The sequence below is a fragment of the Engraulis encrasicolus genome, chromosome 20, assembly GCF_034702125.1.
Source record: "Engraulis encrasicolus isolate BLACKSEA-1 chromosome 20, IST_EnEncr_1.0, whole genome shotgun sequence".
In the NCBI taxonomy this organism is placed as follows: domain Eukaryota; kingdom Metazoa; phylum Chordata; class Actinopteri; order Clupeiformes; family Engraulidae; genus Engraulis; species Engraulis encrasicolus.
The window spans coordinates 34256540-34319039 of record NC_085876.1 but is presented as its reverse complement, the minus strand read 5'-3'; the positions used below and the strand labels follow the sequence as shown (position 1 = coordinate 34319039).

General features: G+C 41.9%; 6 protein-coding genes, 1 long non-coding RNA gene and 7 other non-coding genes across 16 annotated transcripts in view; 3 read left to right on the top strand and 11 right to left on the bottom strand.

Annotated features, from left to right (window-relative positions):
* Positions 1 to 6605, bottom strand: part of myo1g (myosin IG) — a 130372-nt gene extending 123767 nt beyond the window's left edge. The window contains exons 1-2 of the mRNA XM_063185805.1: positions 6236 to 6605; positions 1813 to 2021 (exon numbers count right to left, since the gene is read on the bottom strand). Coding sequence (XP_063041875.1) covers positions 1813 to 2021; positions 6236 to 6330 — 304 coding nt within the window. The 5' untranslated portion in view covers positions 6331 to 6605. The remainder of the gene's footprint in view (positions 1 to 1812; positions 2022 to 6235) is intronic.
* Positions 6606 to 10357: 3752 nt separating this feature from the next.
* si:dkey-154b15.1 (uncharacterized) lies at positions 10358 to 13460 on the bottom strand. 2 transcript variants are annotated; one of them, XM_063184920.1, is made up of 4 exons: positions 13231 to 13460; positions 12638 to 12830; positions 12365 to 12462; positions 10358 to 12102 (listed from the first exon to the last, which is right to left on the bottom strand). In XM_063184920.1, exons 2-4 carry the CDS (start codon positions 12813 to 12815, stop codon positions 10630 to 10632), a joined length of 1749 nt encoding a protein of 582 aa, XP_063040990.1. In that variant the 5' UTR covers positions 12816 to 12830; positions 13231 to 13460; the 3' UTR covers positions 10358 to 10629. The 2 variants fall into 2 exon arrangements, with proteins under 2 accessions (XP_063040990.1, XP_063040991.1); XM_063184921.1 differs by lacking the exon at positions 13231 to 13460 and having other exon boundaries at positions 12638 to 13201.
* A 575-nt stretch (positions 13461 to 14035) lies between these two features.
* On the bottom strand, positions 14036 to 29786 carry LOC134435879 (nucleoporin 88-like). Its single transcript, XM_063184918.1, has 17 exons — positions 29538 to 29786; positions 29071 to 29240; positions 28461 to 28586; positions 27747 to 27833; positions 26527 to 26703; positions 24203 to 24389; positions 23755 to 23905; positions 22925 to 23023; positions 21782 to 21872; positions 21176 to 21280; positions 19828 to 19980; positions 19098 to 19223; positions 18741 to 18806; positions 17441 to 17521; positions 16882 to 17008; positions 16096 to 16214; positions 14036 to 14415 (listed from the first exon to the last, which is right to left on the bottom strand). The coding sequence occupies exons 1-17, from the start codon at positions 29772 to 29774 to the stop codon at positions 14352 to 14354; spliced, it is 2166 nt and encodes a 721-aa protein (XP_063040988.1). The 5' UTR covers positions 29775 to 29786; the 3' UTR covers positions 14036 to 14351.
* A 1502-nt stretch (positions 29787 to 31288) lies between these two features.
* LOC134435878 (uncharacterized) lies at positions 31289 to 36269 on the bottom strand. 2 transcript variants are annotated; one of them, XR_010032119.1, is made up of 8 exons: positions 36043 to 36269; positions 35521 to 35645; positions 34989 to 35113; positions 34474 to 34561; positions 33724 to 33813; positions 33149 to 33232; positions 32188 to 32271; positions 31289 to 31401 (listed from the first exon to the last, which is right to left on the bottom strand). It is a non-coding gene; the product is annotated as an uncharacterized LOC134435878 (long non-coding RNA). The 2 variants fall into 2 exon arrangements; XR_010032118.1 differs by lacking the exon at positions 33149 to 33232.
* LOC134436871 (small nucleolar RNA SNORA9) lies at positions 31820 to 31951 on the bottom strand. Its single transcript, XR_010032284.1, has one exon. It is a non-coding gene; the product is annotated as a small nucleolar RNA SNORA9 (small nucleolar RNA).
* LOC134436874 (small nucleolar RNA SNORA9) lies at positions 32796 to 32927 on the bottom strand. The gene has a single exon (XR_010032287.1). It is a non-coding gene; the product is annotated as a small nucleolar RNA SNORA9 (small nucleolar RNA).
* LOC134436869 (small nucleolar RNA SNORA9) lies at positions 33376 to 33507 on the bottom strand. Its single transcript, XR_010032283.1, has one exon. It is a non-coding gene; the product is annotated as a small nucleolar RNA SNORA9 (small nucleolar RNA).
* LOC134436873 (small nucleolar RNA SNORA9) lies at positions 33952 to 34083 on the bottom strand. Its single transcript, XR_010032286.1, has one exon. It is a non-coding gene; the product is annotated as a small nucleolar RNA SNORA9 (small nucleolar RNA).
* LOC134436868 (small nucleolar RNA SNORA9) lies at positions 34704 to 34835 on the bottom strand. Its single transcript, XR_010032282.1, has one exon. It is a non-coding gene; the product is annotated as a small nucleolar RNA SNORA9 (small nucleolar RNA).
* LOC134436875 (small nucleolar RNA SNORA9) lies at positions 35237 to 35368 on the bottom strand. Its single transcript, XR_010032288.1, has one exon. It is a non-coding gene; the product is annotated as a small nucleolar RNA SNORA9 (small nucleolar RNA).
* Positions 35770 to 35902, bottom strand: LOC134436867 (small nucleolar RNA SNORA9). The gene has a single exon (XR_010032281.1). It is a non-coding gene; the product is annotated as a small nucleolar RNA SNORA9 (small nucleolar RNA).
* A 1682-nt stretch (positions 36270 to 37951) lies between the features above and the next one.
* LOC134435877 (uncharacterized) lies at positions 37952 to 40893 on the top strand. Its single transcript, XM_063184917.1, has 7 exons — positions 37952 to 38044; positions 38414 to 38526; positions 38697 to 38711; positions 38898 to 39048; positions 39878 to 39990; positions 40470 to 40620; positions 40782 to 40893. Exons 1-7 carry the CDS (start codon positions 37991 to 37993, stop codon positions 40875 to 40877), a joined length of 693 nt encoding a protein of 230 aa, XP_063040987.1. The 5' UTR covers positions 37952 to 37990; the 3' UTR covers positions 40878 to 40893.
* Positions 40894 to 42026: 1133 nt separating this feature from the next.
* On the top strand, positions 42027 to 47556 carry LOC134436008 (uncharacterized). Its single transcript, XM_063185038.1, has 10 exons — positions 42027 to 42047; positions 42431 to 42517; positions 42898 to 43032; positions 43383 to 43478; positions 43772 to 43971; positions 44402 to 44582; positions 44668 to 44763; positions 46691 to 46890; positions 47061 to 47202; positions 47433 to 47556. The coding sequence occupies exons 1-10, from the start codon at positions 42027 to 42029 to the stop codon at positions 47529 to 47531; spliced, it is 1257 nt and encodes a 418-aa protein (XP_063041108.1). The 3' UTR covers positions 47532 to 47556.
* Positions 47557 to 58161: 10605 nt separating this feature from the next.
* LOC134435875 (uncharacterized) overlaps positions 58162 to 62500 on the top strand; it is a 14685-nt gene continuing 10346 nt past the window's right edge. Inside the window, exons 1-3 of the mRNA XM_063184915.1 lie at positions 58162 to 58190; positions 58489 to 58534; positions 58661 to 58806. The gene's annotated coding sequence lies outside the window, so the exon portion shown is untranslated. The remainder of the gene's footprint in view (positions 58191 to 58488; positions 58535 to 58660; positions 58807 to 62500) is intronic.

Sequence of the window (62500 nt, the reverse complement as noted above, 5' to 3'; positions counted from 1 at the left end):
AATTTTGGCAATTTTGTTTCAAATGCTCATTCCTTTGAATTTTCGCTTGGGGCCCCACATTACCCTAGAATCGCCTCTGTCTACCACTCAGTTCTGCACTGTCCTGATATGACAGTGGAGGGGTCTTTGTGTAACGGAGGCCAACTCGCAGATTGTGGCGTGGACCGTTAATAAAAGAGCCCTCTCAAAGCCTCATACGGTATCGATAGTGCTGGGCTATTGAACTGGTCCTATAGGTCAGCGGTATCGTGCTGTGCCTCCCATACCCGAACTGATACATTGACTAGGAGATGGCGGGTTCAAGCCACGAGTGGTGGACTGCGCAGCAGGAACACCTCAGTTACATTTAGCCCTCTATTAGGAAGATATCAGCTACACATAGGCTACAGTACATTAGGCCTATAGCTGCATAATGTATGATATGCACAAAGAGTATCAATACTTTACCACACCACTACTCCAGTATCTATTCTACTACTACTACTGCTATTACTTCTAGTGGTACTACTGCCACTGTTGCTGCTACTACTACTACTACTTCCACTACAGCTGCTTCTGCTACTACTGATACTATTACTGCTACTGCTGCTGCTGCTATTACTGCTACTACTGCTTCTGCTACTACTGCTACAACTAATCGAGCAACCTGCGATAGTTCTGGCAGACCACGTAGTCAACGCACCCTTTTGCCTATTGGCTGACGCCGAACCAACCCATACAGCTCTCCGCAAAACAGCTGCGCTTTGGTTAATGAGCTGCTGGTCGCAATTGGATGCTGACCTTTGGCGCGCTTTATTGAAACTACCGAATTTGTTTTCCTGTCATTGCTTTTTGCTGCTTGTTTTGCACCCACCACCTCCCCTGGTCCACCAGACTAATCATTTCTAAACAATGTCAAACTGTTGTCATTATTGCTTGCTCTGTTCTAGGGGGTATGTCGCCTTTCCAGCTAAATGGAAGGCACTCCACCTGAGGATGCTGCTGTTCCCTGTCTTGGCCTCCATGGAGCTCATGGAGAAGCCGGGGAACTTCCTCCGAACAGAGCCATACCGCCAAACACAAATGTCTGCATTCAGAAATAAAGCTTCCGAAATGTATCTCTATTTCCCGTCTCATTTTTTACTAGAGTGGTTCTGACAGAACTACTATTATACCACTACTACTGCTGCTACTACTACTACTGCTGCTGCTACTACTACTGCTGCTGCTACTACTACTGCTGCTGCTACTACTACTGCTGCTGCTACTACTACTACTGCTGCTGCTACTACTACTGCTGCTGCTACTACTACTACTGCTGCTGCTACTACTAATGCTGCTGCTGCTGCTACTACTACTGCTGCTGCTACTACTAATGCTGCTGCTACTGCTACTACTACTGCTGCTGCTACTACTACTGCTGCTGCTGCTACTACTACTGCTGCTACTACTACTGCTGCTGCTACTACTGCTGCTACTACTGCTGCTGCTGCTACTACTACTGCTGCTGCTGCTACTACTGCTGCTGCTGCTACTACTACTGCTGCTACTACTACTACTGCTGCTGCTACTACTACTACTGCTGCTGCTACTACAGCTGCTGCTGATACTGCACCAGTACCATACAGTACCACTGCCACTCTACCTACAGCACTGACCTCATACGACAATGCAGGAGTGTTTGACCCTCCAATAGGAAGAAATACTGCTGCACACAGTCACAGCTACTTGCACTATTTTGCTACTGAAAGCATCTCTGCTGACGTTTCGACGCACCTGCATCTTCCTCACCACTTCATCTACTTTTACTACTACTGCTCCAACTACACTGACCTGATATGACGATGCATGTGTCTTTGGCTCGTCTCTTCATGGCCTTGTATGCGGCGTCGGCCACGGCGTACAGGTGCGGCGGGTTCTCGTACAGCTCTCGACCCCGGTAGGCGTCGATCTCCTCCTTCCCATAGATGTCCATCTGCTTGTAAGGGTTCACCGACACCACCACCTCCCCGATGAAGGTGTAGATACGGCCTTTCTCAAACCTGAAGACAAAGGAATGGTCATCTTCAGCATCGTCATTGTCATTGTCATCGTTATTGTCATCATCGCCATCATCATCATCATCATCATCATCATCATCATCATCATCATCATCATCATCATCACCATCATCATCATCATCATCATCATCATCATCATCACCACCACCACCCCCCCCCCCCCTCTATGGAGGTGATACGACCTCTCAAACTTGCAGACACAAGGAATCTATATTCAAGGCAGCTGTAGTTCAATCCGAACCCTTACCAATCCCTTCCTCACTCCATGGCTGAGGTGCCCTTGAGCAAAGCATCTAACCCCACACAGTTAGGATAAAAGCGTCAGCTAAGTATATCATTCATTACACACTGTATCATTACATTACATTTGTGATCATTTACTACATTACATTACATTACATTACATTGCATTTGGCAGAAGCTTTATAACCAAAGCATCTTTCAAAAGAGGACATAATCAAGCCAACATCAGAATCAAATACAAAGTGCACAGGAAATATACAGAACAACAAATGCAGTTGCAAAGAGGGGTTTTTTGGGTTTTTTTTCCACACACAAACACACACACACAAACTAAACTAAACTAAACATCATGATCATTTACTACATTACACTTGCTAAAAACAAACCACAATCATCATCATCATCATCATCATCATTATCATCATCATCCTCATCTGTATTGCACAATTCATACAAGATGGAGCTGAAAGTACTGTTTGACAGCTTGGACTACTACAACCTGAAACATATCGACCAGTCATATCCAATAAGTGTAGTCTTCCTTTTTGCTGGAAGTTTATTGAGCACTGAACTCGACAGAGATCGGATTTCAGTCTCCAGTCCAGCCATCCTCTCTTCTGGAGCAATGCACTGATTGACAGTGTATGTATCATCACAATAACGGTTACACTTAACTTGATGACGGCATCATACGTATGACATAACAGTGTCATGAACAGTCATGAATGAGTCATGAACATAATGTCAATGCCATACATGTTTCATGGCCATGAAAAGTTGACGTTGTTAGGCCTGTCTTTGCCATAACTGAATTTCCCTTAAAGACAAAGTCATAACATGTTTATTGACATTGACATAATGTTTATGACACATGCTTGACTGCATTATGACAATGCTATGACATTGTTATGTCATACGTATGACGCCGGCGTCAAGTAAAGTGTTACCAAAATGACTGAATTTGTCCCCTGTTCTGAGAGTCACGGCACATTTGTGTTATTATTTCTTGTGTGTTTTGTTTGTTTTTTTGCCCTCCTCACATTTGTCTTCTTTCTTAGAAAGAAGACAGGTGGAGCAATATTGGGGAAATTGAAGAGAGCATCTATGCAAAGTCAGATGCGTAATAATGAAGGCGTGTGACTCGGGTTCCCCCACCCTCTTTGTGGGTTGTTGGGCGGCAACACGGCGGCTTTACAGGAACTCTCACCACAGACACCTATCCACATGTAGATGGGTAGGTTAAGGACGTTTTTTTTGCCATATAAATGTACCATTAGCTGTGGTTGCACCACCCTGACGTGTGCTACTACTAAAAGGTCATTGACCCAGATACACATAAAGTGAAAACACATAATCAAAAAAGGCCAAAGTTAATGCTATATCATATGACGCTGTGAATTTATTTTGGTGGGATTTAGAATGAAGAAGCACTAAAAGACAGGTCCCCAGTCTCATGCACACGCACGCACACACACACGCACACACACACTCACGCACGCACGCACGCACGCACGCACGCACGCACGCACGCACGCACGCACGCACGCACGCACACACACACACACACACACACACACACACACACAAACACACACACACACACACACACACACACACACACACACAAACAGTTTCCAAATCAGTTTGACTGGACGTACAAGTGCTACATGATGTAACACCAAGGCAGGTCACCTTTCCATCTCTCTCTCTCTCTCTCTCTCTCTCTCTCTCTCTCTCTCTCTCTCTCTCTCTCTCTCTCTCTCTCTCTCTCTGATCTGCACACGCCCAGCACTTAACAGGAAGTGATACAGAGGTGGGAAGAAGAAACAGGAAGTGTGATGTGTGTCTCAAGATTGGTCTGTTTCGTAGAGCCCGCTCACATTTCACAAGTTTCAGCTATACGCGGTCCAGGTTGCAGAAAGCAGCACAATGAATACAAGAACAGAACAATGCTTATGCGCACACCAAGCAATGCAAGATAAACACATACTATCACAACGTCTCTGAGGGACTCTTTCAACAACATTTGCCCTGCCTTTCCCATGTTTACAGCCTGGGCATACCCCTATCATGTGTGTCCTATCAACAAACTATGCGAATGCAGATGTTGAGATATTTCCCATGGTCTAGACATCATGAAAGAGTCCTTTGTTTTTTTGTGTTTTTTTCCCTACCTTAAACCGATCAAGAAAATTGTCATGTCCTGCCATCATATTTCACCTCTTAAGACAGCCAGTCCTGTCTCCTGGTTAAGGGGGAAATCTTGATATGCAAAAGGTTTTGGCTAGTGTTCAGTAATGGTTATGATGAATGGGATGTTGTTGGCTGGTGAGAGCACAAAAAATGTGCAATTCAGCTAAGGTTGTAAACGGAGCAAGTCTAAACGTGAAACCTGCGGTGTAGGGAGCAGTGGAAGAGAGCACACCTAATCTGACCATGCGTGAGACATAACAGTCAAGAAATGAGAGATTGAAACCCATTGATGGGAAATGCCATCCCCATGATAAGGTCATCAGACACGTTCTGTCTCACTAAATTACATCACTGCAGTGCACACACCATGTGAAACTCATGCACGACGTAGGTACGCAAGACAAAACAAACTAGCCTCTTATATTCACCACTGACTGCACCTAAAGAGCACTATCAAATGTCTGTCTGTGTCAGTGCCATAATCACATTGCTTTGCCATTCAAAACCATGCCTCCTCTCTGTCCGCAGAGTGGACTGAGGGAACGATGCCTCTTCTCCATTCAAAGAGCGAAAATACTGTATGAACTGCCCCCTAAAAAAATCACCACACACACCAAAAGACAGACCAGAAATGAGTCATGTTTGCTTCCTCTATGGGAGCTTCTCGCTACACAAATTTGGTCTCATCTTCATTCAAAAGGGAGTGGCCCAGGGGGAAAAAACCCAGATGCTGTCAGAGCAGACCAGCCCTCAGTAATCGGCGTTTGAAAGCCTTAGATGTTGTCAAAGTCATGGAGACACACACACCAAAGGAAAACAAGAACAGCATGCGTTTCTGGAATCAGAACAGACAGGGACTGGGGCCAAAATAATGGCACACACACCAACACATGGCGGTCTATAGGGCCAACACACACCAACACACAAAATGACATGCACACACCAACACACAGACACACCAACACAGAGACACAGAGACACACAGACACACAGACACAGACACACACACACACACACACACACACACACACACACACACACACACACACACACACACACACACACACACACACACACACACACACACACACACCAAGACACAACAGTCTGTAGGGCCAACACACATAATGTCACACACACACCAACACACCAAGACACAGCAGTCTGTAGGGCGAACACACACCAACACACATAATGTCACACACACACCAACACACATAATGTCACACACACACACACACACCAAGAGTCACAGCAGTCTGTAGGGCCAACACACACACAATGGCACACCCACCAACACACACACCTAGACATAGCAGTCTGTAGGGCCAACACACACATAATGGCACACACACCAACACACACACACACACACACACACACACACACACACACACACCAAGACACACCAGTCTGTAGGGCCAACAACAGTAGTCTGTAGGAACAACACATTCGGAACTATCCTCCTCTATCTGCCTGCCACACAACAAGAAGCTTCCTGTCCCCTCTTGTCAACTCTCATTCAAACCAACCAATGAGAGTTCTATCAGTACTCTCGCAAACGTAATTACAACACTGGTCGTATGATATTACATTTCAACTTGGTAATATCATACCACGAGTGCTATTTACTTTTAATTACATCTATAAGAGTAGTTCTTCTTCTATACAACTCAGCATCCAACTACCCTCCTCCCAGTCCCCTTTGGGGGGCACAGGAAGAGGGCAAGAGAGTTGCTCCGGCTCCACCTCTCACTCACCTCAGCTTCAGGTTTGCCATAAAGTGTTCCATGTTGACCTCATCCAGAAGCACAAAGTCTGACTTGCCGAACTCAAAGCCCTCCAGGTCGGCCATGGTGGAGGCTGGTTCGCTTTGCCGGCAGTGGAGAAGAAGAAAGAGAGGGAAGGAGAGGGCTAGACAGAGAAAGAGAAAGGAAGAGAGAGAGGCTGCGCAGGGTGGCTGGCTGGCTGGCAGTTACTTACTTACATACATACACACACGCACACAGACACACTAACTCTCGTGCACTCACACACATGCACTCGGAGGGGGAGAGAGAGAGGAAGAGAGAAGTGCATCTAAACCCGGCAGGGCGCTGACTGTCAGAGCACAGTCAGAGCGTGTGTGTGTGTGTGCCGGGTGGGTGTGGCCAGCTGTGGCTGTGTGTGTTTTTTTCTCTCTCTTTTCTGAAGCCGGGGCCTAAAGCTTGAAGCAGAGTCATAGGGCTGCGGTCAACAAGCCACAACACGTCATACAGCATGTGGGCCTGTGTGTGTGCATGTGTGTTTGAGTGAGTGCACGCTAGCTTAGGACTATATATACGCCCAATGTATCAAAATAGCTGTCTTTTTTTCTTTTCTTTCGGAAAAAGGCTTGAAGTTCACTCCATAGCCCCCCCATCATTATCTTCAGCAACCACTGCATAGCCCAGTTACCTCACCCAGAAAATATGATCGGTGTCTTACTTGCTAGGGTCATTTTTTTATCGCTCTCAACTCTCTCTTTCCTCCTCCTCCTCCTCCTTCCATCCAACCATGCCTCCACATCCCATGGAATCTCCCCAACAACACAAAAATGTGTGTGTGTGTGTGTGTTGTATGAGTCCCTTGTCAACCCTCTTTCTTCCTCCTTGGTACATCCACCCGTGCCTCACCATCCCATCTAAGGTTTTGTCAGACTGAGTGAACACACAGTGATGGCTTGGAGGAGTAGCGCATACCCGATGCCACACTGAGATTGAAAGATCTTTATCTCCTGGGAAGGGTCCTAGCATTTCCTGAGCTCCAGTCCATTATCCAAACTCCTGTCGTCAACTTGTACCTTGTGTCCTCGCGCTTCGCTGACGCCCCGCCTCCGTGGAGAAAACAACAAAGCTTCCCCGATGCCTGCCTAGGCACAACAACTTTTCCCCATTCAACATCCCCATTGCAAAGGAGAACATGATATTTTAATTGTGACCTTTGCGAGATATTGAATTCAACTTCTATCGTCAATGACGTCTTGTAACGTCATCACAAGGCCACAAGCAGACGGGAGGACAGGAGGTTGGATAATGGAAAGAAGCCCTGGTCTGTGCCATGTCTACTGCGGTGGAACAAGCTGCATCCAAAGAGATGGAACCATCCACCTGGTATGGAAATGCACACCCGCCACCCCTACGTATATGGCAAAATGGTGGAAAAAATATACTTTTCGTAAATAGAGCAATGATTGAGTGGGTAGTGCTGAAAGTGATTATTCGTCAGTCAGCAGATGGTAAAAGTTCACATTTTGTAAAGCTACATCCTGTACATCCACACCCAGGTCAGGGCCGGACTGGTAATCAGGTATACTGGGCCGACAGTCCTCAGGAGCCAATGCTGTTGTTTGTTTATTTTTCTGTCTTTGTTTTTTTTTCTTAAGTACTCACCCACAGTTTAGAACAGGACAGCTCATAGTCCATGTTCAATGCAACCTGTGGACTGAGTCAGGCAGTTGTTGGGATTATGATAAGGTCAATGGGGCGTTGGGAGGCTTATGATGGGGTCAAGGGGGCGTTGTTCAAAAAGAGGTTGAGAACCATATGAATCAAATGTTTTCTCATTTATTAATTATGCATAACATTACAATGATGACACCCCTTAAAGGTGCACTGCACTGTGTAAGATGGTGGCCAGAATAGATATTGCAACTATGCTGCTCATCGCAATTATCCTGCCTATTGCCAAATATGATCTCTTCTAGCCTGATAAACCAGACTAAATGGGTGGCGCTGGTTCACCAGGCTAGATCTCTTCATGAATATAAACTAAATAAACTAATATTTACTAGTATGACCAAAGTACAGTATGTTTTGCAGCTAAAAATGTCTACTTCTGGCCATTCGAACAGGTGGAAAGGGATAATATCCACCTTTTCATGCAAGTCATAATAAATACTTAGAATTTGATGGTGGTTACGATATTTGTGAAAAAAGGTTACATTTGTGATTGGACAGCATGAATTCTGGAAAGAAATTGCTAAAAATATTACACAGTGCACATTTAAGATCATTTAAGTATCCCCCGTGGATAATCCGCAACCCCCTTGAGGGCTCACTGCTTTAAGAGGCCCAGGGTTCACAGGGACCCCAAGAGGGTTGTCAATGTATTGTCTTTAAGGGGACGCAACATTTCTAGCATCACCCCTGCAAAAACATATGGCATTAACAGCAGAAACGGAGGAACTGAGCCAGGCAGACCTATGCCATGTACGGAGAAAGAAAGAAAACAGCGCTCAAGGCACACATAATTACTATCAGTATCTCATCAAGTGGGCTGGTATTTAATTACACAAACACAGAGAGAGAGAGAGAGAGAGAGAGAGAGAGAGAGAGAGAGAGAGAGAGAGAGAGAGAGAGAGAGAGAGAGAGAAGAAAAAGGAAATGCTGCATTCCTTTCAGCTGCTATCACATAATTCTCATGAAGCAGAGGGTAAATACTAAGGCTGTTCAAACCTCACACCCAGGTCAGTTCATGTTCAGTGGGGTATTCCGACAACACATTTAAGTGACACACTTGGCTAAGTTCACCTACAGGAAGTGGCAAACCAACTAATAGATAGGCTACAAGCAGGGGCGTCGTACAGCGGGGAAGAGTATGGCTGTGTCTCAAATGCCGCACTTGTGCACTTCGGGCACTGTTTTTCAGTGTCTAGGGCGCTCACGCTGAAAATTTCACTTGAGCCAGTGCACTGAAAGTGCCAGGATGATCCCCTAACAATAGCGGAAAAATTTCAGTGCACTGACAAAAGTGTGTCATTTGAGACACAGCCTATGAGTCACGAGGGTCCCAAGTATAATAGGGGGCCCCCATACAGTCCGATTCATGTAGATACGTATAGGGCTCGGGCGGTCCATTGGAGCTGGATGTACATACTGTAGGGCCTACAGTTTGCTGCTACGCCCCTGGCCACAGGTGTCATTTAGTTGAGAACATTGAGGATAGTTGAGGAAATTTGGGGACTACAGGCTCTTCTATTAGATGATTTACCACCATAAATAATCAAATGTACTACTGAGCAAGCGTCTTGGAACACTCCCCAGGTTTGTCTGACACGCTTGACTGAGACATGACAAGGTTTGTCAACAGGATACGGCCTGTGCTGTAAGTAACTCTGACGCAAGTCTAGCATATTTCACAACAAACTACTGCTAGGCAACTAAACGCAAAAGAAAAAAAAACACTGGTATCTTTATCTCCATTTAAAAAAATATGAGCTTTTTAGTTTCAAACATTTAATTGAAAAAGCATGGTTACCACACAGCTTTACCAGCCACAACGACTTGAATGTGTTCTATCCAGATTTTAAGAGCCCTTTTAAGGATTTTGCTAGGAATGGATAGGGCAGGTACTGTGGCATCTTGGGCAAGCCCTAACATGTCAAGGCACGGCAGATATAAGTGCATAACTGCCATCATGTGTCCAACTTCACACCACACACCTGCTGACAGTATTAATGCCATTTGGGCTATGCTATCCTTTCTCTTGCCTGTGCTACTTTACCATCTAAGGTTAGTCCTCTTTCAGGCACCCTAAGAGGGGGTTGGAAAGCAGACCTGTAGTACTTCCTGCTTGAGGAGTTCATTTTCAGGACCAATGAATACAACTTCCTCAACTGTTGCCTTTTCTGTTGCCATGGCAAGGACTAACAAAGAAAAAGGAATGTCTGGGTGCTGGCAAAAAAAGGCGCACTTGACCCTGTGTAGATTACCAATGACGCATGGAAAAATAGGAAGAAAAAAGAACAAAAAAACATAATTGCAATGTTTTTTTAACAAATGTAGTCCTGGATGCAAAATTAGATTTTAAAGATAACAATTTATTTTCCAGAAATTTTACAACTCAAGCAGCCAATAAAACACATTATTTTTGTGTTTTTTTTTCTGTATCATGTATATTTTTCCTGAAACATTTCTAAAAAATATATATTTTTCTCATTTTGAAAGCTTACCAATTCATTTCAGTCAAAATGTACAATTTCTCTCCAAGTTATTATAAGATTGTGTTAGGAATTCACACTGGGCCCAAGCCTCTTATAATCAGAAAATCTGGAAATATATGAACTTACATGCCATTCACAAAATGTCAGTTCCTATGTTATACAAGTGCAAGTACAAGTGCAAGAAAGTAGTGTTTAGGACTTGGATGACTTCTTTCCAGTCAGGTTTTTCAACCTGTTTGTAATTGCTACTGGATTCAAACTTAAAAGGCTCTTTATTTGTGGAACTCTGCCTGAGTTGGAGGATACTGGTACCACCTCCTGAGGTGTTGCCGTGGGAACAGGCCTTTGTGATGTCGCCTGGTCTCTGCTCTCTGAGCTGGTTCTTCTACGAGGCCCCGCCCCGGCAGCAGCCCCGCTGACATGCTTCTCATCTTGGTAGTGTGAAGGAGAGTAGGGCATGGTAGAAGAAGACCCATGTGGGTAGTCCACTCTCTTGCTCTGATCTGGATCAGGCCTTACCTTCGGCTGCTTGGGTAAGGACGAACTACGGGTTATTCTTGGGCCTCTTTCAGCGCCACGGCCAACACGCGCCAACCCACCTGAATCTACAGACTGTCCTAATACTCTCTGTTTCATCTCATAGCTTTCTCCAGATGGTCCAATGATGACAACTGAGCTTCCTTCCTGCCTGACCAACACGTTATACACATCCTTAAACATCTGAATCCGTTTAGAAATCTGTGCTATTTCATCATGGCTGAAATCTGTCAGCAATATCTCTTGAACGCGTAGAGACATTGAGGTGTCATTGATGAGGCCCTCCAGCTTTGGTTTGGCTCCCTCAGAGTCTTTTCCTTTCAGGGTAAGGATTGTTATACCAGAGTTACCACTCATAGAAACCGACACACCATGGCTCATGAGTATGCTGTCTACCTGGTCTTTCTTGAAACTGCAGGTGTAGCTGAATCCATTTGAATCCACACTGAAGGAGGTCTCCTTTGATGGTGCTTCCCTCCGAGACGTTTCCATGGGGGACAATGCTCTTGGAGACATCTCCCTTGGCGACAGCGCCCTGCTCTGTAATGGCGGCTTGCTTGTCAAGCGCTCACTGGGCAATATGGGCAAGCTTTGAGGGGCATCCGAATCCTGCAACAAGTAGCTCGGGAGCTGATGTTGGTGAGGGTTCCTGAGTCTTTCACGTGACCGATGTGAAGACGACAATGGAAGGGGCTGATTGGAGCTCCCAGAGGAACTGTCCAACGACGGTGGTGGGCTCCTATACCCTGACGAACTCTCTGGGCTAAAATGACGCTGTGGCATGTGTGACAATGAGTACCACTCATTCCCACAGCCGTGCGTGCTGCCACCACCGTTGGCATGGGGCAGGGTTGAAGATTTCCTGGGGAGCGGGTCATGGTGAGCACCGGTGCCATTGGAGGCGGAGGCTGAACGTTCTCTGCTGTGCTGCGTAGAGTGGCCCTGCGGAAGCAACGTGAGGAGCTGGGAACGGACTGCTCGCAGACTCAGGAAAGTCCCCTTCAGCAGCACCTTGCCAGGGCCGAGCTCGGTCACCTCAAAGTTGTGCTTCCTCAAGAGCCGATGAACTTCGCTCCTCTGGTCCAGAAACTTGCTGAGGTCCAGAGTGGCTTGAACTGGGAGATCCTCCTGCAGACACACACACACACACACACACACACACACACACACACACACACACACACACACACACACACACACAATGAAACAGGGAAGGCATATCTCAGATACAAATTACTTCCCACGGAAAAAGTCGGCATTAAATTGTGTATATAGATCTTTTGAGGATCATACAAATAGATGAAGTTCACTATGACACAGATGTTGATAGCCTATAAAACAACGACCATGTGGCACCTTAGGGATTCAATGTAAATGTGGGAAAATTTACCTCTGATCCATCTATTATTGCAACTTCCAGGGGGAACTGCTGTCCATCTAGGAGGCCTATATCCAATGTCTGTTTTTTGCTTGCCACCTTCACAGCCACTGTAAAGACCAATAGTTTAGTCCACAGAATTCATGTCAAACTCAAACTTGTCGCCTGCTGGACTTGTGTGCACAAAACATAGGCTAGCACAACGGTGTATGTTTTTTAAATTACCATCGAATAGAAATCATGGTGATATAGCAGACCTCCATTCAGAAAGGCAGGGCAACTAACCTTCCTTTTGCTCGAACACGACGAAGGCCTGCCCTTTTGTGGAAGTGGGATAAATTACTTTGACAACCTCTCCGCCCCCGTTTCTGGGTCGTAAGAAGTGGATTGTGAGTTTGTCGACTGTGCGGTCGACGGGAAGCAGATCTGGCACTCCGCAAACTTCAATAGTTATTCCTTCCATGTTGTGCTCCGCAGCCTAAAAACAGACCCCAGTCGAGTTACATTTCAACGCTGCGATTCGTTGACCTCAATAGGCTATGTTAACAATGCCAAATGCAGTGCAACAGTACAAGATAAGTCTTGATAAGTATGCCTATCGTTTCTGATTACCAGCACTGCCTCTTTGCTTTACGCAGGCGTTCGACAGTCAGGAACAGACTTTCAGAACCAAGCCAGTCGCTATTTGTAGCGAAGACTTTCTGCTGGGCAATGTTGTAACATTAGCTTGTCAATTTAGCAGTCAACTGATAAGCAGACTCTGGAGTAGAGAATGTGAGGAAGTAGGTAAATGCAATAAATTATACAGCCCCGGTTTGAATGCACAAGCTTGCACATATAGTCCGCAGTAGAAGTTGCAATTCACACGTTATTCTTACCTTACTGCTTGATCACATCGTCTACAAAATAGACATAGAGCTAGGCAACAAGTTCAAGAAATCGAAAGTAAAACTGCTCGACCAGGGGGAGGCGTTAACATAGCCTATCAATCACAGAGAAGCATAAACCTGTAAAAGCTGCACTTTGAAACCCCAATAACAATTCCTAAATAAAGCGTCACAAATACTGTAACACTTGACCAGTTGCTTCATTATCTGAGCAGCACTAATTTAACTATGCAGTCGGAATTGTACTGATGAATTTGTCACGTGGGAAGTACATTCTAGAAATGAGCTCTTCTCAGATCACGCATGTTTGTTCATAATAAGAAAAACATTCTCTTATAGGCTATAGGCCTATATATTGATTTTTGTTTTAATTATTATTAGAACACATCAGAGACAAACATTGAAAGGGCGGGGTACAGTGCACAAATTAACCAATAGAGGGGGCGGGGCATAAATAGCCTCTGTAATTGATTCTACTTTGCCTTTATGTAATTGTATTAGTCACTTGGTCTTGTTTTGCTTTGTTGTCATTTTACTGCATTAAAAAATGTGTCTCAGTTTTTGAAAATTACAAATAAAATACACTGGTTAGGGATCATTTCTGTCAGTGAGGTCACAAAATATGTCACGCTGAATGGGAATCGAACAATCCCAGAATACTAAAACAATAGGCCTATCCATCTCTTTCAGGATATTTATTCAGTCACTTACATGGCGATGCTTTCAAGCCCATTGACATAAGTGCCATAAAACCTCAAAGGGAGAGTAAGACAAACAAACAAAAAAACACTTGATGCAAAGAGGTTTATTTTATTTTATTCTATGATAAGAAATGGCAGACATGTAAAAAGACATTTCAGAATATATGAAGCTATACAATACATAAAACTGTACAAACTCAGCATCACAGGAGGAGGGGGGGGGGTAACAAATGTGTATCATGATTAGGCTGCTGTTGTACATCTTCCAATTGTTTCAAATTCAAGGTCAAAGTCCTTCGTCCGGCTGTGAGAGTTCATAATACATGCCATTAAATTATGCTGGTGGCTTGGTGAGAGGCCACACGCTCAATAACAAAACGGTCAATAACAAAACACTTCCCATTCAGAGACTCAAAAATGTACATGGTTCTTCAGTTCCTTAATTTGTTTCATCATATCTGCAATCTGTCCGCCTCTGTGAAAACAAAGTCACAAGAAGAAGAAAGACTAAATAGGTCATTATGGTGATACAGGATACAAACTCGCAACAAAGAAAGAACAAAATAAAAATACAAGGAAACAGCTCATTTTGAACACTGGTGGTCACATGTCATTGACATGATTAATACGTTGCCACATCACTAAACGATTCCTCAATAATCTGACACAATGATGTGACCACAACTTTAACAAAAGGAAAACATTGAAAAACTAAGAGTAGAGCTTGAGTAATAGTATACATATTTTTGATGCCACCATTTCAGATCACAGTAAAAAAAGATTCTCTTGGAAGAACCTTCAGACTGACGCTGGTAATAACGTACTGTAAATGTTAGACTTATTTTTTAAAAAAAAACATTTTGACAAGTCATTTTGACGTGTTTCAGCACACGGGAGCAGCCGTGACCTAATGGTTAAAAGATATGTCCACCATTTAGCATATTTAGCCCCTCTTCTGTGTAGTCTGCTTTGCAATGGAGTGGTCCTCGCCAATTGTTCTGTTTTTTGTTTGGATTTTTTTGTGAATATTTTTTTGCTGCAGTCTCTGTTATTTGGCTAATTTGGATTTTGTTTCGGCTTTAGAATGGCCATATATGGGCATGTCCAAATTCGTTCTTAAAAATACCTTAAACATCCGTTTTCAAGAATGTGCAACTCACCTAGTGTTAAGTGGTATTCACTGGTATTCCATAACCATTTTTGTAATGAAACATGGCTTCTCTTGTGTTTATAGCATTGTATAAATACATTGTCCTTAATTCATTCACAAAACGCTAAATAAAATATGTAATATTTCGCTTTCCAATTTTTTAGGGAATGCTGTCAAAACACCCCTAACCACTTGCTGAAATGCATACTTTCCTGAATTCCTGAATTCCGCCTCTGTGATCAATAAAGTTACTCTACTTAACTCCAGTGGTTCTTAACCTGGGGTGCGGGCACCCCCTGGGGGTGCGCCAGACTTTACAGGGGGTGCGCGGAATGTTGTTTGTGTTGAGGTTGTGACCAAAATTCAGCTTGGGAACATTATAATTAGGCCAAATCTAAACCTAATTAAAACACATTTTGGTCCCCATTTAAAGTCATTAAGCTTTTAATTAATATCTCAAGCAAAAATCATTGTGATTCATCACTAAAATCTTTTTTTAGTCCTTATACACGTTATACACGTTGGGATGGGGGTGCGCGGCCAGTCTTGTGAACAGGTAAGGGGGTGCGCTGAGAAAAAAAGGTTAAGAACCACTGCTCTACTCTATACTTTTGAAAACAAATGTTTAGGGTGGATTTAAGAACAGATATGGATGGACATGCCCATAGATGGCCATTCTAAAGACGGGTGAGACAAAATTCTAATTAGCAAACGTGAAAAAAATGGTGAGGACCACTCCATTGCGTCGCAGACCATTCAGAAAAGGGGGTAAATGTGCCAAATATTGGATACGTCCCTTAAGAAGATCGGCTTTAGACCAGAGGGTTGCAAGTTTGAATCCCAACCATCCACTCTCTACCACACTCATTGGCTGAAGCGTCCTTGAGCAAGGCACCTTAACCCCACACTGCTCCAGGGACTGTAACCAATCAATACCCTGAAAATAATGAAGTCACTTTGGACAAAAGCGTCAGGTAAGTGTAATGTAATGCAACATGAACTTACTGTTCCTTGAGGACCCCCTGGACGTACTTCCTCTGCTGTACGTTGAGGGCGATGCTGGGTCTGGCGGGAGAGGCCGCCTTGCTGATCTGCTTCTTCTGGTAATCCATCTTCATGTTCACCTGGAACAACGAGCCAAACATGTTCATGATAAGCCAAATATGTTCTTGATTATGACCATTTCAAAGCATAAACAAAAAATAGCCCATTTCTGTAGTGCAATTTTTGATGCAACCACCGTAGACATAAAGCAACATTTCTGGCTCATTTGTGAATGGGCAGCATGAATTCTAATAATAGTAATTGTATTTGTATAGCACTGTGTCATACAAGGGATGCAACTCAAAGTGCTTAACAAATGAAAAAAAAAAAACAACAATTGTTAGAGATGGATTTAAAAGGAGAGGAAGAGAGGAGAGGCAGAGATAGCAGGAAGGCAGAGGAAGAAGAGATAGAAAGAGATTGTAGAGTCATAAGGTCAACGTAGGTTAGGACCAGGATTCTTAGATGCGTAAGGTTCATAGTGGCTGGGTCTAGCATAAGTCATAGAAAGCAACAGCTAAACATATTACACAGTGCACCTTTAAGAATGGTCATTTAAAAACAGATTTTAAAATATCCCAAACAGGGCTAAAACGCACCCTTCACAATGGAGCTTCATGTGTTTAAACTGTACGTTAACAAATTTAAAAAATATCCGCATTTGTGTAACCAGCACCTTGGAACGTTTTTTTCTTCTTCTTGGAATTACGGGGGAAAAAAAGACTACTGCTAATTGTGCAATGTCACCTGTTTGATGGCGTTGGTGAGGTGATGCAGCTGGTCGTTGATGGTCTGCATCTCCTTCCTCATGTCCTTCTCGCTGTTGGACATCACCGGCAGCTGACTGCGCTGGCAACTCATGATGCGCTTCACTCTAATAACCATAAACAAACAAACACGCAAACCAAGACAAAGAATGATCCATAAAATGCACACCTAAATTCAGAAATATAAAGCCTTAACTGAATTGTAAAAATCACCATTCAAACTCATCTCAGTAAATCCTCCTCCTCATCATCATCATCATTCAATTTATTTGATGGCACCTTAACACCCAAGGTTACTGTACAACTCTTAAAAAAATAACAACAATAAAAACAGACACTAGAAAACTCTGACATTGACATTTGTGGCAAAGGTCCAGTTCCCTTTAGCATACAGACCCCATGACAGTTGTTGGCGATGGCATGGCACAAAAAAATTCACTTTCACACAGAAGTGGAGAAGATCGTGTGTAAAGGTGAAATTTCTTTGCTTTTACTTTCTTTCCACCTCTTCTCTACAGACACAGACACAGACACAATACCTTTTCATGATGGCATCTTGTCTGTATTTGGCATCTTCATATTTATCCGCCAGTCGTTCTGCAGTCTCACACAGACTTTTCCTAGAGAACAAGGAGTGCAAAAAGACAACATCAATGAAATGATAAAAATACACAACTTTAATTGAGAAATTCAATGTGTGAACATCAAATACACCCATCATCTGAAACAGTGTTCCCCAGCCAGTGGTACGTGTACCACTAGGGGTACGCGAGCTCACTGCAGGGGGTACTTGGAAAAATGACATTTTAACAAATATATGGAGCTGGGATGGAGAAAGCGATATGGAACATCACTTAGGGGGTACTCATGACGACGAAAAGGCTTGGGGGTACACAAGACAAAAAAGGTTGGGAAACACTGATCTAAAAGCATGTACCATGCATGTACATGTACCCTCATTCTTGCCAACACTACACACTATAACATGATGACTAACACTGTTTAGTGGTGTTATTATGAGGAAGTAAAAACACTGTTACCAATTTGATTCAATCATGTCTAAACAAGTGGATCACAGTATGGATTCAAAACAAGTAAATACTCAGCTACTCAGTTTAGTCAACGTGACAGGGTTTAACCCATTTTAGAAGTCCGCAACACTGTTAATGGTCCCAGTGATTTATCTGCACGACGTTTCGGACCCTCGTCCTTTTTCAAGTGCAACAACTTCTATTATTTATTTCAGTTACTTTATTTTGTCCAGCACCTGTACCACTGATGTGCGCGCATTCTCTACCTCTTTAACCCATTTTAGCCTGATGGCTCGTATATGTTGTTTGACCTTTGGTGCCTGGAGACACATACACACTGCATTCAGGCTGTTGAGATTTTAGCTTTTTTAAATAAAAATGTGGGTATGTTACAGCTGAATGAACACATTCTAATGCACGGTGAGGGTCTTTAGGGTTTAAATGCAACGTATTTCATGTTTTTATGTGCATCAGAGGCTGAGATATTTAGGTTTTTATAGGCTGAGGGCAGCTTTCCCAACAAGGGCTTAGGCATTCAGCAGGCATTTTTTGCAGGTGCTTTAGGCATCAATGGGTTAATACTTTCTAAACGTGGAGTTGACACCTTTTAAACAAGGTTGACATGCCGGACAAGCCACATGCAAACACCCAGAAAAAGCTAAACGTTTTCCTTATGAGCAAACCAATAGGTCTTATGGGATAGTGTGCAGATGACTAAAACAGGTTAACACATCACATGATCAAATGAATAAGTAGGACTATGGGTTAAGGTCCACATGTGTGAGTTAAGCGTCATCGTGCTTTATACCTTTCCTCCCTACACAGGGACATGTCTTCTAGCTGCTTATTCTTCTGCGCAGCCAGGAGTTTCACCCTGGAATATAAATAAGAAAAAGAAAAAAACAGTACAGTCAGTACACAGGTTACAGGCTATGAAAACATGATGACAATAAAATTCAACAATTAAAATTAAATCAAAACCAAAGCCAAAAAAAATGTATAAGCCTCCCAGTGAGTCAGTACTAAGGCATTTTAGCTGTTGCTACCGTCTTCTGCACTATTGCTTATGTCTTATCAATGTGGTGTTTTGCACTAAACAAACAATGTGGTGTTTTGCTGAGACATTCTGAGGCGTTTCGGTTGGTTGGTTGGTTGACGTCTTTACCTCCTCTGCATCTCCTCGCGGGCCAGGTCCTGTTTTAGGATGTACTCCTCACGGAACACCTGAGTGGCCCTACTCAGCAGCTGAAGACACTCGGGGGTCAGAGCCGAGTCACCCTTCGCACCCGTCCTGGGGTTGGGGGGGTGTCAGAGAGAGAGAGAGAGAGAGAGAGAGAGAGAGAGAGAGAGAGAGAGAGAGAGAGAGAGAGAGAGAGAGAGAGAGAGAGAGAGAGAGAGAGAGAGAGAGAGAGAGAGAGAGAGACATAATCAGTCAATAAAACAGGGACAGGTAAGGCATGCAAAACATACCTACAAACAATCATAAGCCACCACAGCACATTTAATAAGATGTATCTGATATGATATTTTCAGAGTTCACCCGTCCTAGAGAACGATAACCAGCAAGACAGTCAGCGAACAAGACAGGCAGACACACACACACACACACACGAAAGCAGTCTGGATAACAGGTACAGATCACATACAAAAAGTATTTTTTAAAAGAACCCTTCAGCCACAGCAAATCAAGTGTTTGGAAAGAAAAAGCACAACCCCCCCACAAATTAAAAATATTGAGGAATGGGGTGAACAGATTTGATCGCAGCTGCGATGCTGTGGTAAGAACACATGCATTTCATTGTGTTTGCGGAAATAAACAAATAGTATTCAAATACTCAGGATACGGATAACCAGGTCTGACCGCAGCTGCTGCTACTGCTGTTGCTATTGCTCACCTCAGCGTGAGAGGATTGGCTGAGCTGCGCGCCAATATGGTCCGAATGTGCTGCTCCAGGGAGTCCTCAGCCAATCCGCGCAGAGCAGAGCCCACTGGCCCCGCCTCCGAGACGGAGCAGAGCAGAGCAGGGGAAGCGGGCCGAATGGCACTCCTGAATCACACACGCCACAAGACATTACATTACATTATTAACACACACCACAAGACATTACACTCCCCCAAGTGAAGCAGTGTGAGGGTTAGGTGCCCTGCTCAGGGGCACTTCAGCAATGGATGGAGGTGTAGGCAGAAGTCAGGTGGTATTCGAATCTACAAGCCCCAGATTGAAATACCAACTCCCCAACCATTAGGCCATGGCTACCCCTCAAGATAGAAGAACTAGCACTCAGGTGGGTTGTCCACAGTTGGAGTGAATGCTGTACACTGCTTCAGAAGATAAACAATGACAAATGTGAATAAATGACAGGGCAATCGCGGCCCTCCATTGGGAGAGTCCAGCTAATCCCATAGACCGCTATGCTCAATTTTTTGTACACAAAAATGGCGACTCAGGGCTGCTCATGGTGCTCTGTTAGTGCCAGGAAGTGGCACAACAGGGTGTAGCATGGTTCTGTGTCAGTCTAGCGAACAGAATGCCACTTCCGATACCCTGGTTGTCATAAATCCTTAGGATTGTACGGATTTGATTGGCTGGTAACTGTATAACTAACACTACTGTGCTTGAATTTCTACTTATTAAAACTATTTGTTGTACAACTCTCTGAAATATAAAAAAGGGACATGAGTTTAATACCTAAAGTCAGATGGCCCACTATACTGCCCTACAATATCAGAACGCAGTATCTTGAAAATGGTCGAAAATGGGTTTAGACCGGAAATTGGCTTTAAAACACCTTCTTTTTCTTGTGTTAAATTTTTTTGGCCCAACTTGGTCCCGTTTCGGAAAGAAACGCAAAAAACTGATTATACTGCGCTTTTTGGTTTTAGGAGGTTACGTCGTACTAGCCAAGAACGCAGTATAATACGAATTATACTGCACTTCTCTATAGACACCGTGGTTTTGGTGTAGACAGTAATACCACAACAGAACGCAGTATAATGATTTTTCAGCTAAAAAGTAATGAGAATGTTGTTTTTTTTGCTTTTTTCTTGTGTGCATAAATTTTCACCATAACAAAGTATTATATGGAAGTGTCATCACCACTTTACCTATAACACAGCCGCGTGGACAGAAAGGAAACTTTAAAGCCTTTTTTCTCAGTTTGCCATTTTGAATTATACTGCGTTCTGAAATTGTAGGGCAGTATACTGGGCGTAAGAGTGAGGTGCAGTGTCATGTGACATACAGCAGGGGGAGCAGTAGACACTCGTAGGAGCTGGTGATGCAGACCATGCAGGCCTCCAGAGACAGGTCCGACACGATCCAGAAGCCCTGCACAGGGGCCGGCAGACTGGAGAAGAGACACGCGCACGCGTGCACACACACAAGAACAGCGTTAAATATCAATACTTTCAACATTACATAGACATAGACACGCACACACACAACATTAAATATCAACACTTTGAACATTACACGGACACACACACACCCAGCATTAAATATCAACACTTTCAACATCTCACATCTCACTCACTCACGCACGAGAACATCACTAAATGTCAACACGATCAAACATCGCACAGACACACACTCAAATGCCAACACTTTCAACACACACACACACACACACACACACACACACACACACACACACACACACACACACACACACACACACACACACACACACACACACACACACACACACACACACACACACACACACACACACACACACACACACACACACACGGGGCATTATGATGAGGTCAAAGGGAGGGAGCGTTTTTTTTTTCTTCAAAAAAAGAATCTAGAAGTTTTTGATATGACTTCGATATTGCTGTCTTACCTGTTGTTGAGAGGCTTGGTGCAGAGGATGTGTTCCACTACGCACCGCTGCTCTGCTGCAAACTCCTGAAGGCTGTCCTTGTCCTCCTCATCTGATGCAGCAAGAAAACATACAGCGTTATAGCGTAATATCGCCTCTAAACATAGACAGTCATGGAACATTTTATTTTTCTTTTATCATGTTTTTATTGTTTTACCATATTTATATTTTCTTATATATTTATCTCATTTTATGTATAAAGATGGATACTATTTTTTGTCACTATGTGACTCCATGTCCCTTCAGTAGGATGCAAAGTGTCCAGTGTGGAATGCTTATGTCTCCTAAATGTTTAAAGGGACACTGTGTGAGATTTTTAGTTGTTTATTTCCAGAATTCATGTTGTCCATTCACTAATGTTACCTTTTTCATGAATTCTTACCACCAGCATCAAATTCTAAGTATTCATTATGACTGGAAAAATTGCATTTTTCATATATGAGAAGGGGTATCTTCTCCATGTATTTTTGAATTTCCAAAAATAGCCATTTTTAGCTGCAAAAATTACTGTACTTGGACCATACTAGAAAATATGTGTTTATTACTTAATAAACTTTCATGTAAAGATCAATTTTGGCAATAGACAGCCCAGTTTCAATGAGCAGCATAGTTGCAGTACCTTTTTTGACCATTTCCTGCACAGTGTCCCTTTAAGATGTTTGTCTTGTAAGAGTGGAGATCACTTGTGTACAAACCAAATCTACCTTTGGGTACTAATAGAGTTATCTAATCTAATCTTACTCTAAATTACATTACACTACACTTGGCTGAAGCTTTTATCCATCCAAGTACAGGGTATTGGTTACAGTCCCTTGAGCAGTGTGATATTAGGTGCCTTGCTCAAGTCATTTCAGCCATGAAGTGAGAAGGAGAGTGGAAGGGTGGGATTCGAACCTGCAACCCTCGGATCTAATGCCCATCTCCTTGACCACTAGGCCAATGCTGCCAAACAGCTGTAAGGCTATGGAGACTTACTTAGAGAGACTAAAACCTACAAACCTGATCTTTACATTTAGAAAGAGTTCACAACATACATGCTACATGATCTCAATGTGAATTTCCCTGGCTAATCAAAGGTTAAAATGGTCATTACTATGCATTCACCTGACTGTAGGAACTTGCGTAGTTTGCTGAACCAGGTGAGGCCCACACTGTGCACCCCCGCCTCATGTGTGCAGTGGTATCTGTACTGGCACAAGGGGTCTAGGAGAAAAAGAAGACGACATACACACAGTTCATACTTTATACCGAGTTATATAAAGTAGAAATAGAAGTAATCTTAGAATTGTAATTATAACAAGCAGTATGGTATAACATGGTTTCAACTTTGTAATATCACACTAATATTGTTGTTATTATGTACATCTGTAAAAGTACTACTATACAACTCTGCAGGGACGTCATAATAATTTACATGTACAGGCATAAAGGTGGTTCCATACAGTTACAGTGTTGTATTTACATGTGTAACAGTCATATATGGGATCACACTTTCAGCAGAGGAAGTCATGCATCAAGTTTATTCTGAGATGTGTCAGTTCAACAGTCACCTCTCACAATTTAAGGATGGATTAATAAAGCACATCATCTAATCTGATTATTCCAGCTAATGACAATTGATGTTCATCACTTGGGCCATGTCATTTTACTATTTTTTTCTGTCCTATACAATTAAAGATAGATTGGGCTTGTTACAAATAGTCTGATTGCCCGAAGCCAACACATTCTGAGATTAAAACAAACACACGATTGGATGAAACATGACCATACCACACATGCCATGCCCAACCATGGGGTACATTACACTGCTGTTAGGAAAGGACTGTCAAAAAAAGGCACCATCTGAAGCTAGCCACCAGCCAGCCAGCTGATTTGAAACAAGGCTGCTATGGTAGTGTAGTGGGGGGGGGGGGGGGGGGTGCGGTTTCACTGACCTCGGTGCAGTCTGATTGGACAGGTGAAGTCTGACTCCACGACTTCCTCCTCCTCATTGGGTGCCAGCTTCAGGGTGAGCTCCAGCTCCACACACTCGAACACGTAGAGGGAGGGCACCGTCTCAGAGCCCCGCGACCACCTCTCCGCCAGCTGCAAACATATACATGACGTTACACTTAGCTGACGCTTTCATCCAAAGCAACTTCATTATTTACAGGGTATTGGTTACAGCCCCTGGAGCAATGGCGCAATACAAGTCTGACGCCCTCAACTGCCCTTGACCTACTTCATAGGTGTGTAAAAATCTGTCTTCAAGTCAGGTGATGTAATGAATTAAAGTCAGTATTTATCCAAATAAAAGTGTGGATTTTTTTTTTTAAGTAATATGACCCAACTACAGTACAAATCAAGCAATAACAAAATGGCCATCATTTGGACTGTACTTACACCGCCATCTTCCTCCTCCTCACTCTCCAGCACGATGCAGTGGTAGAGGGTTCCGGTTTCTGTGGCGATGACGAGGATGCTGGGCGTGCAGGGCAGGCAGAGCAGCGAGCAAGCGTCGTAGCCGTAGTTGTCCTCCGCAGCGGGGATCATGGGCAGAGGACCCAGGATCTTACCCAGGCAGCCGACACTAATGGGAAAGGAGGAGACATCAAGCATTCAAGTACATAGTAATAATAATAATAACGACAATACCTTTGTTTTATATAGCGCCTTTCAAAACACCCAAGGTCGCTTTACATAATATCAGTGCAAGTGTGTGTGGGTGTGTGCTGGTGGACACTAGAAGTCAAAGGCCTCCAAAAAGAGATGGGTTTTAAGGTGTTGTATTAAAGATGGCCAGTGAAGAGGCATTTTGAAGGTCATTGCAGTTGTTCAATCAACACCAGATTTTCACATGTACACAGGATCTTACTCAGGCAGGTTAACAATAATGGGAGCAAAGGATGTGTAGAGAAATAACCACGTCCGTGGACTGAACTAGACTAGTTGAAACGTGAGAGCTGAAAGAGACACTAATGTCAGTGGCACTGATGGAGGCAGAACCCCAAAACGTCTGTTCTGCTCTGACTTCAGTGTCTTTTGTAGTGTACGAACCTGTTCTTTCCAGCCAAGACTAATGGAAAAGGAGGAGGCATCAAGCAATCAAGTACATTGCAGTTGTTCAACACCAGATTTCCACGTGTACATTTTATTATTACTTCCATTTAAAGTAACTGTTTAAGGTTTTACACTACCAGACTTTAGATACTGAAATAGTAAGTAGAGAAGAGAATCTTCTATTCATCCCGAGGGAAATTAGGGTGTCTGTCAGATGATAGAGCTGAATAGACTAACTGCCGCACTCACCGGCGCACCATACCACATAAATATTACCGTATTAGCCCGAATATAAGACGATCCTGAATATAAGACGACCCCCCTTTTCAGGTTCATGTTTTGGGGGAAAAAGTTTTTTGAAGACTAAATTTAGTTTCACGTTGGAAACTTCTTTCAAAATGCAATTTTTAATTTGTTGGAAAAGCGTAGGCTTTTTACATAGAACAAATTTCACAATGTAATTTTCATGATAAAAAACTACAGATAGCTACTCATACCCTTTTCCTTTCTTTGCTCACTTCAGTGGTTACCTGACAAGCGCCAGCAGGCACCTACTGTACAGCCGCCTGGGTGTGACTGTTCTAAGTGCGACACAACATTCCATACTACACTCGCAGAGCATCAGTCTGCACCAGCCAGGCAACCAGTCCAGTAGAGATAGACTATCTATTGTGCAATGCACATTTTGGCAAAATGCTTTGTTGACAGCAATATCTAACCAGCAGCCGTCTCGCCAAATCGCCGTTCATTTTATGCATCCAAAGTTTTCCGTTGGACTGTAGAAACCGAACGTGACCAAAAGCAGATTGACGCATTGCATTTGAAACCCATGCGCTGCCTATCAGCACCGTTGACATTAGAAGTCCGATTGGCATTCATTTCGTGCCAAGGGTAAAACTCTTAGTGATTTTATATGAACGAGACAATCTCTTCCCCTAACCATTACTCTCTGTCGCTGTATTGTTGTGAGGGATATCGTCAAATAGGCACCAGCTCCGAAAGGCGCCGCTCTCTCGCACACATGAATGACCATTCATTGGCTGATGACAGCATCCAAAACTTAGCCTACAGGTTGTTCATCAAATCACCCTTCATTTCTTTAGTTTCAAGTTGTACTGGTGACCAGAGAGAACAACCAAAGCTTTCCTGATGAGAGTAAAACCGAACACAAATAAAAACAGAGCAACGCATCGCGATTGACTGTTGTGTTTTCCCCCTCGCATTGTCGGCCCGCATCGCGTTGACATTGACAGTTGATAGACGGGCGGTGCAACACTCATCACGAAACGCAGTTAGCATATGCACATTTGATATGGACAAAACAATCTCTAGCCCTATCCATAAGGCTATTGAGTTTTGTGTCATTGTTGTGAAGCATAATGGCCGCATTCAGGTAAAGTAAATTTAAAAAAAAAAAAAAAAAAAAAGTTTTTAGTCTAGCGCGCGGAAATAAGACGACCCCCCTTTTTAGAGTACTATTTTTAGAACAAAAACCACGTCTTATATTCGGGCCAATACGGTATGTATTAAAAATAGTATGAATATCATGAGTACCTTTAACTACTCATTTGAGGTCTGAGAAGACTTCAAATAACATGCAGAAACAAGCTCAATGAAAAAGATCAGTTCAACTCGTGATCACACGTCCGAATCCGGGGCCGTCTTACCTGTGGGTTAAGGAGATGTAGCTGAGGAAGGTCTCCCCGGTCTCGTAGAGGATGAAGAGCGGATAGATGATGAGCTGGTCCTTCAGACGCTGGCTGGTGAGGAGACGAGACGCGTCCGCCAGGGGCCCGAAGTCAAACGCCACCGCAATCTCACCCAGAGATGCAGCAAAAGAACGGCTGCACGGGGAAAGGAATAGTAGACTTCAAGTTTTGGCAAAGGACGCGCTCAACTTCTTGGAAAAACGAAAGTCTTTGGGTGCGAGATAAAAAGGAATGGAATAGTAGAACATTTATTCTGCATGAACAGAAGGATTTGGATTGTGTGTAGAATGTTTGCCTTGTGGTTTTGCTTGGGCAAAATCCCAAGTGACGTGTCCTTTTTAAAAAAGGTTTGGATGTTTTCTTCTCCAAGTTCTTTTTTTCTTTTTATTTTATTCATTGGCATGATGACACTTTGACCTTGCGGTCTTCCTCACATTCACTAACAAACACAGGCTTGACACATTATCTACAACACCTGCCTGAAGTGTAACCCTACAGGTCCAGGATGTAAGCCTGTGGTGTGACTAGAGCCAAATGAAGAAATAAGTAGAATGTTTTCCTGCCATTCCACCTTGTCATCCTTGGTTACAAGGGCAGCACCATTCATTTCGCAGCATATGCTAGTGCGAAATCATTCTGAAGGGCTATGAGCAGCCCAACAGGAACTAGCTGTGAGAGCATTTAAATAAGCAATAGGGTGGACAGTGTGCAAGGGGAAGGCTAGTACAATATATGGAATGTAGTTAGAGATCTGTTAGGTGATCTGATGGAAGTGCACAGGTGGACTGGGTTTGACGGTGAGTAGTGGCCATTGGGGTTGTTTAGGGAGGCAAATGGGCCTCATAGTCAAAGAAACACTAGACAAGGGGTGCATTCCATTCTGCAGACTTCCGTCCTCCCTGGCTCACTTGACTGCTTGCGACCTCATGATGATGTCACCGACGACAGAAAATGAATCATACATTCTGCAAAAGCAAAATTCTAATGTCATTTTCTCATTTTCAATTGGGATGCTGAATGAAAAACAGTCCTCCAAAAGTTGTTGTGGCTAGTCTGACAGCTGGGAATCCTTATTGATTTCTCCACGGAGGTGGGATCCGGAGGCGGGGTGAGGCCACAAGCACAAGTGGAGGACGGGAGTGGGCATATTGGAATGCACCCAAGATGACTGAGCTTACCCTCGTGATGGTGCTTGACTGTCATCTTCTGCCTGGACCACAGACAGAATCTTGGCAGCAGTTTGAGGTTCCTTCAGGCTGTAGAACCTGTGGAAATAATAAAGTATTGGTAAGGAATTCCCCAGCGTTACTGACTTTGCACACACAAAAAGATTACAAGATTACTTGTTACAGGCTACAGATGAGGACAGTGAATTGAAGTCGATGTTTGATGCTGTAAACTTCAAGGTTGTTAGTTAGTCAAGGGATTGCAGTAATCTCATCAGAATCTGTATGTTTACAGCTTGCATCAATACATCAAGATTTGATAACCCAGCCCTAACCTAGCCTGGCTATTTCCAGCCCAAAAGCAAAAGTTTTAATTTAGACTAGGAACCATTGATTCCTTTTCGCTGAGGGGAGGTGTGGTTTATGATTAGCCTGATTATCATCGACTTTCAAAACTCCTCGAGACTTGTTCTGACCAAGACCATAACAATTACCGTGTCCCAAAAGGCATGGTTGACCCGCCTCCCTAGTTTTGCTACTGGTTGACTGGTGTCCAACAAAGTGGATGGCGTTCCCGTTTTTTTCGGGAGATCAGAAACGATATTTACATTGCTCTTGGCCTGACTAGAAGCAACGCCAAAGGTGTTGCATCACTAGCAGGGCGTGGCCTGGTTAATTTATGATTGCCAATCACCAGGCTGTTTGGCTGGATCAGTCTGTAGGTACCTAATGGTGTTGTCCGAGGTCAGCAGCACCAGATGGGGCTCCTCTGCCTCGCTGGGATACCAGACAGCCTGCCGCAGCGTGACTGAGACAGAACTGGTGAACAGGCGCTCTGCCACAGGGACCGTCCTGTTGGATATGGGAGAGTGAGAGAGAGAGAGAGAGAGAGAGAGAGAGAGAGAGAGAGAGAGATGTATGAGAGAAAGTCCAAAGGAGTGTGTGTGTGTGTGTGTGTGTGTGTGTGTGTGTGTGTGTGTGTGTGTGTGTGTGTGTGTGTGTGTGTGTGTGTGTGTGTGTGTGTGTGTGTGTAGTACCAATCATAACAGGAAAAATATCTTATAAAGCGTTCAGGAAGCTAGTGAAGACTCATCTCTTCCGAGAGAGCTTCCCTTCACAACATAACTCTACTCACTCTAATCATGGGGTACTAACCTTCACTACATTTCATAGGTTCTCCACTGTATTTTCTGCTCTCCATGTTTAATATTAGGCTACTTGTATACTGTCACACTCCGTACTGACCCCTCACTCTGTACTTGCTTAAATGTCCTCCTTGTAAGTCACTTTGATCAAAAGTGTCTGCCAAATGTAAGGTTTATCACTAGAAACGTACTTGCAGTTAATCTGGATTCGTCCACCCTCAAACTCTGAGCGTTTCCCCCAGCGCTGGGGTAGCTCAAGCACCGTGATGCCCCGCTGTCCCAATAGGGCGACATGGGACTGTGTTGGACTCAACAGCACCTGGCTCACTTCAAACAGCGGTGGATTGATGCAAAGGAGAGTCTGGTAAAACACACACACACAGTTGGTAAATGGAAACGTTAGGACTATGAAAAACAGATGATTAAAGCATCAAGTATTTTCTTCATTTTTATGGCATATGAATAAGAGCAGGCTACAGATGAGGACTGTGAATTGAAGTCGACGTTGGAGGCTGTAAACTTCAAACTAACATGCATTTACTGACGTTAGGGATGTTGGGATTTCAATATTTTAAGTCATATTTTAAGTCAGTCAAACAGTAAGATATCCATAACACTCATTGGCTTTACTAAAGTAAATAGGCTACTGCAACCGTACCTGATGTTTTGAACTATTGAGTCCATCTCCGGCGTTCAATTCCCCGAGGTTTGTAGCATAAAATACACAATCGGTGTCATCCCATATAAAGAAATCTCTATCTACACAGAATGTAAGATTTCTAACCAATCTTTTAGATGACCCATTATGTTGTAAACTACGCTGTTCCTGTAATTTAGAGAAAATATCATGTTTTGGAAGCTCCCGTTTCCACTGCTCTTCGGTTTCGACCGCCATTTCTAAAGTCTGTCGCAGAGTGATGTCGTAGGCTCTTCGTCCAATCATATCAGTGACCGTCTGGCACAAATAAAAGCGCACGCATCTTTGAGTGCACCACATGCTCATCTAGTATTACAATATTATTTTGACAGTCTAGACTCGCAGGCAGATGATGTACCTAAACAATTTATTGCTATTATATGGTTTATTGAGTTTGACTTGACACAAATTTCAAGCACTTCACAAAAAATTCAAGCAATTTCACAACCTTGAAAACACTTGGGCCTAATTGAAATTCAGGCATTTTCAAGGAATTCCAATAATGTGAATTCCTCAATTCATGTTTATTTTTGACAGCTCGAAGGCCAAAATATGTTTTAAAAAATTCACAATTGATAAGAATTATAATTCCCACCTTGAAAAAGACACCTGCGCGAGTCGAAACGCGTTGGTGCGTGTGGAAAAATAACTTTGAATAGCAGTGTTGCCTCGGGACCCTCCTTGACTTTGAAGATTCTGATGCCCTTTCCCTTGAAGAGCACCTGCACAACATTTGATTGAGACCCAAGGCAGCGCTCTCCCATCTCTCTCCTTGATGATTAGAATACCGTACGCATAGTTCAAAACATGGGCAATGCACCTACTATTACAAGTCAGAAAGTTAAACATTATTGATGGAATTATGGAAATAATCAACCTTTTCATGATGTTCTAATTATATGGCCAGGACCTGTATATTCATTTGCTACCTTCTAATTTAAAAAAAAAATCCTTATGATGAACAGTCAGACTAGTTCACGTAAAATATATCGAGAGCAAGTTCCCTGCTCAGAGACCAGGAAGAGTTTTGGGTAATATTTCCACGAACATAGTGTGTATTCCAATATGCGACCTTGCTTCCTACACTTGTGCTTTTGGCCTCCTACCAGGAAGTAATACCAAAAGTTCTTCCCTAATAAAATCTCCGGTAATACGTTGTGATGACATCACTGACAACAGCATTATATTTCAGTATCTTGCAGCAAAAGCTCAATAGAAAAGTCATTTTCTCATTTACAAACTGGATGGTGAATGAGGAATAGCCCCCCCAAAAATTGTTGTGGCTAGGCAGACAGCGGGGAAACTCAATTTCTCTACAGATGTGGGGCTTCAGCAAAACGTGAGGCCACAAGCACGAGTGGAGGATGCAAGGTTGCATATTGGAATGCACTCATAGTCTTACTCACTGGGAATAAAAAGAATTTGTTTGTAAAACTGGACAGAGGGCGACAAACCTGTGTTACCATCGTGAAGGCAGATGACCAGATGTACTGTAAATCAGATCTATGTACTGTAAAAAAATATGGTAAAACAAAGTATCTTTGTGTACATTGGGGACTGTGCTGCAGTGACTGTGCATAACTCATAGTTCAAGGGTAAGGTGTGTCAGAAGGTGCAGGAAAAGGAGGAAGGGCCCAAGACAGTGTCCTTAGGCAGGTGGTAACAAGTGGCAAGTGTATAATAAAATAAAAATTAAATGAAGCAAAACAGACTAAGAAAAACAGAAAATCTCTTTAATAAATAAATAATTATGCAATGTTTTTTTATTCAGTTACATTGAGACAAAGGCTTATGTTACGTCCCCACATGGCAACCATGGAGACACCTGAAAGAAAAAAAACAAGGGGTGTTTAAAAAAAGGTTTCGAACACTAAATCTAACAAAGCCACACACTCAAGAGTTGTAGCCTGACATTATAATCATTACAATACTGCCCTGAGGAGGGAGTAGCACAGAGAAATTAATTCTTAACCCATTGTGTCCTGGAGCGACATATATGCTGCATTCAGGTTCTTGAGATTTGAGCCGTTTTATAAAAAGGTGGGTATGTTAGAGCTGAATGAACACATTCTAATACAAAATGAAGGTTCTAGCTTTTAAATGCAACTTATTTCATGTTTGTATGTGCTTCGGAGGCTGAGAAATTTAGGTTTCAATTGGCACATTGACACATTTTCCCAAAAAAGGCTTAAGCCAAAATGGGTTAAATGGCAGGACAGAATGTTGTTACAAATATTAAAGTGAATTGTCTGAGGTTTCTATAACCCTGCCATGGAGGAGTCAGGACGGGGCCTCAAACCACCTCAGCTCTCTCTAGCAGACACTAAGGAAAGGACAGAGCCACCGCAGGCAACGCCTCGCTGAACGGCCTGCAGAAGGTGAACATTAAACTGATGTGCAGCATGTACGTGAATAAATGGGTTATGTGTTCGAGTTTACCCCAACGCGATGGTATTGTCCATCTCCGTCTGTGCAGTGAACACCATAATTAGGACTATTGCGTGAGTGCACGTGTGCGTGTGTGTGTGTGTGTGAGAGCACTTGGAGTCAACTGTATAGTTGTGATACTCTGCTACATACATTTATGTTTGATTGATTGATTGATTGATACCTTCAGAAGCTTTTGCACTGTTGGTGCCAGTAGGGAGTTTTCCTGCTCGTGAGGAAGGAGTTGTGCCTGAAGGACTTCATTCACCTACAGAAATAAGAATTTCATTCAGATTAGTTCTTTCAATTCATGTTACTTCATAAAAGGCTGGGGTGATTACCAATGTTCACAACACAGAGAAATGTACCTACATTATTAGAAATCACTATGTGGAATTAGGGATGCAAATTATCGATTAATTCATTAATCATTAGTTGATAGCCTTATCGATCGACTTACGATTAATTGATAAGCGGCGTTTTCCCCCCGAAATCTCAATGTTTCTAAAAAAAACCCTACTAATTCTAAAACTTCTAATTAAAAATTGAGATAAAATACCACATTTAAATTAATTCCATTTCAATTCTTTAATCCAAAGGTTATTTAAATATTCCCACTATTCACACCCCTCTTCACACACTCTTCACATGCCCATATCACCTGGGTCTCTTGTTAGTTGAATTGTCTATTAATTGCAATTAATGTTTTTTAATCGATTAATGCAGTGATCGATTAAAGTCGATTAATCGATTAATCGTTTGCATCCCTATGTGGAATCCCTGTAATACACAAATTGTCTGAGGTTTCTATAACCCTGCCATGGAGGAGTCAGGACGGGGCCTCAAACCACCTCAGCTCTCTCTAGCAGACACTAAGGAAAGGACAGAGCCACCCCAGGCAACGCCTCGCTGAACGGCCTGCAGAAGGCGAACATTAAACTGATGTGCAACATGTACGTGAATAAATGGGTTATGTGTTCGAGTTTACCCCAACGCGATGGTATTGTCCATCTCCGTCTGTGCAGCGAACACCATAATTAAGACTATTATTACCATTTTGTGTGTGCGTGTGCACTTGGAGCCAACTGTATAGTTGTGATACTCTGCTACATACATTTATGTCTGATTGATTGATTGATTGATACCTTCAGAAGCTTTTTCATTGTTGGTGCCAGTAGGGAGTTTTCCTGCCCATGAGGAAGGAGCTGTGCCTGAAGGACTTCATTCCCCTACAGAAATAAGAATTTCATTCAGATTAGTTCTTTCAATTCATGTTACTTCATAAAAGGCTGGGGTGGTTACCAATGTTCACAACACAGAGAAATGTACCTACATAATTAGAAATCACTACGTGGAATCCCTGTAATACACAAATTGTCTGAGGTTTCTATAACCCTGCCATGGAGGAGTCAGGACGGGGCCTCAAACCACCTCAGCTCTCTCTAGCAGACACTAAGGAAAGGACAGAGCCACCGCAGGCAACGCCTCGCTGAACGGCCTGCAGAAGGCGAACATTAAAATGATGTGCAGCATGTAGTGGAATAAATGGGACTTGTGTTCGATGAACTGAGTTTAGTCCAGCGCGACGGTATCGTCCATCTCAGTCTGTGCAGTGAACATCATAATTAGGATTATTACTACCATTTGTGTGTGTGTGAGCACTTGGAGTCAACTGTATAGTTGTGATATTTTGCTATAGAAATACATGTTTGATTGATACCTTCAGAAGCTTTTGCACTATTAGTGCCAGTCACAAGTTCTCCTGCTGTGGCCATTGAGGAGGGAGCTGTGCCTGAAGGACTTCATTCACCTACAGAAATAAGAGTTTTATTCTGATTAGTTACTGGTATATACATGTACATCAAAGGCTGAGGTGATTAATGATGACAACTCAGACAAATGTACCCACATAAAGATAAGTCACTCAGTGGAATCCCTGCAAAACACAAATTGTCTGAGGTTTCTATAACCCTGCCATGGAGGAGTCAGGACGGGGCCTCAAACCACCTCAGCTCTCTCTAGCAGACACTAAGGAAAGGACAGAGCCACCCCAGGCAACGCCTCGCTGAACGGCCTGCAGAAGGCGAACATTAAACTGATGTGCAGCATGTAGTGGAATAAATGGGTTATGTGTTCGAACTGAGTTTACTCGAGCGCAACAGTATCGTCCATCACAGTCTGCGCACCAAACACCACCGCAAGTCTTTGTTTTAAATTGGGACCATAATTACCATAAGTGCGTGCGTGAGTACTTTCTTATGAGAATCCCCGGACAATTGGTGACTTCCAGGCATCTTCTACAGCTGACGTGTGTGTGTGTGTGTGTGTGTGTGTGTGTGTGTGTGTGTGTGTGTGTGTGTGTGTGTGTGTGTGTGTGTGTGTGTGTGTGTGTGTGTGAGTGAGTGAGTGAGTGTGTGTGTGAGAGAGAAAGTTGTGATACTGCATAAAGATATGTTTAATTGATTGATACCTTCAGAAGCTTTTGCATTGTTGTTGCCAGTAGCAAGTTTTCCTGCCCGTGACAAAGGAGTTGTGCCTTATTAAGGACCATCATTGACCTACAGAAATAAGAATTTCATTCTGGTTAGTTCTTTCAATTCATGTTATGACCATCAAAGGCTGGGGTAATCAACACTGTTGACAACTCAGACAATTTGTGTATTGCATGGATTCCAGAGTGATTTCTATTTACATAGGTACATTTGTCTGAGGTTTCTATAACCCTGCCATGGAGGAGTCAGGACAGGGCCTCAAACCACCTCAGCTCTCTCTAGCAGACACTAAGGAAAGGACAGAGCCACCGCAGGCAACGCCTCGCTGAACGGCCTGCAGAAGAAGCCAATCGTGGATTGACACGACCAGCAAACATTTTACAAATCAAGGAAATGTGATACCCAGTTGCCTGAAGTTCTTGTAGAAAATAAAATTCAACAGCAAACAAACTAAGGGGAACAACCAGATGTATTAAGTTAAAAATAAGCTTACCATTAGGTTCCTTCCCATAACAGTTCTTGTTTGATCTCTGACTGTGCAGCACTGAAGTGCTCTGGTGCCACATGACGGTCCCGGTACATGGACAAGGCACACCGGTCATCCCTGATGTTGAACATCTAAAAAGAAAACATTTACATTCGGATTACTTACATCGTTCATGACACATGTAATGTATAGTAACTATTTCACCTCCATCACCATAGGCTATGTGAGATAATCATACACACAATATCCATGTGAATTGTCTGAGGTTTCTATAACCCTGCCATGGAGGAGTCAGGACGGGGCCTCAAACCACCTCAGCTCTCTCTAGCAGACACTAAGGAAAGGACAGAGCCACCCCAGGCAACGCCTCGCTGAACGGCCTGCGGAAGAAGCCAATCGTGGATTGACACGACCAGCAAAGATTTCACAAATCAGGAAAATGTGATACCCAGTTGCCTTAAGTTCTTCTATATAGCCTATACAAATTCAACAGCAAACAGGGGAACAACCAGATGTATTTGGTTAAAAATAAGCTTACCATTAGGTTCCTTCCCATAACAGCTCTTGTTTGACCTCTGACTGTGCAGCACTGAATTGCTCTGGTGCCACATGACGGTCCCGGTACATGGACAAGGCACACCGGTCATCCCTGATGTTGAACATCTAAATAGAAAGCATTTACATTCGGATTACTTAGTACATCGTTCATGACGACATGCAGTGTACAGTTACTATTTCACCATCACCATAGACTCTGTGAGATAGTCATACACACAATATCCATGTGAATTGTCTGAGGTTTCTATAACCCTGCCATGGAGCAATCAGGACGGGGCCTCAAACCACCTCAGCTCTCTCTAGCAGACACTACAGGAAAGGACAGAGCCACTCCAGGCAACGCCTCGCTGAACGGCCTGCGGTTGTTTATATTTACTGAAGAAAATGGAATGATCTCTAGACTACACTTGCAAAATGCTGTTGGTTATTTCATTACTAATATATGTTCAATACAAGTTCAAGAGAAAACAGTCCGATTTAACACCGCATACCGGTAGCCTACCTTTTCCAGAGCTCCACGTGGGCTGGGGGATGGCCAACTTCTGTCCAACAACTTTTGCCGCACTGCTCGAATCGCATACCAGACAGACCATAACACATCAGCATACACCAACAATATAGAAGTCAAGAGCACAACCGCGGAACAAATCTTTTTTTGTTTCATAAATCATACGAATGATTCACAACTCCGCTAACTGAACACCTATCGCCTGGCAAGCTGCTGCTCAGCGAAAGATAACTTGCTCATGAAACAAACTTCCTGTTGGTGCTGATAAGCACAGATGCGCGTAGCTCCCATGTCACTACTGCCATCTACTGTTCTGGCGTGGGGGTTCTGGTCGGCACTGTCGGCTGAAAACACTGGTAGGCCTAATATTGACTGGGCCAACAATAGTACGGATTCAGTAAGAGTGTAATCAGGCCTCGGTCTGATTGTGGTTGACACTCGCCAACGAAGTGTCGGGTGATAGGCTACACGTTTTTGTCAATGGGCCAACACTCCTATGGTGCAGCTGGCCAACGCTGGGCCAACATTGAAAATAACTGTCAGATTGCAGTCATTGGGCCAACACTGAAAATAGGCCCTAACTGTCAGATTGCAGTGACTGGGCCAACATTAGCCCAAAATAACTGTCAGATTGCAGTGACTGGGCGAACATTGGGCCAACACTGAAAATAGGCCTGACTGTCGGCATACAGTAGCCTAACCTGACCATTAGCCTATTGGGCCGATGACCAAGCCAAAATTGGGCCAGCTGTCAGACATTCGCAAAAAAACAAGTGGGCCAAGATAAACTCTGCTATGGCACCTTCAACGGCGTGTCAGGAGCTGTCCACGTGCATGGTGCTGAAATCTGCGTTTGCTCTGAGTGACGGAAGCGTAGGCCTACAACGGTGTGTCCGGAACTGTCCACGTGTGTGGTGCTGAAACATGCTCCGAGTGACGCACGGAGAAGATACGCTATTCAGATTCAATGATTGAAAAAGCTTTATTGTCTAATATGTTGCCATACTAGAAAATTGTCCTTTGTCTTTATATCCTTTAGGCCTATGAGAGGCTGGGGGAGCGAATGGTCATCTAATAAGGTAAATGTTTCTTTTCTGTTTTTTTTTTCCAACACCCCTCCCTCTTTTGCCCCATTTTCTTCCTCTTACCTCATATTTAAGATTTAAATCCAATAGGTTTTCATATGCTAGGTGTTGGAAAATGTAACGTACATAAAACGAAAGGTAGGCTATAGTCAAAAAAACTTGTAAGCCTAATAAATCTACATATCATTGTCAATATTTTCTGCACTTGCCACATCGTTTTGAGGGGGGTGGTCATAAAATAGAGACAGAGGCACAGTGTGAGGCTATGGCAGTGTATTTCAATATTTCTGTAGGCCTATAATTGACGTGTTTAGTAGGCCTAACCACTCCCATCTCATAGGCTAGGCCAGGGTTTCCCAAACTGCACCCCTGGTGGTGCGTGGCCTGCTACGATGCGGGAGCTGAACCGAGCAATGGTGGATATGTGTTTTTATAGGCCTGCAGCATTGATGAACATTTAGCCGTTTATAATTCTATGGTGAATTGTATGCTGAAGAAAACATCAGGTCTATTGGAAAAGAGGATTCCCATAATGCCTCTGCATAATTTGCGATTGTGCCGTGAGTGAAGCATTTAAGTGGCCATTAACACACCAAAACATTCGTTTAGGGGGTGCGCGAACCACATTGAAATGTAGCCTACGGGTGCGCAAGGAAACAAGTTTGGGACTGCCTTCGAGAACAAAATGCAATATTGATGACGTAATTTTTAGTTAGAAAATACAGCGCATCATACGTCATGGACGGTCCAATTAATTATGTGATTATTACGTAATGGAATGTTCAGGCAAAGGTTGCAAACTACCATTTTGAGTTCCTCTTTTTTCGAGAATGGACATGGAAAAGTGACGCTCAAAGATGGATACCGACGATACGTACGATTGGAAGGGGAACATGAATCCCATTTATGCGGTAAGAAACTGTTATCCTTCTCTCGTTTAATCCCCTAAACCTTTAGGCCTTTTGAATTTAAGTTGATTGAATAAACGTTGTAAATTGATTAATGAATAGGCCTGGGATGCCTATGCCTGTGCAGCATTCTGACAAGGGAAAATTGACTTGAGCTTTGTGAGTGTTAAATGGTTTACACGGCCCTAATGGATATTTTGTGGGACACCTGCCAAGTGTGCCTTTCTTTTTTCCCTGATAAGAAGCTGGTCGCGAAAGACGCCAAGCTTCTGTAGAGTGTAGCCTAGCCTAGGCCAGGGGCCAGGTCCATCCTTAGTCTGTTTTAGGCGAATAGGAAAAAAATATCTAACATGCCTTGTTTTCTCCTCTTAGCTAATACACACCAACAGCCTTGAAGCTGAAAACAAATTGGTGGCTTTTCAGAGAGAGGTTGAGGCCCTTAGGCGGGAACAGGAGAACACTCTGACTGAAATGGAGAAAGAGAGGTGAGCGAGACAGCTGTTCAATTTGTGATAAAGTTGATTCCTTTTGCTGCTTTGTATTACCACCATGTTGGCCAATCAATTTGACATATTAAGTTCATCAAAAGAACAAACCTGTGATCAGTCTTTTTACAATATGTTTTTCTTCTCTCTTCTCTCTCTTTTCTCTTTAGCACATTGGACGACAGGTATGTATGATAATGTGCTATATAAATAATTTGGATGTTGACATAGGCCTACTGATATCAAATTATGTTAGCCTACCTGACATCATTTTGAAAGTACTGTGTCCTTTGTATTATAAATATGCATTCTTGTCTTTATTACACACAAATTCTTGAGATTTCAGTTATGATGTTCCTGACCGTCTTAAGGTTTCTTGGTGAGCTGAAGGACCAAGATATTGAGATCTGCAAGCTGCAGGATTATGTTAATCAGCTGCAAAAAGAGAACAGCGAAGCTAAGATGCTTCTAGAAGAGCAGGAGAAAAAACATAATATCACCATGGATGCTTTCAAGCAGGAGGTGGGTCTTACTATCTTCTACAGATTGGTGGTGTAACGCAGGCCAACTATCAGAGTGTGTCATGGAAGTTTACTAAACCTCCCTCCCGAAGCCTCATATGTATCGGTAGTGCTCAGCTATTGGACTGGTCCTTTAGCTCAGCGGTATCATGCTGTGCTTCCCAGGTGAGTTCGAGACCCGAGGGGGCGAACTGCGTGTTTCGCCTCGGTTACATTGGTGCCGTTGACCTGGGATGGGAGTGAGGTTCAGGGGGGTGAGTGTAACGGAGGCCCACTAGCACAGTGTGGTGTGGAATCTTAGTAGGCCTACACCTCCCTCCCTCCCGAAGCCTCATACAGAATCGATAGCGTTGGCATATTGGACTGATCATTTAGCCCAGTGGTATTGTGCTGTGCCTCTACTCGAACTGTTGTGTTGACTAGGAGGTGGCGAGTTCAAGACCCCGAGGGGGCGGACTGCGCTGGAACACCTTGGTTACAGCGGCATGGAATCTATGGGCACTTCCCAAAACCTAGTGCAGTGCACTTCCAAGTATATCAACCTAATTAGTCATGCCCAGTGATTGGATTATGTGGTGAACTCTACGTAATATCCAATCACTGGGTGTACCTAATTAGGCTGATACACTAGGTTTTGAGAAAGGCCCTATGTGTATTTTGCATGATCAAACAAGCAGAGCTTACCAACGGACATGTTGGAAAACATACATCCAACGAGTAGGCCCTTGTACATGTACAGTAGGCCTATGTAGTTGCAAAACTCATCTGGATTTGACTTACAGTTTTCCACCAATGAAATATCTAAGAGATGTCTTGTTTTCTCCTCTTAGCTACATGCTAACAGCCTTGACGCTGTCAACCAATTGGCGGCTATTCAGAGAGAGGTTGAGGCCCTTCAGAACGAACTAGAATACACTGTTGCTGAGATGGAGAAAAAGCAGAGGTAAGCGAGACAGTGCTGTGGGAAACGTTGCATTGGATACAGGAGTAGATAAATGTTTTGCTATACTGGAAAGTGTCTTAATTGAAAAGAGATGTAGCCTATTCCTATACAGGCTATCTGTGTTCCTATGACAAATTGTGATTACAATGAGATGTTTGATATGTGATAGGGTTAGTGAACTGATTCGTTTTGCTGCTTTGTATGACCGCCATGTAGGCCTATCCATTTGTCATTTGTCCATTTGTCAACAACTTGACCAAAAGAAACCATGTGATCAAATTACAATTTCACATTAAGCAAAATGTATTTTTTTCAAATCCACCAACTTCATGGTTTCCTTCATAAAATGAACATGTGAATTATATTAGGACCTGACATACCTTTTCAAAGTACTGTGTCCTTTGAATCATATGCATTCTTGTGTTTATTACTACACAAATCCCTGAGTTTTTGGTTGTGATGTTCCTGATCATCTTAAGATGCCTTGATGAGTTCATGGACAAAGACCTTGAGGTCGGCAAGCTGCAGGATTATGTGCATCAGCTGCAGCGAGAGAACAGGGAGGCCAAGATGCTTTTGGCCAAGCAGGAGAAAAATCACACAATCACTGTGGATGCGATCAAGCAGGAGGTGGGTTTTACTTTTGTTTTAATCACATGGGACATAATGGGTCTTACAGGTTTATATATGTACAGTATAGAACATTGCTGAAATACAGTGTCCCAACAAAGATCAATGAAACATCTAACAACTGTTTTTCCCCACCTCTTATACATTTTAACAACCTTAAGACCAACAACAAATTGGTGGCTACGCAGAGACAAGTTGAGGCCCTTAAGAGGGAACTTGCAAACACTGTGATAGAAATGGATGAAAAGGAGAGGTAAGGGAGACAGTGCTGTGGAAAATGGTTAGGGTGATTGATGCATATTGAATTCATGAGTAACTTGCTGTTTTATTAATATGTAAGATTTTGTGAAAAATGAATAAATTAATGTATTTTTTCCAAGGCCACTAATTTTATACGATCTTTTTCTGATCTGAATTGTATGTCTGAAGTAGGTGCCTGACATGTTTGTTTAACCCCTTAGATAGGGCTGCACGATATTAGAAAAATATGCGATACACGATAACATGATTGTATACTGCGATATCGATATTAATTGTGATATTTTAATACATGCATATATTTTCCCCTCTCTACTTGCCATTCTACACTTTATCATGTATAAAACAACTGAGAGCAATGTTTTATTGCAAACATTATTTTTTATTAGGAAAAAATATGGCTAATATACAGCATCAATGTAAAATGACAACATTTTTAATGAATTTTTTAACCTTCTTACCAAATTTGCTATTATCAAAAATTAAAAACTGTTTGCGATATGTGCACAATTTTTGCGATACGTATATCGCAAGCTGTGATATTGTGATATCGATACATTTTTGATATATGGTGCAGCCCTACCCTTAGAGCAGAACCTATGTTATAAACTTACTGTCACCAAAATTGTAATGGCTATGTCTTAATCTATTACCATTTTTCTTACCACCATTTTTGTTATGTCTCATTGACTAATAGACACTGTCACATGAAAGATCTTGAACAGAAGTTAATTTTTTTCACATTAGTTCAGCACAATATCTTCATTCAGCCCATTAGGCATCATTGTATCCAGGTGTATAATGTTCTCTTTGAAGTAGTAGCAACATGTTCCTCTCCCTGCCCCTTTTGGTCCAATTTATCGCCAGTTTATAAAAGTTCTATTATCATTTTTTAGAATTTATCAGACTTGTACAAAAAAGGAAACGGTTAGTGGTACATTTTGTACAACACTATTATGGCATATTTGCACTGAAGAGGTTGCTAAAGTTGATCAAAGTTATTGTAATTATACTGTATATTATTGGCATCACATTGATCCTTGAGTTTTTGGTTCCTGATCGTCTTAAGGTGCCTTGATGAGCAAAAGCTAAAGAACAACTTGGCTCAGGAACTTCTGGAGGATCAAAAGAGAATCCACAAGATTTCCATGCATGGTGTCAAGGAGAAGGTGGGTTTTAGCAGGTGTCTTAGGTGCTGTTTCCACGTAGTAGGATATTTTTATGTGTGGGTATTTTTTTTTCTCTTGGTTAGGTGGAAACGCAACATGGGGATAAAAATAAATACTCCATTGTAAGAAATGCGTTTTAGCCCCCTAAATAGGATATTTTTAAAGCCTGCTTTTTTATATCTGGATTTAAAAAATCTGCTTTGTGGAAACGGAAGGCCAAAGCCAATGTAACCAGGAGAAAAAAATATCCAGATTTAAAAATATCCTGCTACGTGGAAACAGCTCTTAAGAGACTGTGTTCGTGTCTGTTGTGTATCCATTTTGAATGGTCAGTGTAACCATATCTAATTCCCTTTGTTTGTGTGCATTAACCCGGACTTCAGGTGGAGTTTCTAAATAAGAAAATTGAAGAGCGCAAGGCTGATAAGAAGCAACAGGCAAACCAGGACGATCTCCAAGATATTGCAGAGGTAATCTGGACTACACTGAGAAATACAGACACAAGTATCGCTCTGACTGCACTCAGGCATTATCCATATTTTTTGACAGTCCTTTCAGCATGTTAAATCTCATTGTATATATGGACTGACTAAAGACAAATGCACACAATGTAATCTATCAAATGGCCGTTTGGCAGTCAATAAAGATGTTTGGTGGAGTGATGCTATTAGCCTATCAATCTGCAGTTCTTTATACTGCAGCTCTGTGATGGATACGGTGGTGGTTTGACCTTTGGCCCTGAATCTGTTGATATTCAGAAGTCTTGTCAGTCCTGTACATGTAAGATAGAGGATGCTGGCAATTTAGATGGAGTACAGTGATGGTGCAATAATGTTGGTTGTGCTTTCAGGCCCAGGAGAAATTGTTGCACAACAGGGCTGAAGAACGCTTCACTGCCCACCTGAAGTCCTCGGATCTGGAGATGGACAATCTAAAAGATGAACTAGAAAAACTCAAGACTGAACTCAATCTCAAAAATCAACAGGTATAGTGGCACAGACATGGTCTTTCCATGTTGTAGGGCTAAATACAACGTATATGTTTCTAGCTGTAGTGACGTACCAACACGCAATCAAATATCTAATAGCTGCTTGTTATCTCCTATAGCTACATGCTAACAGCCTTGAAGCTGAGAACAAATTGATGACTACTCAGAGTCAGGTTGAGGCCCTTAAGAACGAACTGAAAAGCACTGTGACTGAAATGGCTAAAAGGATGAAGGATACAGATCTTGAGGTCTTAGAGACTGTGTTTGTGTACATTGTGTATTCATTTTGAATGGTCAGTGTAACCATATTTCATTCCCTTTATTTGTGTGCTTAACCCGGACTTCAGGTGGAGCTTCTGACCAAGAAACTCGAAGAGAACAAGGCTGATAAAAAGCAGCAGGCAAACCAGGACGGATATCAGGATTACAAAGATATTGCCGAGGTAATCTGGACTACACATATTCTGAGAAATACAGTCAAGTATACAAGTATTGATCCTACTGCATTTTTTTTCACGTGGACCAAACGTAAAGCATTTTTAATGAAATTATGATCATGGATTGACCAAAGCTAAATGCACATAATTTCGGCACTATCATCAGATATTTTTTTTTTATATTACTATTTGGAAAGAAGAGTAGGCGAAAGGAGTTAATAACTCCTTACAGTAAGTATCCTAACGTGTAACCAGCGCTTGGTCATCTGTATCCCCTATACTCTTGGGTTGTGTTTCAGGCCCAGCAGAGACTGTTGCAGGAGAGAGCTGAAGAGGTTTCAGGGATACATGAGCTGATGAACCACAACGTTGACCGTCTGCAGAGTGCTGAAGAAAAGTTGGTACTCGCTGACAAAAAATTGTTAGCAGCTCTGAGCAAGGCTGAGGCCCTAGAGAAGGAACTCATGCAGACTCGAAAGGACGCAAGCCAACAGCGGAGGTAAGTGAGACTGAATTACAGTATGTTTGTTTTCTTTATTGTCCTTTCAGATTGATTTTGTATCTTCAAATTCTTGTTTTTGTTACAATTGTGTGGGTACTACCTGATATTTCCATTTGTATATCCACCACTATTTCACAGCAAGTGATATGATCACATCTACAAGCATCCGTGGCATTATTGAGCCATAACATTTAGTATAAACTTTTCTTTTCTTGAAGTTCTTGTGAAGAGAAATGATAAGGCCGATGTTCTACACGCACGATTGTACAAAAACAGGAAAGATAGTGATACAGTTTTACAATACAATTATTATGACTTGTTTGCACTTAGGAGGTTGCTAAGTTAATCGAAGTTCTATCATAATTTTGTATGAATGTGTCATCACATTCTTTGACATAATGGTTATGATGTTCCTGATCGTCTTAAGGTGCCTCAATGAGCTCAAAGACAAAGACCTTCAGGTCTGCGAGCTGCAGGATTGTGTCAAGAAACTGAAACAACAGAAGAACTTTGCTGAGGAACTTCTTGATGATAAAAAGAGACACCACAGGATTTCCATGGATGCCATAAATGGGAAGGTGGCTTTTAGCAGGTCTCTTAGAGACTGTGTTTGTGTACATTGTGTATTAATTTTGAATGGTCAATGTAACCATATCTAATTCCCTTTATTTGTGTGCTTAACCCGAACTTCAGGTGGAGCTTCTGACCAAGAAACTTGAAGAGAACAAGGCTGATAAAAAGCAGCAGGCAAACCAGGACGGTCTCCTTGATTACAAAGATATTGCCGAGGTAATCTGGACTACAAATGTATAATATATAATATATACAGTGAGTCCAATATGTATTTGATCCCTTGCTGATTTTGTTGGTTTGCCTACTAACAAAGACATGATCAGTCAATAAATGTTATGATAATATGTATTCTAATATGGAGAGACAGAATATCAAAAAGAAAATCCAGAAATTAACTGAAGAGAATATATATTAATTTATTTCCATTTCATCGAGCAAAATAAGTATTTGATCCCCTGACAACTGATTACAGTTCCGGGCCCACAGACCAGATGGGCACTTCCGATCAACTTGTCATCTGAATTAAAGACACCTGTACATACTAACATGCATAAAAGACGCATTGAATCAGCAGAATCAGTCCATAGTATGAGTGAATCAGTCACACTCCAACCTCACCAGCATGGGAAAGACCAAAGAGTGGTCAAATGATATCAGGGACACAATTTTAGACCTGAACAAAGATTAAATGGGCTGCAAAGCCACAAGAAAGAGACTGAGTATTAATGACCCAGCTGTTGATGCATTTCTTCCAAAATGTGAGGAATACAAAATGACTATCCATCAGCCTGTCTGGGGTTCTATACAAGATTTGACCTTTTGTAGGGATTTGATAATCATGAGAACAGAAAGAAATCACCCTAGAGCTGTACGGGATGGACTAGGCAATGATATCAAAGCTACTGGGACCAAAATCACTGAGAAAACTACTGGTAGCACTTAATACCACAGAGGTTTAAAATCCTGTACTGCACACATGATACCTCTACTTCACAAGGAACCTGTGCAGTCCCACTTGAGGTTTGCCAACGGACATCAGACTGGTTTAGGATATGATAAGGAGGTGCTGTAGTCAGATGAAACCAAAATCAAGCTGTTTGGCATTATCACAATTCAATGTGTTTTGAAAGAGTACTGCTGTCTATGATCCCAAGAACACCCTCCTCACCATCATGCATGAAAGTGGTATCATTATGGTTTGAGGGTGTTTGTCTGGCCAAGGCACAGGATAACTTCACATCGTCAACGAATGGATGGAGGGAGACATGTCATGTGCAATCCTGAGTGCAAACGTCCTTCCCTCCACCACTACACTGAAGGGTGGGCCATTTTTGGATCTCCCAACATGACAATAATACACAACATACAGTCAAAGCAACGAAGGAGTGGCTCAATAAGAAGCATATTAAAGTCGTGAAGTGGCCTAGACAGTCTCCAAATATTAACCCTATAGTAATTCTATGGAGAGAACTGAACCTCCCATTTACCAAGCTACAGCCACAAACTATTAATGTTTTAGAGATAATGTGCAAAGAAAAATGGGCAAAAATATTTTCTACTATATGCACAAACATTGTCATCAACTAAAAGAAGCATCTGACCTCAGTGCTAGACAACTAGGACTTTGCCGCAAAGCACTTTATCTTCTTTTGCTAGGGGGGTCAAATACTTATTTGACTAAATTAAATACAAATAAATTAAAATATATTATTTTAAGTTATTCTCTGGAATTTCTTTTTGATATTCTGTCTCTCCATGTTTGAATACATATTATCATAAATTTATAGACTGATCATGTCTTTATTAGTGGGCAAACCGGCAAAATCAGCAAGGGATCAAATACATATTGGACTCACTGTAATATATAATATATAATAATATATATAATATTCTGAGAAATACAGTCAAGTATACAAGTATTGCTCCTACTGTATTTTTTTTTTCACGTGGACCAAACTTAAAGCATTTTTAATTCCATGATTATCCTTATGGGTTGATCAAAACTAACAATATCATCAGAGGTTTATTATATTACTATTTGGAAAGAAGAGTAGGCGAAAGAAGTTAATAACTCCTTAAGTATCCTAACGAGTAACCAGCGCTTGGTCATCTGTATCCCCTATACTCTTGGGTTGTGTTTCAGGCCCAGCAGAGACTGTTGCAGGAGAGAGCTGAAGAGGTTTCAGGGATCCATGAGCTGATGAACCACAACGTTGCCCGTCTGCAGAGTGCTGAAGAAAAGTTGGTACTCGCTGACAAAAAATTGTTAGCAGCTCTAAGCAAGGCTGAGGCCCTAGAGAAGGAATTCATGCAGACTCAAAAGGAAGCAAGCCAACAGCGGAGGTAAGTGAGACTGAATTACAGTATGGTTGTTTTCTTTACTGTCCTTTTAGATTAATATTGTATCTTCAAATTCTTGTTTTTGATCGTTTTGGTATTTAATTGCTTACAAATTTGTGGGTACTACTGTCTGATATTTCTATCTACACTGTATATCCACGACTATCTCACAGCAAGTACCATGACCAAATCTACAAGCTCAGGGACAAGCTTAGTGATACCAAGGACCAACAAAAAAGAGCCATTGAATGGCGTGATGATCAAATCAAAGACCTGCAGAGGCAAGCATCTTTTCTTACAAGGAAATTGGAGAAGGTGAGTCTTTAACATTGTAATATTTATTGCATAGTCCATTGGCATTTGGATGCATAACAATAATTATTACACAAAAACACATTCTTGGTTGAGCTGTTGAAATATGTGAAAATGGCAATGCATCACATTTGAAAACATAATGAAATACACACGGACAAATACACACATGTAGTAACTAAACCACCTACAATAAAGGTGAGGCTAATGAAGGAATTCTCCCATACGTTCAGCTAACAGAGACGACAGAGATGATGGATAAGGTCAACACTGAGCTGCTGAGGGAGAAACGCCAGTTCTACCGCAATCTGAATGGAGATTTCCTAGTTTGAGAAACCAAAATAAGCAACAAGAAGCCAAAATATTATATTCAATAAAGCATTACTTTCAGTCAGGTGGAGCTTTTGTCTACATAAACAAGGAGCCAACACTATAGCCTACCCAGATGGTTGATGAAGAGTTTCATTGCAAAATGGTGTATCCATAGATTTTTACTTTAGCATTTTTTTTAATTGGAAATGGCTGTTTAGAAGTCCTATCATTTATATGTGAATTCTTGCCATTCAAATATTTTTAGAACTTACTTTTTAAGACGGTATCAAATGCATTTTGAAATGCAATGCAATGCAATGGAATGCCCAATACAAAAAATATCAATTTCCCAAAATGGTCCAAATGGATATAGTTCTACCAAAGAGGGTGGAGTAATAAAGAAACACGCCCACCCAATTCAAAAGAGTGTGCTCAAGTTGGGTCTCCTAAAGGGGCGTTGTCCCCTCTTTCTCCTTCTATTTTTGAGGTGTTTGCACAAGAAGTGCGCTACCGCCCTCTACAGCGCTAAGGGGACTCCATTTATTCTCAACCTCAGGACTCCTAAGGTCTCCTAACCAAAGGTCTCCTAAAGGGGTGTTCACCCAACATTAAGTGGATACCGGAAAAGAACCAGAATGACGTATCTCTGTCTATAATATCTCTGGTTCTACACCATTTTGCAATGAGACTCTTCAAAGATGTAAGGGAGAGTCTGTAGAGAGTTAGGCTGGGCTAATATGGCCGACCTGTGCGGACGCGTGGAAAATGCGATGACGTATCTATGCTTCTATAGATCTATGGTGTGCATGTGGCTGAAGTTGAACTCAGAGCCGTCTATAAACCATGTATACTACCCCCTCTAGTGTTCACCAGTGTCAGCTGCTTGGTTACTTAGACCAGTGTTTCCCAACCAGGGGTACGTGTACCACTAGGGGTACGCAAGCACACTGCAGGGGGTACTTGGAAAGATGTTATTATTATAACAAATGTATGGAACAGTCACATCAGGACAGAGAAAGCGATATAGAACATGAATTAGGGAGTACTTATGGCACAACTAAGAGGTTTAGGGGGTACGCAAGACAAAAAAGGTTGGGAAACACTGCCTTAGCCTATCCATTATTACATTATATTTCACTTAGCTGACACTTTTATCCATTTTACTCAAATATTTCATTCTGTTTTAGGGGATCATTATTACAACTCCAACTTATTTCTTAACCAATGCACTAAAAATGTGCCGTTATTAAAAATATAAAATATCAGAGCAAGGTTAATAATAGACCCATCTACTGTTTGTAAACAGATATGATGTAATTTGGCTGCGTGCACATTGACCATGTACCATTCATTTGTACAGAAACTAGCCAGGTCTTTTTTTTTCCGAAATTAAAAAAAAAACAGATGGTCACAATGACTTGAGGTATGCAAAGGTTACCACAGACACGGCCATTCTTTATGCCCTCAGTACAGTCAGTAGTTTAATGTCTTGTAACGACAAGCATCTCCTATGCCTCTGGAACAGCCTCTTCCCTCTCGAAATAGCGTAACAAGTTTACTCTTCATAATCTCTATTTTTTATCAACGTACACGCTTCAGGACGGCAGGTCTTCTCTCTTTAGGGTCTGCACTGTCTGTTTGTGTGTGTGTGTTCACAGCCAGTTTTACATACAGACTCCCCACTCCCTAGTTTACCGATGCCTACAGTTCATCTAAGGGCCGCTGTCGAGAGAGAGCGCAGCCCATTAATTCTGAATGGAGTCTGCACTCCTCCGTTGGCGCCCCTGGAGTGCAGTACCACTTGGAAGAGTGGAGTCTCTCATAATACTCTTAAAACCTCTCTGGTGTGTTTGAGTGAACGATGCGCACGCATTCAGTGTGACGAGAATTCTGAACGGGGCAATAGAATCTCTGTGTAACTATACTGCCCTACGAAGGCAAAGTGCAGTAACTACATATCTTGTCAAAATTGAGTTTAGACTGAGAATGGTCTCCATGTGACAAAGACTTATGGTCCAAATGTGCCCCTTTCTAGAGATATTGTCAAATTCACAGTAACTACAATATCCAACCTAATACCAATAATGTGAAAGCCTTTTTCTGTTTCAATGCGGGCATAGTTACTGCACTTTGCCTGTGTGTTGTATACATTGCCTCACTTTTGGGTTTCTAGACATCAACATCAAGATACAATATGAACTGTTATGATTTTTTTTTAGGATTGTGTTTTCACATCAGCCTCTATGGGCAAACTGCTACAGTGAACGTTGTAAGGGCAACAGTGATTGGTTGGCATTTTTTGAATGCTTTCATATTTAAAAGGCTGCAAAATATGTGGTTGGCATGAGATATACTCACCAGCCACTTCATTAGGAACACCTCTCTAGTGCTGGGTTGGACCCCCTTTTGCCTTCAGAACTGCCTGAACTGCCTGCAACAACACTCGGGTAGGCTCTGGTATTCCAACAAAGATAAACTGGTACTATAATTGGCCCAAATTGTGCTAAGAAAATATTCCTATGCCATTATATCCCCAGCCTGAAACGTTGATGTAAGGCAGGGTTGACCCATGTTTTCATGTTGTTGACGCCAAATTCTGACCATTCCACCCGAGAGTTGCAGTAGATATCAAGACTGACCATTCCACCCGAGAGTTGCAGTAGATATCAAGACTCATCAGACCAGGCAACATATCGATTTTCGCAACATTCCGATCTTCTAGTGTCGTTTTTGGTGAGCCTGTCCAAATTGTTGCCTTATTTTTCTGTTCTTAGCTGACAGGAGTGGCACCAAATGTGGTTTTCTGCTGCTGTAGCCCATTTGCCTCAAGATTTGATCTGCTGTGTAATCAGGGATTCTCTTATGCATACTTCGGTTGTAATGAGTTGTTATTAGGGGTCAAGCAGCGAAGCTGGTGAAGGCCCCTAGAGTGTTAGTAGGTTTTCTTATTATTTAACATCTTATTCTCCTTAGCAAGTCTATGGCAGCCAGTGGTGGACGAAGTACACCAGTTATGTACTTGTTAGTAAATTACAGTTACCTTGCATTGAAAATTACTCAAGTAAAAGTGAAAGTACTTGTATTCACCTCATTTTTTTTACTTGAGTAGAAGTACAAAAGTATCTGCCTTCCAAAATACTTAAGTATTAAAAGGAAAACGTAAAAACTTTAAAAAGTGGCCTTTGGTGCAATTTTAATATTTAAGTGTTGTAGTTTAGTCTTATATAATTTAATATCCTCTAATTTGCATACAACATGTTAGAACTTGCCTGGTTACCACCAGAGCTAATCACAAGTGTCTTTCAGATCGGAACGATTGTGTAGAACTAAAAGCAGTATGGTATGGGAGTTCCCAGGCTAGAACTATGCCATAACAAGCCCCAGAAACACAGTGGACAGCCTGTTGGCTGTAGTACAGGAGATTTCACACACCTTAAGGGGCCACGTCAGGCGCTGGGAAATTTTGAATTGGTAGCATCATATCTTGAGGGCCTTTAGACTCATTGCTTGTGATCTCTGGTCGACAAAGTTAATCAGACATCAGATCATTTCAAGGTTATTCTAAGGCAAAAGTCATAAGGGCCTACATCAATATAAATACATAAATAAATAAATACATAAATACATGAAAATACACAAATAAAAGTTCAAAAGCAAATAGTTTTGAAATAAAGAAGTAAAAATAATCATAATAATAAAATTGAAAAAAATAAAATAGATACAAACAATGGGGTTAGCGATCCATAGCATACACATGCCAGGGCAGATTACACTAATATTACAGTACCATACACCAAAACAACAACCAACTGCAATTGTAAGCATTTATGCATCAAGGACATATCCTAATAACAACATTACGTGGTCAAAACAAACATCAAACACCTCTATTCTTGGTCATTTCAGTGTCATTTTATGTCATTGGCTATGTCTCAAATGACGCACTTTTGTCAGTGCACTGACAGTCAGTGCACAGTGCACACAGTGCACTGAGGTCTTTAGTGCATAGTGTCGTGGAAAAAGTTGAGCACTATGCACTGTGCTCTCGCTGGAAGTGACGCCTGGGCATGGCATTAGGTCGCCAAAATATGAGTTGGCTACTGTTTACAATGCACAGCGTCTGGTGTTTGTATTTCCATGTCCTTCACCCCAAAGGACAACAATCACACATACAATACTTTGGTTTGCATGAAAAGGTTGGTGTCCCATCAACATTACTTACAGAATTAGGAGACTGTTGACCAAACTCTTCTACTGAACTGAATGCCACATTTCCTCCGTGTCATAGTCAACATGGCCGCCATTTAGTGCGTGCAGTGTCCATCATTCAAGCACTGCATTTTTCCGCCATTGTTAGGGGATCATCCTGGCACTTTCAGTGCACTGGCTCAACTGAAGTTTTCAGCATGAGCGCCCTAGGCACTGAAAAACAGTGCCAGAAGTGCACAAGTGCAGCATTTGAGACACAGCCATTGTAAGGGCCCAGTGGCGGCCATCTTGAAAATCAAGATTAAAATTAGACTTTTAGTATGTTATTAAGCACATCTGATACTACTGTAAACCACTTAGAAACCTTTTGTTACATTTTTTTAGGGTTTGGTGTATTATTTTCATAAGTGCACTTGACTATACACACACAGAGAAGTTTGTACATACCAAGTGAAGAGGAGTCGAAGGATAAGAGTCCAGGTAGAAGCATGGGAAGCGTGCATAAAAGTGTGCAGAAGTGGGGTTTGTTCATGCAGTCCAGTCCCCTATGACAATCTCTCTCTGTCTCCTTCTGTGCGATGTTGAACAGCTGCACTGAAGGAAAAAAAAGCTGGTTTCAACTCACATTTTCAAGGCAACTTATACTTCAACTCAACTTATAACTTAAGGTTTCGGAGCACTGCTATTACTAAGTCTAGTCGATTAACTTTATAAGGTTTTGCCAACGAACAGTTTGATTATTCAACAAACCTTACAAGGTTACATCAACTAACTAGTGATGGCAGTCTGGCACAAGCGCGCCGGAACGTGTTTCAAACCATCAACAGCGAAAACCATTAAACCACTGATCCGAAGTTTGCTTCAGTACGGAAAAACCAAGAGATATATTACGTATGAAACAGTAAACTGGTTCAGTTTTCCGAAAGCAGCTGCAGTATTTCGCGCTGCCACACGAACCAGCAGGCGCGCGGAAATGTGTTTGGCCTGTTGCAGAGCCGTCTGAGCAGGTTGCAGTGGAAAGAATAGATAGTTTATTGACTGTCATTAGGCCTGTAAGTCCCACTTGATGATAGACAAGTACACAACATCATCATAAGTTATGAACACAACAAGGAGAAGACATTAATGTTCAGCAACGCTTTATTCTGATCGCCCAAAAAATAGCCTAATGATAAATAAATAAATAAATAAATAAATGTGGCATCGTAGCCTTTGTAATGTCGTCTACCTCAACTGCTTCATCAGTAGCCTAAAATGTCAAATGTCTGGAAGTTAGTGTGAAAAAGTATGAACTCAGTCCAATATTGGGGGTAATGTCGCAGATGATGAGGGCACAACATCTCAACTTATCGAATTGAGCCCGTTTAATTGCAAACATGGCTTTTCACCAGGAGAGGGCCCTGTTACTGACGCTTCAAGTACTAACCCAATTTTTGAAGCAATGTGCCTAAATGATTCAGAGCTTCAACAAAGCTTCACTTGCCCATCACTACAACTAACCGATTCAAGTTAGAGGATCTATTCAACTAATCTTATAAGGTTGTATAAACTAAGTGCTTGAGGTTATCCATTTCATATTTACATTATCATGGGTCCCCAAGTGAATGGGACAGCAATGCAATTGTCTACCACTATGGGGGCAGCCAAACCATACAGGCATTGCTAGCAGCCAGCATTGCTAACAGCCAGCAGGCCTAACAGACAGACAGCCAGCAGGCCTAACAGCCAGCCAGCCAGCCAGCCTGCCAGCCAGCCTAACAGCCAGCCAGCAGGCCTAACAGCCAGCCAGCCAGCCAGCCAGCCAATGCTTTCAAAAGCAAGAGAGCTTTTGTAAGCAAAGATATACAAGAACAGTACGAGAGTCCTGGTTTAAATACTGGTGCAAATGAACCATGTGACAAGAGTGATCACGCATGTGGCAGCTGCAGGCAGTAATTGAATCATGGCATGACAGCCCCAGAGCCATACAGAGGGGAGAGTCGGGCAATCTCCGCTGTGCGCTAAGGCCGACTTCCTCATTAGCAAAATGAGCTGTTTTAGCTTCTCAGAACTGCTCAGCGTTGCGAATGTTAGTTCCTAGTAGTGGGCGTAGCACACAGCAAATGCAATGCGATGCAATGCAGGGAATATGACAAGACTTGCTGTTCGTAGTAATAACTTCAGATAAACATCACAGATGGTAAAACTGTTGTGATTATCACCACCGAGACAGTTGATGGTTTACATATTTGTGGTGATTACCCCGAAGTATAGTTCGTTAGTCATTATTTTTGGCTGCTACTGTGGTGGTTCTATGTTGAGTCTATGGAAAGACAGCCGCTTTAGGAACAACCTTATCTCGCTGAAAGGCGGAGCTGCCATTTAATTCCTGGTCCTCCAATCGTGTAACTCTCCCTTCTGTATGGCTCTGGACAGCCCTTAGTACCCAGGTGAGCAGGCAGTGATTGTTTGAAATGGGATTGACTGATTGATTGAATGATTGCATGGAAGCAGGTCTTGGTCTTGGAGAAGTTGTGAACTGTTTCATGAAGATGTTACTGAGTTATTACATGGATGCAGAGAATATAGCAGACCAAACCATACAGTATGCTCATTACCCGTTTCACCACATTTTACCTTTGCCTGGCCTGTTTTAACACAGCTTCATAATGACATTGTAGCCTGTCACAGGGGAAAATGCTGGATGTTTACATTCTAAAATGAAGCACTGCTGCAAAACTCCCCAGGTAGCCCTGTTGCAGCAGATTGCCACAGCTTAGTTAACACTTAAGGGCTCTGCATACTTAACGTGCGCACTTTGGCGCATTTGGCGCGAGAACCATTAAAATGTGGCAGACCATTCATAGTCAAAAGCGCCATTCACAGGCTTTTGCTTGCATTTTCGGAAGTGTGCCCTCTGCTGTTCATGAGAGAAACGGCAGCATCTGTTGCAACTCGCAGCGTGAGTTCTACAGATGTATAAAATAGAAAGCCAAACACAGCTGCTGCTGAACGTCTGACTTTTGACTTACCACAATGAAACATCTAGAATTTTGTTGTAGCCTACATTGCCAGATCATTCCAAGACCATGTGAATGCATTGTTCTGGCTGCAAAAAGTATAAATAGATCGCCAAACACAACGTGCTTCTGAACAAAGTAAACAATTGTTTCACTGAACAACATTTAAGGGAGAAGATAAAATAACTCTCTAGGACATTTTATTATCCTCAAAATGATGCAGGGTCCATTCTGTAGTAGCCTACAGTAGCTGTAGCCTCTCTTCGCAACTCCTGCTTTGTCTGCCTACCTGCATGGTCGCTGGTGGCGCACGCCAAGTTACAAAAAATGGGGGGTGCACGAGCTCGCGCCGCGGCAGCTTGCGGAGGGGCGTGTGACGTCATTTTGAGCGCACATTAGGGTGCATCAGTTGCCCCCTATGAAAAGATATCGCCTTGGCCCTATAGTAAAAATGTTCTACACCCAGTAAAAACACACTGTGTAAAATATTTTGAAATTTGGCTGAAGTCTACCGGGGCCACCAGCCCCATGAAAATAGAAAATAATGGCGATAGTCAGAATCTTGGAATAGAAATGGATATTTTGCTGCATAAAGCTACCCAATAAAAACACATTGTCTCAGCTGTGTGATAAAAATGTTCTATGCACAGTAAAAACAAATATAACAGTCATGCAGCTTTGCAATCTCTTGCTTGATACTAGCAGTGGTCCAAGGCAGCAAGGAATTGATATTGTGTTGCAAAAGAGCAAATTTGCCTAAATATAGCAGCTTGACCATCAGTCTGTCCTGAGACTGAAGTCTGTGTAAGTGGATCGACTGAATACACAACCTGCTTAGATATTCCTTCTGTTTGTGTTCCCAATACAGGTGATCTCACTAATTACCTCATCAACCTGGCTTAAGTGGTAATTAGGCTCAGCTGGTTCCTTATATTGGCTGGGGCAAATGTGTCACACGGTTTGTCCACCTCTGTTTCAAGACAATGGGAAACCTGGATTCAAAAGCTACAATCCAGTGCCACAGATTTCAAATTACCTGGTTTTACCTGTCCAATTGCCCTAACTGGAAAGGTAACACTAGGTATGTCATTTGGAATATGTGGCACTGGACTTCAGCTTTGGAATCCAGGTTGCCCATCACCATCACCATTATTTTGTATTTTCATGGGCCTGGTGGACCCGGTAGAATTCATCTAAATTTCAACATATTTTACACAGAGTGATTTTACTGTGCATAGAACATTTTTTATCACAGAGCTGAGACAATGTGTTTTTATTGGGTAGCTTTATGCAGCAAAATGTCCATTTCTATTCCAAGATTCTGGCTATCACCACTATTTTCTATTTTCATGGGGCTGGTGGCCCCGGTAGACTTCATCCAAATTTCAAAATATTTTACACAGTGTGTTTTTACTGGGTGTAGAACATTTTTACTATAGGGCCAAGGCGATATCTTTTCATAGGGGGCAACTGATGCACCCTAGCGCATGTCATCGTTGCGAGGGAGGTATGAATGGGGTTAGCGCCAGTTACGCTAAGTGTGAATCCGCCTTTAGTTGGCAAAACCTCGTAAAGTTAGTTCATTCAAAGTTGTAATATCAGTACTCCAAAACCTCAAATTGAAAGTTGAAACTTATAACTTAAAAACTCTGTGCAGAAAGTTGCCTTGAAAATTTGAGTTGAAGCCAACTTTTATTTCTTACTGTAGATTACTTGACCTTATCCATTCTAGGCATCCACTACACTTTGTATACAATTTCATTACTTGACTTTATCCATTCTAGGCATCCACTACAATTTGTATACCATATCAACTCAACATCTCATATAAGATCAACTTTTCATAAAAAAACATACAAAAGTGAGTTGAAATAACTCAACTTGAGAAAGTAGAAGTTGGCAATGCCAATTCCATGGTTGGGGGCTCAAAAATTCCAGTAAGTTGAACAATGTCAAATTTTAGTTTTTACAGTGTGGATGGCCCTGGGTACAAAGAACTTCCGTAGCCCGTGTCTGTCTTGCAGGATATGGCACGCAGTCTGTAGCTGAACAGGCTCCTCTGGGGTCCGTTTCTCGATTCTTGTCGTTGCTAACCGTCTTAAGACCGTCTTAAGACAGTCTTAACATTCCCTTGGATTCAGTGGTGAGCGTCGCTGTCGAGAGAGAGTTGAGTCGCTCTTACGAAGGACGTTGCTACCGTCGTTAGCAAAGACGCTTTCGAGATACGGACCCCTGGTTAGCAAAGACTAAGTACAGTAGTGGGTGCTTGTGGTTGTCCAAAATGTCAGTGGTGGTTGTCAGGGCCTTCAGTTCTGTGCCTACAACAGACTCTGCTTTCCTCACCAGCCTGTCAAGACGTCCAGCATCTCTCTTCCTAATGCTACCACCCCAGCATGCCACAGCATAGGAGAGCACACTGGCCAGAACTCATGTAGAACCCATGTATATCACCAAACTGGTTGATTCCTTGCTGGCCTCCTCCATGTCTGTTAACGGGGGATGCTACACTAAGCATCGGATTATTGTTGTCATGGTTGGGCTAAATTACTCTTGGGACCTGTTTTAGAATATGTTTCACCTTCTGCGTGTGACTGAAACAGCGCATGTTTCACAAAAACGCAATATCTCTGTTTCTTGCTGATTTAAGTGGATACCCACCTTAGTTAAACTTAGATTAACTTGGCAATAAAAACTCGTATGAACACACTTTCTCACAAGTCTCACCTTTCAAACGAGTCACATATCACGTAACAGATATCACATAATATACTGTGACTCTACAAATGTCTATAAATTGTATTGCACTTTGAAAATCACATTGTATTTTTTTTTCATATATAAATACCTGCTTTACGATGATTCAAAGTATGTATCATTGTTTGGGACACCCTGCATCTCTCAAATGGAGTCTCTGTAGTAAATGCTGAGGCATGATAAAGTCAGTTATCTATGCAGGAGGTGGTAAACGTTTAACAGGAAATCACAGTCTTTCAAAGCAGGAAGTGCACAGCAGCTTGCAGAACAATTGATCACCGCCTGCGAATGCATCTCTGACATATCAAAGGAAAAAAAAAGTGAGTACCGGTAACTCTGTCTACTGTACAGTTTTGTATATATCTATTATTATTATTATTATTACTATTATTATTTACTGTTACTATTGCTACTGTCACTAGTATTATTATCTTATTATTGTAATGTCTTCCATTCTATTTTTATCCTACCTTTTTGTCTACATTTTAAATGTTCAATGTTAAATGTTCATTTGTATTTATTATTAATCACTTATTGTTACCAGTCCATCACTGTTACCTGCCCAATCTTGCACTTTGTTAGTCTGTAAAATGTCAGTCCTGTGTATGTCTATGTCTTGGCATGGTATAGAGAGAGAAACGTAATTTCATTTTCCTTGTAGGACTTGTGTATATGAAGAAAGTGACAATAGAAGCTGACTTGACTGGACTTGTAGGGGTAAGGGATCGAGGTATTTTGTCACTAGGTTCACAGGAAGATTGCAGAAGTAAATACTATTTTTGTATATTAGCTCCTTTACCACCTACAATACCACACAACAGATTAGGTTATAATAACAAAAATCTGTATTAATGAGGCAAGAAAAGGTATTTGTATTAAAACCCCTTAAGACGCGGCTTTATAAATTTGTTGTTACCAGTATGGTAATGACCAAGTTGTGGTGCATTAGTAAAGGGCCTGTGTTGTGTCATAGTATTGTAGTGCTATGGTAGTTACATTTCAATGTCTATTACAGCGTGCCACTTGAGGTACGGCGCGCATTAAGGGGCTACTACAAGTAGGTAAGGGTAGATTTTACAAGTGGGTCAAAGACGTGCAAAATGAAACTGTCATTCAGTGTAACGGATACTTTCTGCTGACTGTAACTGTAAAAAACACAACTTTTTATTTATTTATTTATTTTCCAGTGAATTCATGAAAGCCTCGGCTGTCATCCATTCATGGCGATATGTAGCAGCAACTTCCTCACAGGAAGTGCAGCAGAGCTGGCAAGTTTGCAAAATCAAGTGATCATCCCCTGCGAAGGCGTATCTGACATATCAAAGGGAAAAAGGTGAATAAAAAAATGTTTTAACAAATTATTTTTCACAAGTGATATATCATTAAGTGGGCTTGCCCCCAGCAACCCCCACTTACTTCAATCTCTAAATCCAGTTTATTATTAAGTGGTCCTGCCCAGCAAGTCACTTACTGTAATCCTTAAGTCCTGTTTATTGCTCATTATTATCTATTATTACTATCTGCTGCAAGTCTAGAAAAGACGTTAAAATATTACATTGCGTGTCCGTCGTTTTTTTTGTTATTGCCGATTTAGTGTGACTTTTGGTCCCCATGGGGAACAATGGTAGAATGTTGAGGCAGTGATGTCACTCCACTGAAGACATTTGAATGAGAAATATGAACAGTGAGACCAAGACTGGCTTGGCAACTCCTGCCAATTTCAATGTGCTGTTGTATTGCTCACGCTACCCTTGACTTGTTGTCAGTACCCGGTGACGCCGCAGTTATTGGCCCAGCCCTTTCCGAGATATGAGCTATTCTAATGGGGGCAACTTTTGTTTACATTTTTAAAAAAAATGAGCATAGGCCTACTCCACATATTTTCCCAAAACCTATCGCTGTTTGCTAGCGGTCTGCTGATGCTGCATAACCTTTTGGATGTTTTTGGGAATCAATAAAAATGTTTTTTTGAAATGTAAACAAAAGTTGCCCCCATTAGAATAGCTCATATCTCGGAAAGGGCTGAGCCAAAAAATGCGGCGTCACCGGGTACTAACAAGTCAAGGGTAGCGTGAGCAATACAACAGCACATTGAAATTGGAACAAAATAGTTATAGAAGCAAATGGCACGGCCAGGCCACAATCAGTGTTAATTTTGTCAGCTTTTTAAAATTTAGTCGTAGTCTTAGTCACAATGACGAAAATCAATTTTAGTCTTAGTTATATTTTAGTCATTGCCTTCCCAATTTAGTCTTAGTCTTCGTCTAAATGACGAAAATCAATTTTAGTCTTAGTCAATTTTTAGTCATTTTAGTCATTTTAGTCAACAATGTACATAATAGAACTTCTCTACATACTGCTTCTCTTTTTAACATATGTCACATTGTACAGAATAAAACTTCTTCACACATTGGTTCTATTTTTCTCTATTTTATTTAACACCATTGTTAATTTCGTCATCTTTTTAAAATTTAGTCTTAGTCTTAGTCACAATGACGAAAATCAATTTTAGTCTTAGTCATATTTTAGTCATTGCCATCCCAATTTAGTCTTAGTCTTAATCTAAAGGACGAAAATCAAAAAAGAGCATTGACGAAATATTTTAGTCATAGTCATGGTTGACGAAATTAACACTGTCCTCTTCCAGTACTTAAGGGAGCTGTGTTTGTTGAAAACAGACATGCATGTGTGTATGCATTACTAACAGTTCTACACTTCTAATAATCTCTCATTAATGATGATTTTGCATACACGTATCTGCTTCATGTTCCAACTTAAGTTCCCCAAAGGAAAAGTAGGCCTAATAAAGAGTAAACATTAAATGTGTGGAAAATATAGGCCTAATGGCATGTTGTTAACCCTTTGATGCTGAGCCTACTGTATGTTATAACTTTATTGTCCCGAAATTGGTAATGGCCATGTCTTTATCTGTTTCTTAAGACCCTCTTTATGGAGACGTTTGTGTAATCCGACGTGTTCCTGCATAGTCCGTTCCCTCAGGTCTTAAACTCGCCAGTCGCCACCTCATCAATGTGAGTCACAGCACGATACCCCTGAGCTAAAGGACCAGTCTGATAGCCCAATGCTACCGATACTGTATGAGGCCTCGGGAAGGAGGTTTACTAACGTTCCACACCACACTCTGCTAGTTGGCCTCCGTTACACTTGGTGATGAATGATGTATAAAAAGTTAAGCCGCCTGTACAGAGCATCAGACACTTGTTGCCGTTCAGAGACATCTACCAAGTATTAAGAATTGTGCCGATAATGAGACCACAGCGTAGCCTATGTAGTAAGATTTAACCCTCCTGTTATACTTGGGGTCTATTTGACCCCATTCAATGTTTCAATGTATTCTGAAAAATACATTAAGTACATAATTATTTTGCTTCATCTTTGATGACTTTTCCTAACTATATGGGGTCATTGTGAAAAAAGTTAAATTTCCACACAAAAAAAAATCCCTAAGTGCTGTACACATTTTGGTTACATATGTGTTCCTTTGGGGTCAATTGGACCCCAAATTATTTTAAGTGTGTTAAACATAAACGGAACATCCATATTTTGCTAAAACATGTTCCAATCTGTCTAGATTATGTCAAATACATGAACATACGTTATTTAGAACAGAACATTTTGCTTTATTTAGGGCTCTAATAACTAACAATATGTATGATGTGGACAAGGGCCAAAACTAATTCAAGGCAACTTTTGGGCAGCTGTTGCACATATTCGTCTAGTCATGGATTCGTTTTGTTGGTGTGTGGGCTGTGTGTGGGGGTGATAGGACTTATCTAAAGGGCGTTTGTATGTCCCCAACAGAGCAACAGTAAATATCTAAGGCATAAACCGGTGCAAAAGTTTTTGCTTCAACTCATTTTGTGGACATTAAAGTGGCTGGGGTCAAAATGACCCTAAGGATCACGGATGTAACCTAAATCTGAGGATAACAGGAGGCTTAAATAAGCAAGATAAGTAAGTTTTTTATAATAATCCAGACAATTGGCTGAAGAGGAAGGGGAAATGACTAATAAGTGTGTGTGTGTGTGTGTGTGTGTGTGTGTGTGTGTGTGTGTGTGTGTGTGTGTGTGTGTGTGTGTGTGTGTGTGTGTGTGTGTGTGTGTGTGTGTGTGTGTGTGTGTGTGTGTGAGAGAGAGACAGAGAGAGATTATTGTCAATGTCTTATTTAAATGTTTTTAGTTAAACTGCACATTGGAGACTGGTCAAACGCAATTTCAAACTTCTGTGCTAACCCTGTTACATAGATTTTTGACAATAAAGTACACTTGACTTGACTTGACTTGAAGTGGGAGGACTTAGCAAGGGCAAGAGAAATTATATGATATGAGGGCACAGGCCCTCAAGCAAAAAGTTATTTTGGGGGCGCTACAAGAAGCATGTCAAGACCATTTTACTGGATTGATCAATTATCTGTGTTATGGTGGCTGCAGAAATTTTGCAACAAGACTTATGCATTGATTAACTGCAGTTTGTTTGAATAGATACAACTGTCGTGATTGGCTATGGCTATGTATGCCAAATGACACACATTCGTAACTCTGAATAAACCGGGTGAAGAGACTCAGGGGAACCCAGTTCCACTTCCTCATAATTTTCATCATCAGTGTTCCGGCAGAACTTCTCGTGCGTGGGAAAAATCATACTCAACTTGACAGTATGGTTTTAGTTCTTAGTTCGCCTTTGTTTTTCCTCAAAACTGTCCACAAACTATTCTAGGTCTACTCTACGTTATTCAAAATGAATATCCAAATGTCATTGTGAGAACACATCTGTCCAAACAACAAATACTGTAACACAACAACAGCTGAAAACAATAGAAAGCATTTTAAAACCAGTTTTTTAAAAATGCGTGCAGGCAATAGTCCTACAAAAACATGACTTTAATGATTTGGTACTGATGAGACTGTCGGAAAATCACTTCCTTTTGCATGGTATTTTCGGACATTAGGGTTCCTCTTTTTTCCACTTCAAGCACTGACACAGTATATTATAAAACATAACTGTTT

Bases quoted from the DNA above. Each gene is read 5' to 3' on its own strand.
- LOC134435879 (XM_063184918.1), bottom strand. From the start codon at position 29,774: ATGGCGGTCGAAACCGAAGAGCAGTGGAAACGGGAGCTTCCAAAACAT. The intron at 21,873-22,924 runs GTGAATGCATAG...TTGCTGCATCAG, and splicing joins ACGCAAGTTCCTACAGTCAG to ATGAGGAGGACAAGGACAGC. The intron at 18,807-19,097 runs GTAAAGACGTCA...TTTATATTCCAG, and splicing joins CGCGAGGAGATGCAGAGGAG to GGTGAAACTCCTGGCTGCGC.
- LOC134435877 (XM_063184917.1), top strand. From the start codon at position 37,991: ATGGATACCGACGATACGTACGATTGGAAGGGGAACATGAATCCCATT. The intron at 38,045-38,413 runs GTAAGAAACTGT...TTCTCCTCTTAG, and splicing joins ACATGAATCCCATTTATGCG to CTAATACACACCAACAGCCT. The intron at 39,049-39,877 runs GTGGGTCTTACT...TTCTCCTCTTAG, and splicing joins TGGATGCTTTCAAGCAGGAG to CTACATGCTAACAGCCTTGA.
- si:dkey-154b15.1 (XM_063184920.1), bottom strand. From the start codon at position 12,815: ATGGAAGGAATAACTATTGAAGTTTGCGGAGTGCCAGATCTGCTTCCC. The intron at 12,463-12,637 runs GTTAGTTGCCCT...TGGTCTTTACAG, and splicing joins CGTGTTCGAGCAAAAGGAAG to TGGCTGTGAAGGTGGCAAGC. The intron at 12,103-12,364 runs GTAAATTTTCCC...GTGTGTCTGCAG, and splicing joins CAATAATAGATGGATCAGAG to GAGGATCTCCCAGTTCAAGC.
- LOC134436008 (XM_063185038.1), top strand. From the start codon at position 42,027: ATGCATGGTGTCAAGGAGAAG. The intron at 43,033-43,382 runs GTATAGTGGCAC...CCCGGACTTCAG, and splicing joins TCAATCTCAAAAATCAACAG to GTGGAGCTTCTGACCAAGAA. The intron at 46,891-47,060 runs GTAAGTGAGACT...ACTATCTCACAG, and splicing joins GAAGCAAGCCAACAGCGGAG to CAAGTACCATGACCAAATCT.